The sequence below is a fragment of the Tiliqua scincoides genome, chromosome 3 (assembly GCF_035046505.1).
Source record: "Tiliqua scincoides isolate rTilSci1 chromosome 3, rTilSci1.hap2, whole genome shotgun sequence".
Classification (NCBI taxonomy): Eukaryota; Metazoa; Chordata; class Lepidosauria; order Squamata; family Scincidae; genus Tiliqua; species Tiliqua scincoides.
The window spans coordinates 151,189,697-151,251,670 of NC_089823.1; the positions used below are offsets into that span (position 1 = coordinate 151,189,697).

At 42.3% G+C, this 61,974-nt stretch overlaps 1 protein-coding gene across 1 annotated transcript; it reads right to left on the bottom strand.

Annotated features, from left to right (window-relative positions):
* Positions 1-2,971: 2,971 nt before the first annotated feature.
* On the bottom strand, positions 2,972-27,554 carry SLC25A16 (solute carrier family 25 member 16). The gene is made up of 9 exons (XM_066620670.1): positions 27,382-27,554; positions 24,188-24,280; positions 17,152-17,285; positions 15,866-15,929; positions 12,347-12,468; positions 11,394-11,460; positions 9,406-9,568; positions 6,749-6,817; positions 2,972-5,503 (listed from the first exon to the last, which is right to left on the bottom strand). Exons 1-9 carry the CDS (start codon positions 27,473-27,475, stop codon positions 5,347-5,349), a joined length of 963 nt encoding a protein of 320 aa, XP_066476767.1. The 5' UTR covers positions 27,476-27,554; the 3' UTR covers positions 2,972-5,346.
* Positions 27,555-61,974: the final 34,420 nt, after the last annotated feature.

The following is a 61,974-nucleotide window of genomic DNA, read 5'->3' on the forward strand; positions in this document are numbered from 1 at the left end:
GGACAACAGTAGGTCAAAGAGGGTTAAAGGCCACAGGGGAAAAAGATACCATGAAAACTTTTAAACAAGACACAAATGACAAGATGTTTACATGCAAATTCCAGAAACATCCAAACCAAGATGGGGAAATGGGAATGCTTGATTTCACATGAGAATATAGGCAGAGGGCAGTGGTTCCCAAACTGTGAGCTGTGGCATCTCAGGGAGCTGCAGAAATCAGCTAGAGGAAGCCATGGACTCTGTAAAAAAACCCACCACCCTATACAATGTATAGGATTGTAGCCCTAATGGGGAGCCACAGCCAGTGGCCCAGTAAGTCAAGGAAGCCACCAGTTGAAAAAGTTTTGGAACCACTGGCATAGGGAATATAATCTGGTGAAACTGAGAAGTGGGATAGGGTTGTTCCATGATACAAACTCTACAGGAAGGGGTATATTGGGGGTGGCCTAGTTCTATAAGTTGAAAAGGATATAGAATAGCAGTTCTAAACTGTGGGTCTGCGGTCCACCATTGGGTCATGACCCAACTTTTGTTGGGTTGTGAAACTGAAAGATTAGGCTATGCACATCAAGGGTTAAACAACCTGCTACTGGGGGGGGGGGAGCACTGCTGTCCAATCACTATTATAGCCACAGAGGCTTGAGCAGCTGGGTAAAATGAAACTTTTTTTTAGGTGGGTCTGCTGAAAAGTTTAAGAACCACTGATGGCTGTTGGCAACCTTCAGTCTCGAAAGACTATGGTATCGCACTCTGAACGGTGGTTCTGGAACAGCGTCTAGTGTGGCTGAAAAGGCCAATTCGGGAGTGACAATCCCTTCCACACTGGGAGCAAGTGCAGTCTGTCCCTGGTCTGTCTCCCTGGCTATGGGCCTTCCTTCTTTGCCTCTTTGCCTCAGTCTGTTGGCCAAGTGTCTCTTCAAACTGGGAAAGGCCATGCTGCACAGCCTGCCTCCAAGCGGGCCGCTCAGAGGCCAGGGTTTCCCACTTGTTGAGGTCCACTCCTAAGGCCTTCAGATCCCTCTTGCAGATGTCCTTGTATCGCAGCTGTGGTCTACCTGTAGGGCGCTTTCCTTGCATGAGTTCTCCATAGAGGAGATCCTTTGGGATCCGGCCATCATCCATTCTCACGACATGACCGAGCCAATGCAGGCGTCTCTGTTTCAGCAGTGCATACATGCTAGGGATTCCAGCTCATTCCAGGACTGTGTTGTTTGGAACTTTGTCCTGCCAGGTGATGCTGAGAATGCGTCGGAGGCAGCACATGTGGAAAGCGTTCAGTTTCCTCTCTGTTGTGAGCGAAGAGTCCATGACTCGCTGCAGTACAGAAGTGTACTCAGGACGCAAGTTCTGTAGACCTGGATCTTGGTATGTTCCGTCAACTTCTTGTTGGACCAGACTCTCTTTGTGAGTCTGGAAAACGTGGTAGCTGCTTTACCTATGCGTTTGTTTAGCTCGGTATCGAGAGAAAGAGTGTCGGAGATCGTTGAGCCAAGGTACACAAAGTCATGGACAACCTCCAGTTCATGCGCAGAGATTGTAATGCAGGGAGGTGAGTCCACATCCTGAACCATGACCCGTGTTTTCTTAAGGCTGATCGTCAGTCCAAAATCTTGGCAGGCCTTGCTAAAACGATCCATGAGCTGCTGGAGATCTTTGGCAGAGTGGGTAGTGACAGCTGCATCATTGGCAAAGAGGAAGTCACGCAGACATTTCAGCTGGACTTCGCTCTCAGTCTGGAGAGGTTGAAGAGCTTTCCGTCTGATCTGGTCCAGAGATAGATGCCTTCTGTTGCAGTTCCAAAGGCATGCTTCAGCAGGACAGCAAAGAAAATCCCAAACAAGGTTGGTGCAAGAACACAGCCCTGCTTCACTCCGCTTCGGATGTCAAAGGGGTCTGATGTGGAGCCATCGAAGACAACAGTGCCCTTCATGTCCTTGTGGAAAGATCTGATGATGCTGAGGAGCCTGGGTGGACATCCGATCTTGGGGAGAATCTTGAAGAGGCCGTCCCTGCTGACCAGGTCGAAAGCCTTCATGAGATCTGTGAAGGCTATAAAGAGTGGCTGTCGTTCCCTGCATTTCTCCTGCAGTTGTCTAAGGGAGAATACCATATCAGTGGTGGACCTGTTGGCTCGGAATCCGCACTGCGATTCTGGATAAACGCTCTCTGCAAGTACCTGGAGCCTCTTTAGTGCAACTCGGGCAAACAACTTTCCTACAACACTAAGGAGAGAGATGCCACGGTAGTTGTTGCAGTCACCCTTGTCGCCTTTGTTCTTGTACTTTTTTTTAGGTGAGTCTCTGCTGAAAAGGTTAAGAACCACTGATACAGAATCAAAAAACTGAGGAAAATTTAGGAAGAGCAGATTATTCTGCAGAATCAGTGTGGGTAGAAATACCAGGCTCCCAAAATGATGTAGTACTGAGTATGTGCTTTTGCCCTCCTGACCAAAATGCTGAGAGTTATCTTGACTTGGAGGAAGAAATCAAGGGGGCATAAAATGGAGAATGTGTTGTAATTATGGGTGACTTCAGTTGCCCACAGAAACTGGATAAATTCATGTTCAGGTCCTAACAAAGAGAAAATGTTATGTTGTACATGATTACACTGTAGAACATTTGTTCTTGGAGTAAACTAGAGGGGAAGTATAGTTATCTGGAGGTAAGTTTCACTGAGCAGAAGTGCCAAGGAGTAAGGTATAAAATTAGAATAAAACCCTAAGGCTGCAATCCTAACCACAATTTCCGGAGAGTAAGACCCATTGAACAAAACAGGACTTCCTTCTGAGTAGACATGGTTAGGCTTGTGCCCCAAGTTTCTTTTACATAAAGCTACTTTTCAGAATTACAACCACATCTTTTTGGAACTAGGGATGTCTAGAAGTTACACATTTATGTCTCCTTTAAATAAATCCAGAGGAACAGAACATTATTGCAGTCACTTTAATATTTAATCAAACATCTTATATCTGCATAAAAGGAAAAATACATAATTACAAACATGCATTTATGTTAGCTGGTATGCTTAGTTATATTGCTTTTGAACACTTTTAATTAAAATAGGTACATCTTTGCCAAATTATATCTAAAAATACTCCAATAAAAAAAATCTAACCACAGAATGTTTGGATTATACACCCCAGCTGTAGACCATAAGCAATGTTATAGTCATTAGTTTTGGTAACATAATTGTTATCCAATTCACACACCATGTACAATATTTACAATAAATAAATAAGTTACATCATTTTACAGAAAATTAGTGAACTATGCTGCTATAGTTGTACAATTTAAGGTCTGGTAAAATTCTGATTTTACCAATGGAATCAATCATGTAAACCCTTTCAACCCAATAAGAGGAAGGTGAAAGTGGAATACTGCAAAGGATGGAGGGCAATCAGGAATGAGACTCACCCAGGTCTAACTATGCTAATCCAAGCTGCAACCGGCCTGATCTATCACTTTTGGCAACATGAGAAGGATTAGTTGTCAAAAGTGGACACCACTACCCAGTGCTGTCATATTGGGCCGCACTATCAACACTACGATGCAATAGTTGTATTATGTAGAGACAGAATTTACCTGAATATTGGTAGCCTTTTGTTTATGAAGGGAAATTGAGAAACAAACTAAGGATGAATAAAGTTGCATTCTGCTATCACAAGAGTTGAAGAAGGCACAAAAATCCCTCAGTGTGTTAAAATATACTTTACTGTACAGCTGCACATCTACTGCACATCATTATGGCTGCACTTCCTGCTTGAAAATTGCTTCACAATTGTGGCCGTATAGCTTTAGCCTGCTATTAGCAAAACTTTATTTTTCCTCCTATTAGAGTAGAGAAGCTTGTACCTCATGTGCAATATGCCATCATGTTCAATGCTCTCTATCTGACCAAAATAAAACTCATGCAAAGACATCATCCAATTTGTGCACATGTGTTTTGTTTAGCATACTTTAAATTGCAGAATGGCCTCATTCAGTCATGTCATGTATGTGCACAGCATGCAAAAGGTATGTTTTCTGAATTGGACCCATTCTTTGTTCATGCCCTATCATTATATTAGGAGTTCAAGTGAATATTATAAATCCAAGTCCATAATACTGAACATTTAAAAACAAGTGAAATATTTGCTTTTTCAGTTAATCACAGAAATGATTAATCACAAATGTTTCTGTATGTGTAGAAATTTTAGTAAGGTTCAGAAGATTTGTTTATTTAATAGTATACAAATAAAATGGCCAGTATTCAAAAGGACCAAGAAATTATTTCCATGAGCCCAAGGAGACTCTGAACTTCTTTTTCTTGAAAAGTAGGTCCCCATGCTATATGGCAAATTGCTTTTGAAATTTAGGGCCAAATTATTTGAGATAGAGTAGATATACGAGCACTTCTGTGATTTAATTAACAGACACATGTGGCTGCTTTGATGATCAGTGAAGTCAAACCTGTCTTTACCCCCATAAAGCTAACAACTGGGGGCTGAGGTGTGATTTATATAAAGAAAAGGGTTAAAACCATCTTGCAGAGCACTACTTGCTTAATCTTCAAAGCAGAAGCAAGGGGGGAGTTAATTAGAAAACACATACCACCCCAGATAGGTCTCCAGAAATAGGTCTAGTCTGACTATGTGGAGAATTTCAAAAACCGCTGGCAATATGGCACAAGAAGTCAACTGCTAAAAAGAAAAGTCAGATATTTCATTAGGTTAACACAGGCTCCTTGCAACAACCCAAGTAGCACAGTTCTTATACAGTGAAAGAATTCTGTGTAATAAAAATAAGATAACCCTTATAGTATCACTTTCTACTTTTAGAAAGTCTGGAAAAAGGCTGAACTGCAATCCATAAATGAGAATTCAGTAAAGAACTGGTGTACTATAGAATGACCCAAACCTCATTTACATCAAAGCAAATCCAGCTGAAATAAATGAAAACAAGTTTCCAAATAAGTGCATTTACAATTATAACCTTATTTTTGGTGAGGCATCTAGATAATTTTTTAGAAAAACAGACACGGAACTCTTAATTACTTTTTGTTTTTTAAGCCCTTGAAATGTAATATAAAAATGTATCAGTTTGAAATCCAGTTTGGAATCTAAAAGTTTATTTTCCTTTTTCATGATCAGTTTTAGTTTACCAAATTTATATTTTCAACAAGGATCTTTCTTACACATTATACAGGTAACAGATGTATTAACCTATCTTATTGAACATCCACCAATTTTCATACTATTCTTTGGGTAGAACAAAGCACATATCAGTCATAATTATTTGAAATGGGAAATGTTATCAAGAAATACAGCACAAAAACCAGAAGGGTTTTCCTGTTAAAAGACAAGATCCTTTAATTGAGGTGCAAAAACTGCTTCATAAGTTCATAAGTGGTGAAGGCAACAGCCTGTGAAGGAATACAACGAATGTAATTCAGGGATAATCCACGGTATAATCCTCTTCGTATTCCATGGTTTCCATAAACATACCTCAGTGTCTGTACCATTGTTCTAGAAATATAAACAGAGTACAGTCTTAATATACTTAAATGAAGGCATTTTAAATTTTGTTTTTTTAAAAAAAAGCAGAAATTGTACAGAAATTGTACGTAAATTACCACCAATAACTGACTTTTTGGGGAATTCTCCACATAACTGAGAGGAAGACTTTTGATAATTGTTTCCTTCTACCTGGCTTTGTCCTCATGGTGGCAACAAGTCTATTAGATTCTGACCCTGCTACAGGTAGACACCAGTACATGGGGTTTCTTCCCCATACCCCAATCACCAAACCTTGGCATGCCAGTTCTTTTTGTTTGGGTTTTATGGAGTAGTACTCAATCATGCTCCTCCAGATGGGGCTCACTCACTTCCCCATCTCAAGTAATACAATCAAGAAACAGGTGTATTATTTTGTCTGCCATTTGTGAGAATTAGGTTCAATACAGTCAATACTGTATGGAGTTGATTCAAAATGGAAAGAATTTGGAATATAGAAATCTGTTTGCCTCTACAACAGTGGTTCGCAACCTTTAGAAAACCACAGGACACTGAGGCAAAAATTAGAATCATCATGGACCACATGCAACCCCCCCAACCCCAGAACACAAAAAATACAATAAAAATTGTAATAGAGAAGGTTTATTCTTTATAGCTAAGATGTGTGGGTTGCTGCTTTTGTTGCCTGCTGCAGACAGTCCATTTTTTGCCCTATCTGGTGTTCCATCGGGAAGTGTCTCCCAACTAAGTGGTCCCCCATGAACCACCCAAGAGGGTGGAGGACTGACTACTGACTACTGACTGTGGCTATGGGTGGCTATGGGTGGCTATGGGTGGCTATGGGTGGCTGTGGCTATGGGTGGTCTGCTCTCCGCCCTCTCTGATAGTCCATGGGGAAGCACTCACTCGGTGAAATGCTGGAGGTGACTGAAGGTAATTGTTTTTCTGAGACCTCATGGAGCACTTCACAGGGTCTCATGGACCACAGGTTGGAAACTAGTGCTCAACAAAGACTGTACCTCCAGTCTTAATAACAGAAGCAAACTTAACTACTCATTTTTGCTCCATATACCACAACAGAAGGTCAGCAAGGGTCACTCCGTTGACTCTTAGGGCAGTGTAAACTTTGTGACTTTGCAAACATTTCTCATTGAATCAGAGAGCAAGAAGCAGATGCCAGGGTTGCCAGGTAGGTTTTATTACAATTTTGAAGTTAGTTTTTAAATAAACTCAAAAGAAGTTACTGACTAAACTTACAGGCACTTTTCAGAATCAGGAAGTATTGCTCCCAACTGCATTCGCCTACGTGTCACATCAAGAGGATATCTGAAAGAAATAAAGTGCTTAAAAAAATTAACAAACACCCCATCATAATATATCAATGTAAGCATCTGTGCAATGAAGTAACAGTTAAACAAAGTTTGCATAAGAAACTATGTGGGACTTTCAAAGTTGCCTTCTACTGGGTAAAACCATTATGTCCACCATTAGTTCCACCTGTCTACTCTGACTGGCAACAACTCTTAGGGCAAAGATATTTCCTATACTAGACAGTCTTATTGGTGGTGGTTTTTTAAAATGGTTGAATCTGGGACTTTTTGTCTACAAAGCTTGTGCACTGCTACTCAGTTAAGGGCTTTCAATGTATTAGGCTTCCTTTACTAGAAAAAAGTGAGCTTATCTCAATACATATTTACAAAAAACTACACTATTCAAACATGCATATGCAGGACATATGTAAAATCAAAATTTTATATTAAAATTTAAAATCAAAAATTTAGCCGCCCTGGGTCCTGTTAGGGAGAAGGGCGGGATAAAATAAAATAAAGTTTTTATTAAAATGTTAATGTATTATACAGTTTAGTTTTTCTTTTAAATAAGATGACCTGAAGTTCAGTGCAGTCTATGCACAGCGGACTACAAGGTTCAACACCTGGATTTATTTTCACTAACTGGTTTAACAGAGGACATAGCTCAGCCAACCTTAAATATTTTTAATCACACTACTTTCAGTGTGAGCATAAAGCACATGCCTCAAATTCCTTTGACTTAAATCAATGGAACTTTTAAGTGATTAACTGTGGCCTAGTCATTATAGATATTTTAAAGGATTATAAAAATGTAATACAGGTGTGAGTCCCTTAATGACCTTCCGGCTAGCAACAGGTTGCGTATGTGATGGCTATCACTGGTCAGGAGGTCACACCCCCAAACCTCCAAAGCTCTGCTCCCCTCACCTCTGGATGCTTTTCTGAGCCTCTGCAAGGCTCAGAACGCCAGAATTACACAAAAAACGCAAATTTCCAGTTTCTTCCTGCTCCTCTCGCCTCCAGAGACTTTTCTGAGCCTCGAGCAGGCAGTGTGCATTTGCGTGCTGCCTCTGAGAGGCTCAGAAAAGCCTCTGAAGGCAAGGGAAGCAGAGATTCTACTCGCCTTTGTAGGTTTCGCATAGCATCAAGTCCTGTTTTCCTCCAAGAAACCATAAGTCACATCTCTCATGCAATTCCAGCATTCTGAGCCTCACAGTGTGCGTCTCTTTGAGGCTCAGAAAAGCCTCAAGTGGTGAAGGGAGCAGAGCTGAGGTGAAGGGAGCAGAGAATCACCTCACCTTTGGAGGCTTTGCATAGCGTCAAGCACTTGACAGGGATGCTGGTCCGCATTCCTGTCATTAAGCAGTGCACGACTGTACACCCAAGCACATAATTAAATAGTGTGTATGTGAAAAGCAAGTAAAAAGAAAGAACAATGAGACTTGCAGAGAACATGTTTGTGTGAAATAAAATACCAATCTTTGTAAATTTTTTAGTAATTTATCATGCTTAAAATACAAAACCTAATATCCTTCAGGTCTGTGGTACTTATAAGCTAGGTCTAAGACTTGAAAAAGATACTGTTTACGTACAGAGAAATTGTTTTCTCATTCTGAATGATACTTCAATATTTAATTAAAGTCAACCTATGGCAATACAATGAAAACAAATTGTATATCACATTCCATGTACAAAGTAACACTTGACAAAAGTCTTACCAAGGCTACAATCCTACACGTGTTTTCTTGGGAGTAAGTTGCATTGAATTCAATGGAGCTTACTTCTGAGAAGACACACTTAAGATTGAGCTATAAGTAAAGTTTAAACTGGGGTTGCAAGTACAATTTCTATGGAAAGAATCTGTGTTACACAAACTAACTTTCTACTCAGTTTGTCAACAGATCTTCCTGTGTTCACCCACCCACATTGCTGATAAGGTCATGACTGCTTAGCTTCATCTATGCCACAGTATCAAATTCTCCTAGGCTGCAATCCTAACGCTACCTGGGAACAAGCCCCACTGAATTAAATGGAACTTCTGAGTAAACATGCTTAGGAGTGCACCACTGGTCCATTCTGAGGTCTAACTTGATAAATATGGCTCAATATGTCCTCTGATGTGTTAACACCACCATTTTCCAACTCCCATCTAAATAAAAGTACAATTGTACACCAATGCAAGTCTTGTTTAAATCAAGAGAGAAAGTATGTGTTTTCTCAATCGCACACTTAAACAAGTTCACTAGTTTTGCTTATTTCAGAAAGATTCTTTTCAGTGAGTAGGAAGTAATATTTTTGGAAGCATGCAGATCAAGAGTTCTGCCCTTCAAAATCTTCTGCAAAACAGGATATACTTTCAGCACTACCCTGAAGTAATATACTGCCTCAAAAATACAAGAAAAAAAGCCTTTGTTTGAGGGACATTTTGCCAGTTTTAGATTGAGCAGTGGCTTTCCTTTCCAATGGTGCAACTAAAGCTCAAGATTATGCACAAGTTAAATGTCATGATTTCCAAGGTATTGGATAAACAGGAATTTAAAGTTCTTAATGCATGGTATCCTAATCATTTTTCAGTAAGTGCAGTAAAATACTAAAAGAACTTACGATATTGTCTGTGCTATTGCTCCAGCTATGCCACCACACAGCAAATTTACATGAGTTTTCAAAACTAAGACATCAGGATTATCTAAGGAAGGCCTCCCGAGCAGGGTAGGCGCTTGGGCAAGTCCCACACTCTTTAAGGTACCAAAGGTAAAAAATGAGAAACCTGAAAGGCAAAATGTAACTTTATGGAAACAATACCTAAACAAGCTACACAGACACTATGGGCACAATCCAATCCAAAGTGTAAGTATAGTGGACCTTCCACATCAGCAGGCCCCCTATCTGTAGATTTAACCATTCATGGATACAGAAGGTTCACATGGGTGCCTTTGGAGGCTCCATGCAATTACCTGGAGCCTCCAGAGGCCTCTCCTGGGTCATGCCAGGTCAGTGATCCACTACTATTGGCTTCCACAGGCCTCAGAATAGCCTGCAGAAGCCTCTGGAAGCTACTTCCACTTTTCAGAAGGTAACTTCCAGTTTTCAAGAGCAAACCAGAAGTACCTTCTGAGGCTTTCGGTTGGTCACACTGAGACCCACAGAGACCAACGGAGTGGGTTGCCAGCCTGGTATGACCCAAGAGAGGCCTGCAGAAGCTCCAGGTAAGAATTGCGTGAGCTATGCAAATGGACCCCACAGAATGAACCCCATTTATGGAATTGCTTATCCGTGGGGGAGCTGGAACTAAACCCCACAGATAAGGATGACCCACTGACTACTGTGGTAAAACAGGAGAGTTAAGCACTCTCCCATTAGAATTAATGCAACTTAAAAGTGCTTAGCTTTTGGTTGGATTGCGCCCTATACATTTAATGAAGGTAATCATATTATGGAATTATTTTCAGATTTTTATTAGAGACTCAAACAAAAAAAGGTCACCTGCATCTCTATAATCTCATTATGCAACACACACAAAGTAGACGGCATAGTACAGTAGCCCGCCTGATCTCAACTGTATCGTAATATGCTGTAATGCCATCTGTGATTAGAGTAGCAGCAGCAGAACTAGATACCATATGGAAGCAAGGTATTTTTCATGTTAAGGACATTTACCATGGGGTACTGAGAGAGTTATGGAACTTCCCAGCAAGCTATAGCACAAGAACCCCAAGATTATTACAAAACATCTTAAGATCTTATACACTTTTTATTTAAAACAGGGAACACAAAGTATCACCAAATGCTTAAAAGTACTTCCAGGTCACTGAAAATGTAGCACACAAGTAGTTTACTGATTCTGTACAAAAATGACCCATTTTCAGAAAAGGTCAGAGAATTGGGCTATGAAGCTTACCTATCTCAAAAGCATGACAGGCTGTCCAGTACAGAACAAGCCAAACTACACAAGGAATATTACTCTGTGGACATTCTGTGGCGCATTCAGGCTTGGATCTGGAGGAGGAGGCAGTATCCGTGGCAGCCAGAAACAGTGGGCTATGCTTGCAGAATGCAAGCTTCATTTCCTTATGAATGTATATAAACAGAATGGTGAAAGGGGAGGGAAGAACTGAACTTTCCAGAAAAAGAAAGGAACACCATGATACAACTTTCAGTTCATACCAGGTACATGCCCTCACAGTAAGAACTGCACCCTTCTGCATGATAAATGAATAGAACAAAGCAGAAAGACTAGGAGATACGGAAAAGAAAAGTTGAGAAAGAGTAGAAGAACTGTATAATTTGTTTTACTTTGAGGATATTTTTCGTTGTGCTGCTCTATGGCTGTTTTTATTTTTATCTTTTGAGCAGCCTTGGGCATTCGTAGGAATGGAAATATGGGATCTAAACCCAACTAATACGTAATGCCACTGTTAACACAAAGTTCTCCCAAATGTCATAACACACATTCACATAGTACCACTTGCTTGCTGATATCTGTGTAAATGCTAGATGCAGTGAAGATAAAATCTTCAGCTTAAGGAAAGCAATGAACATTTCTGTAAACAAATTAAACACCAAGAAAGAGCCACATTTCACATTGAACTCACCTGCATATGGAGCCATTCCTACTACTGTTGGCATAAGTCCTCTATAAAATCCTGACATACCACCTTCCTTTTGAGTAAGCAAGAGATGACAAGAAAATAAATTTTGTGTTAAATATTGTGTTAAGTAGAAAGTGTACATATATTAAAGTGATGTTTCAAGCAAGGGAGAAAGCTGCCTTTTCCTTTTGTTCAGATACACTAAATGAGAATATTTTCACCAGCAGAAATTCTAATATCTGATCCACACTGGATCCTCTGAGAGGAAAATGTGACTGGTTGACAAATTTGTTTCCCTATATTATTAAAAGATATCATAAGGATGGGGTAATAAGTGATATTTGCTGGCATAGAGTTCCATCACATTGCATCAACCCTGCTTTTAACAGGCAAAACATCGGTTTTTTGTACTCCAGCTACACCCAAATTGTTTAAAAGAGGAATGCATGAAATCTTGCCATGTTACCATAGCAGATATGGAAAAGGACAGCTTTGCACCCAGGGTCCCACAGTGAATTTGTGGGCAAGTTAGGTCAGCATTCTCTTTATTTAGTTCTGTGTATAAAAACATCTCTCTCAAAAAAGACTGAGCTTCTACAGGAGCATTAAACAAAACTATATAACCCAAAGAGTCTTTCAAGGCTCTTTTAGCACAGCACTACTACAGTAACAATGCTGATGATTTGTTCTGCCACTGCCTTCCCTTCCCAGTACAGTTCGCAGATTTTAACATTTGCCTGCACACACCAATGATCAAAATGACAGAATATCACACAGAGCAGGTGCTTCAAGACTCTCAACAGCTGGTGGTGCTAGGTTGTTACCTTCAAAGATGCACAAGGGCAAAATACTGACCTTACTAATCTTTCTCCTACTGTAGATACAATATTATTTCACAATGTTAACAAAAGTTAGCAACACAGAATGCTGAAGCAAATGGAAAACCCAATTTATACCTTGGTATAAATAGTTCTGAATGCATCAATAATTCCAGTGTATTTGTGATCCCCTTTTACTTGGAATGCCAGGCGAGCTCTCACCATGTCAAGTGGGTAGGTGCAAATTACTGCAGTTATACCTTCAAAGACAAATACCATCTACTGAGTTGAGCAAAATAGTTGTCACATAAAAATATCTATTGACAGTTTTTAAGGAGGATAACACAGGCTCAAAACATTCTTTTAAAAGTCAGTGTTAAAAATGCAACCTTGTATTCACACTTGGGAGGATTTGTATTTTTATACTAGTTAATTCTTCAGAGACACAGAAATATGCATAAAAACAGCCAAAGTAATAAATGAAAGTCAGATGAACTGTTCACATACATCAAGTTCTTACTTAGAGCCTTGAAGTCAGACAGGCTGTAATCTTGAATAGGTTTCCTTGAAATCAATAGGACTCACTTTTCAGTAAATCAGCCCATCAGATTTGACCACAATATTCCATGCCTTGGTAACCTCAAGACTGGACTACCATAATGCACTGTATGTAAGGCTACCCTCAAAGACAGTTCAGAAACTGCAAATAGTGCAGAATGCAGCAGCCTGTGTGATCATAGGGGATAGACCATTGAATGCTGTTGGACCACTGCTTCAGCAGCTACACCAGCTACCCACTGAGTTCTGATTTCAATTCAGGATAATGGTTTTGACCTTTACGGCCCTTCACAATTTGGGTCCAGGCTATCTGAAAAACAACCTTCTTCCATACATTCCTGTCTATCAGGTCATCTGAAGGAACTCTCCTTCAAGTGCCAGGAACTCTCCTTCAAGTGCCACATCTCTCCCACGTTAAAGAGGTGATGGCTTGAGGACAAGCATTCTCTGCAGTGTTGTCACAACTATAGAATTCCCTCCCAGGGGAATTAAGAATTATTCCTTTCCTTGTAGCTTTTCATCAAGAGCTCAAAATATATCTATTCCGCCTGGTGTTTAGAGGATAGGTGGCGGTTTGCTGTATGCTTCTCTATAATAGTGCTATGACTTGACTGCTTCCATGGGGGGGCAAGTTTTTGCTCTGTTTTAATGCTTTCTTTTTTAATGTTTTAGTTAAAATTAATGTTTAATTAATAAACAATAATTAATATTAAAATTAATGTTTAAATGGTTTGTGATGGTGTGTTTTTTTCTTCATCTTTTTTCCCGCTCTAATTGTTATGATGCATTGTACATTTATTATGGAGCTCTGTAAGCCACCTTGTGTATTTGCTTTGGCATGGGAAAGGCGGTATATAAATTTTAACAACAATATACTGTATTAAAAAGTGCACATTTCTAATACAGAAGCTAGTATCACACTTTTTTTCTTAAGGAAACAAAACTAGAAGAATTATGCGTAAAATCATGTTTGGGTACTTGCACTAGTCTTTGCATTTAGAAAGCTTAAATTCCTTAGTTTGTAAAGTCCCTTCTTATGGGAATAGGAGGGATGAAGGGCACTTGTGTTTTAAATAGGTGAAATTATGTGTTTTCCCCCCTCTGTTTCAGACTATTTGTTTTTTCCTTAAAAGGAATCTGTAAAGCAATTATTCACCAATGAAGTGTTACCACTGAGATTTGAATTACACAGGAAATCCAGAGCTGCAAGTTTTCACCAAAGGTTTGAGTCTCCCTCCTCAACTATACGCATCACAATAGACATATTATTACTCCCATGCTCAGTATTTTTTCCTAGTGCTGGAAGGATAAATCTAATCTTGCAAGTACTATGGAAGTTTTCTTTCTTAATGTTTTCACCGCCAATGCATGGCAGTATGAAAATAGGGGAAAAAAATCTTCAAGTTACAAACACCTGAGGAATTAAAAGGGTCTCTAGATTATCGTTCTTATTTCCTTCTAATATTTGATTGCACAACCATTACAATAGGGCAAGAAACAATTTAGTAACACCACTCACATGTTCATCCCTTACAGCAATTATTCACCTGCACTAGTTCTACTCTTATCAGCACTTACCAGGAAAAGCAGTTCTGCTATCTATATTCTTAGGCAATTTCTCTTGCATTTCTTCCCTTTTTCAGTGTCATACTGTTGTTTAATTTTGTTGTTTTATTCCCTTCTTTTCCTTGGCCCCATACAATTTCAGTCTTCCCTTTCAAAGACCATGAATGTGTAGTTTATAATGAAATTGTTCTTATGCTGAATATCCATCTACCATGTGGGGGAGGAGAGGGAGATTCTACCCAACTACAGGTGAACATCACTTAGCAACATTCCAACCAGAGACAGGCCGCATATGCGATGGCTGTCGAAGGTCTCTGTTCCCCTCCCCCCCAAGCCAAGAGGAGCTGTGCTCCCCTCACGGGGGGGGGGGCTTTTCTGAGCTCTGCAGAGGCAACATTTTTTTGTGCACTGCCTCTGTGAAGCTCAGAATGGCCTTTTTGGTTGAAAAGACGCAACATCCCTGAAGAAATAGGAAAAAGCGTCTTTTTGGTCGAAAAGGCCATTTTGAGCCTCGCAGTGCCTCTGCAAGGCTCAGAAAAGCCCCTGGGGCAAGGGGTGCAGAGCTCCCCTCAGCTTTGGAGGTTTTGTTTAGCTTCAGGCATCACTTGACGATGGGCCTGTGGAAACGCATCCCTGTGCGTTCCCACAGGGATGCACACAACGATGCACAACTGTATTTATATCCAAGAGGCCAGAAGTTCTTCAAATGGATCTCAGAACCATTCATGTTATTAATGTTTAAATAGTATACAAAGATTTTTCTCTCTCTCTCCTATGGCACTGGGTTACTAAAATGAAACTGTCCTGAAACACAGGAAGCAAGTTTTTCTTCATGGAATGCATTAACATACAGAACCCATCCATGGTGACTAGATAACATAAATGCAAAAAAAAAAAAAAAAAGAAGGCACCCCAAAATCTACATACAGGAAGAATGTAGGACATGACAAAATAAAAGCTAAAAACACTTGCATATTGATTTCTTGTGGTTAATTTAAACACTGTATTACTTATTAAATTTAAAACTATATTACATATAATTTTTACATATAATTTATTAATTACAAGGAGGCTATGCACTGCCTGCAGGGGACCACTCATAGGGAAAAGGAATTTAAATACTTTTCCAGGACATGAAGCTAAAAGAGGACATCTGGTCACCCTGAACCCAACTGCTACTTGTGTATTGGCACTACTTTAGACAGCTTTTAAAAGCTTAGATCAGAACATGTACTCTCACCTATAGTCAGTGCAGAGGCCCCCAAACACAGTCAGCTCAAATTTTTGCAGTTGTGTTGGATGAGGCAAATGTGCTGAGATGATTTTATTAAAACTGATGACAAATATTATTCAAATGCATTGAAGATATTCAACCTTATACTCCCAAAATTGAAAAAAACAAATCACTTTATTTGATTAAAAATAAGAACCTTTAATGTGGGATTTAATTAAACTGAAAGCAAAACAAAAAAAAATTCAGCAAGCAGGGGATCTCACACAACATTTTGAAGTATATAGAAGTGTACAGAATACCTGCCATGGAACCAGCCATTAACCGGTGTATGTGTCCAGAAATGCCAAGGTTCTTCTTTATAATCTATGCAAAATATTAAAGTTTCAAATATAAAAACTCTTGTACTATATTGTAAATGAGATCCACTGTACAAGTAGCAGGCAAAGACAAGCACAGGAACACTACTAGGAAATGGGGGGACTTATAGTGGACTGCTTGCAAAGCCCCTGAAGGGGTCTCATGGAGAACAGTTTGAGAAATACTGCTCTACTTTACCACCAGGCTGCTTCTTTAACCAACTTCATTGGCAGAACTTAGGATTTCTGGTTTGTTTGGGTTTTTTGCAACATTTTGCCAAATTACTCGCCCACCCCATAACTTGCTCACAGCACCAACAAATATGGGGGGAAAATCTGCACTTGCTGACATTTCCAGTGTATCCAGAGTTGTCACCATGTATTTTAATTATTCTAAGTGGAATATTCTAGCCACTGATATTGACAAAAATATGCTGGCTCTGTTGTTTTTTTAAATATGAATCCACTGAGATACTGAAACTTGTTCTTTTATCTCCCCTTGTTTTAAAAAAGCTTTTTTTCTCTCGAAAGCAATAGTACTCAATGTGGGGCATATGACTCCCTCCAAGGGACCATGCCATACTTTAGTACACAGAAATATAGTAAAGATTATTAAAACTAACATAACAACATAAGCAGATGGTAAAATGCCTTCTTTTTCAACTAACAGCAGTAACGAGGGGGTTCATAGAGGTAACTGAAGCTCTGAATAGGCTCTTAGCCCCCCCCCCCCCAAGGTGAAAAGTTCTAGAGGGTCCAAATCCACTAAATATTAAATGCCTTATAAAGGCATAAAAATGTCACTTTTTGTTTCCCCAAAAAACTGGAAGTTATTTGTTTGTTTGTTTTAATTATTTATTTATTTTGCCTGAAAACAACATTCTGAGGGTCAGGGAGACTGTGCACAGTCTCCCCAGCCATCAGATCACCCACCAGACCCTACAAGAGAATAGCTCCAGTCAGGTTCGGAAGGTTTAGGGTGCCCAGATCCATGGATTTGAAAATCCATGGATTTTGGTATCCTTGAGGGTTCCAGGAATGGATAACAAGGGCCACGTGTATTTACACTTACACATAAACAAAGACATAGAATGTGAGCGTAAAATGCAACCACATTTTTAAAGACAAAGAAAATGTAGGCAATTGGTTAAATTCACAGAATGGTCTGTCAGTTTACAAATATCCATGAATAATGTAGCTGAAAAAATAAATGAGACAGGTTGAAGTACCTTTTTATATTGACCAAATGCTGTAAACTGAATTGCACCATATGGAAAGATTCTAATCATCATTGCTCCATTTCCTCTATAGAATCCTAGATAACCCTCCTTTTTCGGAACAGCACACAGTGTAGAAAGCACACCTGTCACCAATACACAACACACAATTTCAGTGTTACAGCAAATTAATATTTACCCTGAGTATTAACTTTGAGATATTTAAACCTGTAAAGATCTATCAACTTGCTCAGATAGGAGAAAAAGGTCTAAAAACTCAGCTTATCATAAAAGAATACGTTTTAGTATTAATCTTCTATCAACACCACCTCATTTTACAGCAAAATTCCTAGTGAACACACACTTTTGAAAAACCTCTGAAAAGAAAATGCATACTGTGCTACATATACTGTTCCAAAACATCTACCAAATGACACATACAATGCAATCCTACCACATCTTTTTCCCATAAATATCACAATGGCTGACCTAGTACAGTACTTATTCAAAGTGTTTGTTTACTGATACAAGATATTCTAGGATCACAAAACATAACTGTATAATACACATTTGCATTTTTAAAACAAATTTTTTTTTTGCAGTAATATCTCTCACTGTCAGATACACAATTGAGGATGCAGACAGGAATTCAATAGCAGAGTAAATGGTCACAATTATTCCTACCAAGACTGCCAAATGAAGTTATTAAAAAGAAGTTCAGAATGCTGCTGTTTTTCTGCTAGTGTGTCATTTTGCTATAGTTTTCTGACTTGTCCTACAGTGAAGAGGTATATGGTAAAGTGACTATACAAGAGGAAGATGAAATGCAAGTCATCTTAAGCAATCTCTGCAAATGCAAACCAGGCCAATACTCTCATTAATATACGTAAACAATATCCAAAGACCAGTTATCTCTTTTATTATAGGCAACAAATACTTTCCTGTTGTTCTAAGACAACATTTACATTTTTCAACACAGTCAATTTTCAGTTAAGCGTACCTACGAATGGAGCAATGCAATTTGCTTAGCAGCATACAAAAAGGCTTAACTCAGGCATTACAACAAACCATGCTTATGAATCTTGATACTACACTATACTGCTAAACCACTTTAGGATGTGATTCAAGTTTGTCATCCCAATAATGCCACACCAGTGTACACTGGGGATATACCAGCATAATACCAAGCTTATGGTGGCGATTCCCACTCCCAGCCCCCACATCAGCATGACATTCTGTAGGCAAGAGGTGGTGCAAGCCAAAACTCTCTCACTTAACTCAATGGAGAGTCAGACTAAAGATGAATACAGACAATCAACTTATGGTTATGAAAAGATTTTCTACCACTTGGTTGTCTGTATTAATCGTAAACATGGTGAAACTATTTTCTGCCATACACTCTAATGTGTGATAAGGGTGAGGAAAAGTGAGAGAAGGGCACTAGAAAAGCATCCAAACAGCAACACACCATCATTTGTTCAAGCATACCTACTGAACATGCAAGTCTGGATATTTATGTCACAGCAGCTGAAAACCGTTCAGTCCTCTCTTGTTTCTCTAAAGCCTTCCAACTTATTTGTATCATTTGTCTTAATTCCACCATTCACCTTGCAGGGTTCAAGCCTACCTCAGCTGTTTCCTATTCCAATGTTCTCTGAACTAATTTGACCGGAAGAGCTCAGTTGTGGTTTGTCCTAGTTTCAACCTGTCCTTATCTGACAAAAGGAATGTGCTGTGCTTCAGTAGATTCTGCTTCCCCAACAGGCCTTGAACCCTTTTCCCAGGGAGACCTGAGCATTTGTTAGGCAGGGTGTCTCTAAAAGAGTGATGGATGTATTCTGGTATACCATCAGTTCTCCCTCCTCCTTATGTTGCATAGTCAAAAGGGCAATTATTAGCAGTCTGTGTATGCAAGTGGTATAAGAGAATCTGAATCTCTGTGTACAAGTGGTATAAGAAATTCCTGAAGGTTCTAAGTCACTGTGTTCTTGCTATTTACATTCACAGAATCTCATGTAGTGGAGGATTCTGTGATGTCCCTCTGCCTGGTGGGTCAAATATATAGTGGGGTCACATCATGGAGGCACTTCCTTCTATGGTGAACACACATTTACTATGTAACAGCTCTCAGGCCAGGCATATTAATGTGGGGACACTGGTGGCATGCTGCTCCATAACTGACATGCACCAGCACTGCTGCCATCGACATGAGGGGAGTGGCTGTTGGAGTTGCTGTGATTTCTGTAGTTTGAACTACTCTTGGGAATCCAGAGGATCCCAAATAAGTAACACTGAAATTACCACGGTGTAGGCAGCAACTAGCATAGCTGGGACCATGGGAGTGCTCTGCCTACAAGACATTTGAATTGACAAACCACGGTTTGCAACTGGTTGCTAAACCAAAATTGAGAGCTACAGCCCGAAATGGGTCCATGATTTGTGGCAACTATAATTTGACTAAACATCTGAATTACAAATTATAGTTATGATCATTGCTTCACATCCACAGATAATTCTTAAAAAGGACTGGAATACTGAGCAGAAAGGAGAATAGGAAAGCGGTTTTAATTCATAGTTTGCCTGAAACTATGTGTTCTAAACCCGGGGTTTCCAAACATTTTGGCAGGAGGGCCACATCATCTCTCTGACACTGTGTCGGGGGCCTGGGGGGGAAAAAAAGAATTAATTTACATTTAAAATTTGAATAAATTTACAAAAATGAATATATTAGAGATGGAACTTATATGAATTAATGAAGGTCTTGCAGTAGCTCAAGGCCTATAAAAGGCCTTGCACAGAGCAAGGCCAACCTTTCCTTCACTGCCACTGCTGCATCACAGACATGAAACAGCAAGTAGTGGAGGGAGCCCTTGTCCCACAGCTCAGGTGAGAGGTCAAAGAGTCGTCCTCATGCTGAGAGCAGTTGCATTTGGCCAGCACGGTCTCCAGAGGGACAGAGGCTCACTGGAGATTGGGGGCTCCCCAAAGGCCTGACTGGGATCCCCCGAGGGCCGCAAGCGGCCCCCAGGCCAGGGTTTGGACACCCCTGTTCTAAACTATTGTTACTGCAAACCATGGTTTGACATGGAATCTAAATTGCACCCAAGTCGTTATTTCCCAAATTCCATTCATATACTTCACTCACAAAATCATCCATACCTAGAAATGACCACCTACCCCAACGGATAAAATTTTGTTTAGCTATCTAAACAAAGATAAGTATTTTTCTCTTAATGAAAAAAAATACTATTTCTCTGTAGCAGATTCTCATCTAGTTTAAGTTTGTAGTGCAGCGGCAGAAAATATAAGACAGCATATTTAGTGAACAAAAAAAAACCATACTGAAAGATACAGCATCTGCTAGAAAAATCTGATAGTTGCTAATGCCCTAAATAAGAAAAAGACATTCACAAATTGATATATGAAAGATACAATGGAGAAGGAAAATAGTACTAGAAGAGGTTTCTTCAGAATGTGAGGGGGAAAAAATACAGATTTACAGCAAGAAGACTAGATATGAAAGACTAAAATATGCCGTAAGACTTCCAGAAGGTACTTTAATAAAAAGGATGAAAATCCGTCGAGCACATAACTGATTGGTTAGAAGAGAAACACAGGGCAAAGTCATCAAAAGAGACATAGGAATCAAGGAAGGAGGAGAGTGATAAAACAGAATGAATAGTAGAAACTTCATCTTTAAAGAACTGACCAAGAGCCAAAGGAAAAAGAAATGGAGGCATGAAGATGGATGAAAAATTGAAATGAAAGGTAGCAAAAGGCAGGGATGGGAAAACCCAGCAGGGCTTGACTCGAGTCAAGTTGCTGAGTCACTGCTCCCCATGCCTCGGCTCTAAAAAGTCCTTTTCGAGTCCCCAAGTCACCCTTTAGTGACCCTAATGGACTAGGGTAGAGTCCCCCCCACTTTAAAAACCCAGCCATAGAAAAAACAGGGTTGCTGCTGGGGAGTGAGTGTTTGTGTGTCTTGGAGTTACCTTTACTCACTCCCCTGCTGTTCCTACCCATCTGTAAAGAGGGCAGGAGAGAGCCTGGACAGAAGCGGGAGGAGGGTTCACAAGCAGCAGCTGAGAGGCTTACCAGGACAACCCAATCCATGCAACTCTACTCAGAAGTAGTTCCTCTGTAGTCGCTCATTCAGTGAGGGTCCCCCTCCCTTCCCAAGTAACAACAGAGCCATGCCATGCAAAGTGTGATTGTTCCCTTTAAAAAGTCAGTTGTGGGAAAAATGGGGCTGCTGCTGGGCTCTGTATGTGTGTGAGTTCTCTTTAACTACTCCCCTGCTGCCCCCTTCCATCTGTTAAGAGGGCAGGAGGGACTGCAAGAGAACAAGGGCAGAAGGGGTGAGAGGGAGGAGGGTCATGAGCAGCAGCTGGGAGGCTTACCAGGACAACTCAATCCTTGCAGCGCTTCTCAGAAGTAGACCCTCTGCAAATCATTCAATGAGGCTTCCCCTCCCCTGCTCCTCCTCCCACCCTCCCTCAGCCAATGGAAATATGCCAATCCTTTGTCCAATGATCATCCACTCCTTCCTTCCTATCAGAAACTGGAAAAGAGAGCCCACTCCCACCTCCCCATTCCTGCTAGCATTAACCCTTTCCTGCCTCCCTGCTGCTTGCATCGGAATGCTTGCCTCACTAGGTTTTCCATGCAGCAAAAACAGGAAGTAAGCATCCCCAGACACAGGCAGACTCAAGTCAGTGTGGGGATGAATGCCAAATCAGGTGGGTCCTGACTCAAGTCTTTTTCAGAGTCTTCCACGCGCGTGACTCGAGTTGCAGAGTCACCCCAAATCATGCATTTTCACAACTTGAATCTAAGTCACTGACTTGAGTTCTCAACACTGGCAAAAGGCAGCCAAGAGATTTTTAAAAACTGAGTAAGCCTAGAGGTAGAGGCCTGCTTTACAGACAATAAAAGCAAAACATACACCTGACATTCACAAGATCAGAAGAACCCAAGATACTTGCTCAGAACAGAACAGAAGCTAATGAAGGAAATTAGTTGACTAAAGGGGGAGTCCTGAGAAAAATAAACAAAGGGAGCAAAAAGATAGAATGCAGATGACAATGTGGAAAAAACGATGTGCAGCTGCTGAGATTTGGAGGGGGGAAATGAAAGGAAATGACAAATGAAAGGAAGAAAAATAATCATAAACTGAGTGATAATCACCCAAAAAATCATTTTAATAAATTGAGAGCAAAAAAGAATGAAAAGAGGAAAAAGTGTTCAAAAGCAAAGAGATACTAGCCACAAGAACTACTAGAGAACACTGAGATCAAGAGCATGTCCTGAAGGGTGAGTAGGAGGAGCAACAGAAACAAAAAGATTAAAAGAACTAAGAAAAGATAAACACTTAAGATGGATCAGAGGCTAAATCAAAATTAATATTAAAATCATCAACGATAATAACTGGAGCAGAAAATGAAATAAGCAAAGTCACGTCTCAGTCTCAGGAAAGAAAGAAGACCATAAACAGCAGTAAGCCAAAAAGGATATTAATCCAAACATACCTCCAACAATTTATGAACAGCTAAGGAGGACTTTGCTCAAACAGAACACATTGGTATTTGCTGATATTTACCCTGCTTTACCCACTTTCTACAACCCTCACTTTTTGTTCAGGGACACATGTAAGTAGAAAGTTTGTAGGTCTAAGACAAACATATCATCGGCATGCCAGAACCAGAGTTGGATATTCACTGCCCACAGCACCACACTACATGACATGCTTTAAGCTGACCATTCAAAAACAAAAATATTAACACAACATTTGGTCCTTTCTTTCTTTACCTGGACTGATTATGAGCAGTCTTAACCATCAATATTATATAACCTTTTACTGTTCCTGTCTGTCTTTACTACTTTTTAAAATAATGCCTCCATTTTTTTGTTTTAACCATGAATATAATTTAATTCTTGTCTTGCCTAAATGGCACATGCTTATGCTGGCCTACCCAAAAATAAGTCCCATTGAGTTCAAAGGGATTTACTCCCAAGTAGTTGCATACAGAATTATAGTCCTCATTTCCCTAAATACTGTGTAGATTTTTATGAAAAGCTGATTTCTGTACATATAACAAAATACAGGTACTGCTGGGATATTCTTAAATGTAGCAGTGTTTGCTGGTTAGATTTTTTTTGTAGTCTTGCCATCTAATTACAGAAATTTCAGTTGATTAACTTTTGAGTTTTAATTGAGTTAAATTTGCATAGGAGATTAATCAAGGTTTAGCCTATGGTTTCAGATCCTGGGTTAAGCGCAATCCCAGTTACTATTACCTGTAATGATGGTGTCTAAGTGCTTAGCCCCATTTAATGAGGATAATTTGTGTCAGTGGACAAGTGTGTCCAACTCTCAATTTGTTAATATAATTAGCAAAAAGATAGGGATAAATTGCAGCTGACATGGGGCTATACTAAACTATATCTACAATCATAAGCTTGAACTTTTCCAAAACTTCACCTCATTTCAATGGGGGTTGTTTATACAAAGTTCCCAATGTTTGCACCTTACATTAAGAACCTCTGGCAAAAGGCATTCTAAAGAAAGTCAGTCATTTATGTTTATCCAAACCTACATAGCACAGTAGCTAAAAAGCTGAACTGTAAATCAGAACTTCCCCAATTCAAATGTTATCTCTGCTGTGCTTTCATAAAGTGATTTTAGGCAGACTACTCACTCAACTCTTAGCTCCCCATATGTAATATAGTCATAATACTGATCCTGCAGGGCTGTTGTAAGGACTATATCAAGATAATACATTTTAGTAAGCATAGCACTTCATAAAGCACTATACAAATGTTTTTTGCTATGCTGTCTTACACTAACAAGAATACTGTACTATATAAAAAGCACCTGTGTGGTATGCAGTGCCCAGACTAGGGTTGGAGGAACCTGGGTTTATGCTTCCTATTGCTGAATACGATGATGAGTTGTAGAACTAACTTGAGAATGAAATCTACTTTCCTTACAAATAATTGAAATTGCAGTAAAATTAACAACAGACAATTAGTACAGAAATTGCCTTACCTAAATGTCTGTAATGACGATTATGAGCTTGCAGCAAAATCTTTACTCGATCCAATGGTGCAATGGTTGTTTTGGCACAACATCCTGCAACACCTTTCAAACAGACATAAAATGAATGATACTATTTACTAGCTGCCAAACACCACAGCCATGTCAAACATTGGGTCAAAGCTATTTTTAAACTTTATCTTTCCAAAGTTCAGTCCACACCTGGAAAGCATGAGTCCCTTGCTCAGTAGTTGTGATCTTTGCTGGCAAAGCAGATCTGCTACCACCCAGAATCTCCAATAAAGTGAAAAATACAACCAGAAAAAACTTAAACACTAAAGAAACCTTAAAGTACTACAAAAGCACCAGCTAGGGCAGGGGACTGCTGCTCATCTCCAACAGTGTTTCTAAATCAATTTTAAGTTGATGGGATGCAGCATACTTATACAATATAAGAATATGAGGTGAGAATCTCTAGTTCAAGTTTCATTTCCATAGTTCAACTTTCTAATCAATCTACAGCAAGTAATTACACCTGTCCATTTGCAATATAAGAACAACAATAATTTCCTGTATTACAGGATTTTTGTAAGAACTACTGAGATAAAAAATGTGATGTTCCTTAAAAATCCAGCTAACATGTTATAAGTAATAAATACATTACTTCAACTACCCTCCTTACTAAATAGAATGTAGCCCTACTAAAAATAATTGATAATGGAAATGTGTTCAGCAGAGTTAACAACTCCTATCAACTCCGTAAAACAGAAACATTTTATTTTAAAAGTAGTGGTTGCAGTTAGAAAGAGGATATTTAAGACCACAGGTTCTAGGGCCACTAATAAGTACTTATGCTCATCAGGGCCCTTCCTGCCCAATAAATTTGCTGTTCACAAAGATTTGTTTGAGATGAACTACAAATGACTCAGTGTTCTATGTAGTCTAGGCTGTTCACCTTTCTTTGGCTACTGAACAAAGATATAATAAGTCAGCTATATACACCGATCTGGACAGGCAACATTTAAGTAGCTGTGAATCAGTTTGCGTTATCTTATACAATACCTAATGATTACCTCAGTGTTTCTCAAACTGTGGGTCGTGAACCAATTTCAGGTGGGTGCCCATTCATTTCAATATTTTATTTTTGATATATTAGACTTGATGCTACCATAGTATGTGACTGCATTTGGGGAAATGTTACGGATCTGTACTTTTAACAGGCTACTATGCATATTCTTTTAACAATGATAGTCAATGGGACTTACACCTGGGTAAGTGTGGGAAGGACTGCAGCCTAGGATTGTTAAACATTTTCCTGCTTGATAATGTCACTTCCAGTCAAGACATCACTTCTAGTGGGTCCTGACAGATTGTCATTATAAAAAGTGGGTTCTGGTGCTAAATGTGTGAGAACTACTGGATTACCTCATTTATATAAGGGCTTTTGGAATTTCCTGATGTTTCCTCCACAGTGTGAAAATACTCCTGGGCAAGTGAAAAATAATTTCGTGAAAACTTTCTGCCATAACTGGGCTTCTGGAATCTGGGCGGTTTAGCAGCCATCCAGTCCCTTAGCAGGTTCTTTTCTCTGGTAAGTACCTATAGAGTGAGCTCTGCTGTGCCACAGGGTCAAGTACAACTCCGAAGAATCAGATCTTCACATTCTGAAGATTTGAAATCTATCACATTTTGAAAGAATCACCAAGTCAACAATTCCAGATAATTCAAATATGATTTATAGCTTGATTGTATTTCAAGAAAATGGGATAATGTGCTATCTATTCTTCCTCCAATAGAGTATAATCTCCTGACATAAAAAGCTCCAGTTCCCAGGAAGAAGTCATATTCATATAAGTCACAATCAGGGCAAAATGAAACAGCAGATTGGCCCATCTTTGTCTGCCCACTCACCTCCACTGCTCCTCCTCCCTCTCCCTAGACTGGAAAATGAGGGACAGAGCAAAAGAGGATGTGTGGAAGACAGCAGAGTGGCGGACTAGAACATCTCCTGCTCTTTCGCACTCTCCTGCTCCAGCCCTCATTCCTTTTCCAATCCAGGAAGTGCAGGAGCTGCCACATTACTAGGTAAAAGAGGAGCAGTATTTCACTTGCCACCTCAATTGCCAGGAAGTCTTGGCCAGTTATGTTAAATCTACCAATATGTTCGCTTAACACCACCATGTCACTGGTCCCTATGAAGCGTACATCTTTACACCCCACAGTCAAGATTCTGTATTGGGCTGCCTACAAAATGGAATGCAGTTTATAATGCAGTTCAGAATGTATTCAGCTCTTAATCCTTCCCTATAACTGCACACCTGTCACTTTCAAAACCACCTGACCATCCTTTCCAAATGAACTCATTGACTTTCTTGAGACAGTTCTTTCAAGATTAGGAGGAAGTTATTTGTCCTCTATGTTTGCCAAAGTAGTGTAATTATTATAACAGGTCACTAGTCAGAAGACTTCTTTAAAGTCTACTTAACAGAGATAAAACTAAAGCCCATGAACAGTGTCTCAGGATTTTTTGCTGTAGTAAACATTTCTCTTTCTGAGACTGGGCAAAGATGCGTGCAGACATCTCTTAGGAAATGGGTGCAGAGTGAGTAAAGAGTTGTCTACACAAGTGTCCGCCCTTGTGTCCTATTTAATACCAGAAGGAGAGGTGGAGGGTGAGAGAACTTCCTCAAACCTAACCTTCGTGCCAGGCAATCTCTGTTCCCATTTTCATGAAATGAGGGAGCAACACAGAATGGACACATTATGAGTCGGATCCTAGGCATGTCTAGGAAGTCCCAATATAGTCAATGGGGCTTACTCCCAGATAAATATGGATAGGATAGCAGCCTCAGATCCCAAAGCAACCAGGAAGCAACCCCCAATCCTCTTTTCCAGGCAGGTTTACTACACAAAGGGCGGAAGCAAGCCCAATTGTAAACAACCCCTTACTCTGCATCAAATAGGAGGGCATCCAAAACCAATTGCCTATAATGGAACTTACTTCTGAGTAGGCACCACAGGATTGTGCTCTCAGGCTGCAATCCTGTCCACAGTTTCCTGGGAGTAAGTCCTACTGACTATAGTGGGGCTTACTTCTGAGTAGACATGCCTAGCTTGGGCTCCAAGGAGCACCCACTGCTCAGGCCCAGTGGACACAGAGGGGCAGCTCTCCAAGCAGCCGCCCCTTCTCGCCAGGTCTTCATTACCTCCCGCCACGAAAGAGCGCAGCCAGTAGAAGTCCCTCCGCGCCGGGGACGAGGCCAGCCGGGCGCTGGGCCCTGCCGTCGCCCCGCCGGCCATGGGAGCGAGCCGGGCTTCTCGGAAGTGCCGGAGGAAGACGCGGCTTACAGCTCAGCGCCTGCAGCGGTCGCAGCAGCGGCACATGGTGCCTGCCTCCGCCCAGCGAGCCTGGTCAGAGGCGGAGCTCAGCCAGGGAGCACCGCGCAAGGGGCAGGCCACGCTCCCCGCCTCGCAGGAGGCGCCCCCGCGCCTCGCCATCCCGCTCGCCCAGCCCGTGCCGAGCCGGCGGCGCCAGCTGGTGGCGTCAGAGGCGGGGGAGGCCCGGCTCCCTCCCTCCCGCGCCTCCAGTGGGGGGCTGAGGTGAAGGGAGGCAGCCCAGCGAGGAGCCTCCCCGGCCAGTCTGCCGTCTCCTATGCGTCGAAACGCTGCGCCACAGGCCGAAATGCGACGGGTAGAGCTCTCCCTGGCACGCAGTCTCCTGCTAGGGAGAGCCCCAAGAGCCGGCTCAGGCAAGGGCCCGTCTGGTCCCGCCTCCTGTGGCTGCCTCAGGGAGCACACACGCAACAGCCCTGCACCCTGGTGCCCTCCCAGGCAGCTGCCGCTGGAAGACAACCCACTCCAACACCAGGAGGTGGCACGTGCCCAGCAGGGCTTGCACTCTGTGCTGCACTTTTCCTCCATAAATCTGTCCAATCCCCTTTGAGAGGCACCCAGGCCAGGTGCCATCATCACATCCAGTGGCAAGGAGTTCCACAGGCCGGGTAAATAAATATTTATATATTTATTTAATTAAAGGATTTTTTTTAAAACACCACCTTCCTGATACCCAAAGCAGTGTACACATTAAAACAAAATACAATATTTATGTTAGTATGCAAGTTTAATGTATAAGGACCCAATCCTATCCAACTTTCCAACACCGATGCAGCCTGTAATGCAGCCCCAAGGTAAGGGAACAAACGTTCCCATACCTTAAGGAGGCCTCTGTGACTGCTGCCCCACCACAAGATCCAGTGCAAGCCCCATTGGCACAGCTGCACTGGCACTGGAAAATTGGATAGGATTGGGCCCTCAGCCCTATCCATGCTTTCCTGGGAGTAAACCCCATTGTCTATAAAGGAACTTACTTCTGAGTAGACAGGCATAGGATTGGGTAAGTCTTATGCCTGGCCAATCAAGTGATGGATCAAGATCTTACCCGTCCCATTGGCCTCTAGTCAGGTGGACTGAGACTGATTCAACAGCACCAATTGTGAGGAATCTGGGCAGAGCTAGGGGGTATAAAGCCAGGGGTGTTTGCCTTGTGTTTTCATTGCCAGCTTCTGTTCTGAAGATGGAATAAATGTGTTCAGCTGTTATCTCTTTGCCTTCCTTTATTCACATAGACCCACTATTTAACAAAATAGTTAAAATAGGATTTTAGAAAACTGTGAAATATTTTCTTTGGTCTGTCCTAACTCTCCCAGCACTCAATTTTCATTGATGTCCCCTCATTCTGGTGCTGTGTGAGAGGGAAAAGAACATCCCCTTATCTACTTTATCCATCCCCTGCATAACATGGGTTCCCAATGTTTTTTTCACCTTCATGAAAAAATGTAGGTTTTGGCAGCCCTTTTCCGTAAACTGTATCCCTCGTATTATTTTATTTATTTGTTTTCCACATTTTTATATCACCCTTCCTCCAAGGAGTTCAGAGTGGTGTATATGGTTGTTCTCTCCCTCCTTTTGTCCTTACAACAACCCTGTGAGGTAGGTGAGGCTGAGAGTGAGTTACTGGCCCAAGGTCACAGAGGGAGCTTCATGGCCAAAGAGAGATTTGAACCTGGGTCTTCCAGGTCTCCCTAACCACTACACCATCCTGGCTATTAGCAAAATATTTATAATTAATATAGTTGCTATTATTTCAAATTTATGTGTTTTCTAATACTAATCCATATTTGATAATATGTACATGAATTGATGACTAGAAACTAGCAGTTGCTGGGGCTTTCAGTTAGCTTGCTGCCTTCTTTTGTGCCTTGTCAGCCCCGCAAGGTATTCTAATACAGACCAGGCTTTTCCCCCATTATTTGGTTCTTTTTCAGTACCCCTAAAGGTCCTGGCAAGTATCCCTGGGGGTACATGTACTCTAGGTTGGGAACCACTGTGCTAGGGGAATTGGGCTACACAGGAGAAATTCCTGTACAGCAGGAATAAGGGAGGGGTTCAATACAGCAGACTACCTTCATGAACCCAGTGTTAAAATGTTGACTTAAACTTTTTAATGTAGAGGCTTACAGGATTCATTGGAATCCTCTCATTCATACGGTATGCCTCATTGAAAAACTCTGCTGGGGCAGAGAGAAAGATTAGATAGCTAAAATAAATATAGAGGGTAATCTGTACCAAGCTTTAGGTTCAGAAGAAATTCCTATTGCTAGCAAGCAATCACTTCAGGAACATGTGAACTAGTAAAAGGTGATGTCAGTTAACCCTTTACACCAGCACATTGGCTGCATTTATACTGGTTTTCCCTCTAATTAATGTGTAAAATGTGAAGGGGAGAGGAATATATTGGACAAGCAAGAGTGCCTTTTTCTGCCATTAATGAACACTAGCCAATGAAATAAGGGGAATAGTGAGATTAGCTTTCAGGTCTGATGATGTAACTTGCTGTCTGTCAGGAACTCTTCTAGCTCTGATTCTGAAATTATGCGCTACAGGTAGAAGTGTAAGGTTTTTTGATGATAATTTTAACACATAATACTGCTTTCTGCACTTCTCATTTTTGTAAAAAAAGTAATCCAAAATCTGCAAAATAAATAAATAAATAATGGGCTGGACGGGGGGCATGGGTAATGACTGGCTGCATCGGCTGACACAGTACCACCTGTATCACCTACTAGTTCTCTTTTAAAGTGATTATAATTTATAATTGTGTTTTTAATTTATAATTATAATATGTAAAAATGCACCCTTGAAATAAAAACACATAATACCACTTCCTACACTTTTCCTCCAGGGTAAAAAATGAAACCTGTGAAAAAATAAAAAATGTTTAAGAATACCTCTAGTTATAAGTAGGTAAATGATAGCCACATTGGTGCATTAGACAAAAATCCAAAAGCCAAAATACAATAATGCCTTTATTAAGACAAACTCAAATATCACACAAAGTGGTCAGCAAGCATTCAAGTTCTCCAGAATTTCTTCAGGCTGGATGTTAAAATGGGGGGAAACAAATGTGGGCATGATGAAAAGCACCAAAGTCTGAAATCTGAACAACCCTTATTTGATTAGTCTTTGCTAATTCTGAGACAGAAGGTTGCCAAGACAAAGAAAATATCTATTCTAACACTGTTATTACACACTTACCTGTTTGCCTTTAGTGATCTTGAACGTATACACAGTACAGGCAAGTAGCAGAGGTAGTGCTTTATCTCTTTTTTCAAGAATACCATGTTGTAGGGTAATTTCCTGAGACATTCTAAAGAAAAAGAAAAACATGGCAACCAGCAGGCACTAGCCACCAGAAACTTTTATCAGATCTTCCAGCACTGTTAAAACCTCCACTGCTCAGAAAGGTTCAGCAAAAAGAAAAGCCCAGCTGGGAATGTTATAAACACTTCTCAAACTCTGCTAAAGGTGCCACTGCTAATAGAAGCATGGCAAAAAATATTTTGTTTTAGAAGGACAGCTGTTGCTACCTTCAATGAGGGGGCTATGGTAAATGGGAACATTTCACCCTTTTGGAAAATCCTTTGTATGTATGATGGAGCTGGCTTGGTTTGGTCACCACCCTTATGAACTTTGCAACCATCACATCCCTTGTTTGGACCAAGAAGCCTAGGATGAAACCTTTATGGTTTCATTTCACTGGAAAAGGGCCAGTGAAATAACATTACAGTCTTGTACCTTATCTTGAGGGGACTGCATGAGGAAGGAGCAAGGTAAGGGGGGGGAAGCAGCCACTTACCTGGCTTCTTCTTTGCAGTCCCTTGAAGAGAACACAAGGTACAGTGCATGCTGGGAGTTCTCAGCATGACCTGATCTTCCTGTTTTATCTAAAAAGATTGCATGAGAAAACATGGTAAATCTGGGGGGGGGGGTTGTCTTCTGTGGCTGTAACAGCAGATCTATAAAATGCCAGATCTGGTCTGGCCATCCCTGCTCTTGGCAGAGACTTGTTTAGTAAGACTTGGTTTGTTCTCTTAGCTTAAGTATCTGAGTTTTCATTTGTGTTCTGTATCATTTCCTTTATATAATTTAATAAAAAGTAAAAGAGAATGCGGTGGGCTTATTCTTATATGTCTGTCTTATAAGTGAGGAACTGAAGTGATGGGAAAGGGATTTATCCTTTACTTATTGCATCCATGTCATACCTGAAAAGCAGGATATCCCTTTACAAGTCGAATAAGCTACCTACTACTGAACTTTACTTGATGTTTTTAAGGTGGCTATTTCAAAACTACAGAAATAATTGCAAAAATCTGGTTCACTTCTTGGTGTGTATAAATTCGTATCAAATGCATTTTAGGATTGAATTGCTGTTGCTTAATGATAGTTTTCAGTGGGAAAACAGCAGGAGGTAAAGCGTTAAATACCCTCTACCTCACAGCTGTGGTCACAATCCAAATTGCAGCCTTGCATGGTTCCTACTCATGAATAAAACAGCATGTAACCACAGGGTCACATTTAGTGTCATGTATAGTTTGACCTATAGCATGGGATGTTAAAAATTAAATAGCTGATGATCCCTTTTCCGCTGCTTTAATTGGAAGCTATGGGCCTTTATTGTGGAGTAGCTTCTGCTACAATAAATATGTCTGTGTTTAAAGTGTCACACAGATCTTTTTTGTTGTTGCTGTTACAGGCAGCTATACACAGCTGACTGAAGACTTCATAGTACCTGAAGCTGTGTGTCAAATTCTTCCCTCACCTGGTGAGAGGAAGGTGTTTCCTGGGCAAAGCAATCCTCCCACTCTCCAGGTTGTAAAAGAAATAGGAGGTCAGAGTGCAAGAGAGAATGGAATGGAGAGGTGGGCTCTAGAGCAGGAGTCTCCAAACATTTTGGCCAGTGGGCTGCATCAAATATCTGTCGTGGTGTGGAGGGCCAGAAAAAAATTTAAACATAAAATTTAAATAAATAAGTTAGAGATGGAACTTAGATGAGTGAATGAATGAATGGGCTCATTCATGCAACCTCTCTGGCCCTCAGAACACCCTCCAGACACAACCAGAGCATAGCTCTGGACATGTTCAGTTGAGTGGGCCAGAGGCTTTCAGAAGACAAGAGGCTTGCCACGGGCCACATCTGGCCCCCGGACTGGGGTTTGGAGACCCCTGCTCTAGAGCATCATCCTCTTTCATCCCCCTTATTCTTTTCTGATCCAGGAAGTGGGCTGAGAGGAGGAGGAGTCATGGAAGCAAGTGAGCAGATGGAGGTGGGTACCCCTGCTAATCCGCTTCCTATGAAGGCTGCCTCTGTTGGCCTTATGGATGAGTCTACCCTGCAGCAACCAGTCTGGAAGTTATTCCAGAAGAGACATTTACATAGTGTATGTTTCATGGGCAAGCTATAAAAATGTTGCCAAAATAAAAAAGTGTGACTGAAGCACATGCAACCTCCACTTTCAATAAGATAATCATGCCTTCTGGTTGCCTCAATCTTTCATTCAAAATGAGGCAGTTTCTCAGCACTTGCATCACCCTGCACTGTTTGGGGAAGTATCTCCCACATTTCCTCATATTTTGGATATTACAACAGATCGTTGTAACTCTTCTATTACCCTACAAAGAGTTTTCAGAGGCTAGAAAGACTACCATGTCTCCCAGCAGTTGGCAGCTTGGCTACTTGCACAACTTCCTAGAGTGCTTTTTTAATTGCTTTGCCCAGGAAACATATGTAAGTGTGTCTTCTGGAAATGTCAATCTTGGCAACAAGCAAAAAGGCATTTTCCCAGTAGCATTTGTTTTATGTTCTGTACTTGTTTATTCTTTTTTTATGCAGTTATATTACAGTAACTACTTACTTTTTTCTATTTCTAATTTTATTTTAGGTATGTGGATATGGGTGAACCACTGATATTATATATCCAGATTTTCAGAAGCCATTTGACATTGTCCTTCAGCAAAGGCTCCTAAGAAAACTCCATAGTCAGGAAATAAGAAGATAAGTCCTCTTTCTTGGTTAGATATGTAAATGTTACTGAGCCATTGGGGAACAGTGACCATGGGGCAATCTGCTTTGACATGCATGTCAGGGGAAGAGTACCAGGCAAATCTGTTACAAAAACTCGTGACTTCCCAGGAGCAGACTTCCCTCAAATGAGGAGACTGGTTAGAAGGAGGTTGAAAGGGAAGGTAAAAAGAGTCCAATCTCTCCAGAGTGCATGGAGGCTGCTTAAAACAACAGTAATAAAGGCCCAGCAGAAGTGTATGCCACAAAGGAAGAAGGCTCAACTAAGTCCAGGAGGGTGGCCGAATGGCCAACCAGCCAAGTTAGAGAGGCCGTAAAGGGCAAGGAAGCTTCCTTCCATAAATGGAAGTCTTGCCCTAATGAGGAGAATAAAAAGGAACATAAACTGTGGCAAAAGAAATGTGATACGGGAAGCCAAGAGAGACTATGAGGAACATATGGCTAGCAACATTAAGGGGAATAATAAAAGCTTCTTCAAATATGTTAGAAGCAGGAAACCCGCCAGAGAAGCGGTTGGACCTCTAGATGGTCAGGGAGGGAAAGGGGAGATAAAAGGAGACTTAGAGATGGCAGGGAAATTAAATGAGTTCTATTTATCTGTCTTCACAGCAGAAGACCTTGGGCAGATACCACTGCCTGAATGGCCCCTCCTGACCAAGGAATTAATTCAATTCGAGATTAAAAGAGAAGATGTTTCAGACCTAATTGATAAATTAAAGATCAATAAGTCACCAGGCCCTGATGGCATCTACCCTAGAGTTATTAAGGAATTGAAGAATGAAGTTGCTGATCTCTTGATTAAAATATGCAACTTGTCCCTCAAAACAGCCAAGGTACCAGAGGACTGGAGGATAGCAAATGTCACACCGATTTTTTAAAAAGGAAGGAGGGGGGACCCGGGAAACTATAGGCTGGTCAGCCTAACATCTACACCGGGTAAGATGGTGGTATGCCTCATCAAAGATAGGATCTCAAAACACATAGATGAACAAGCCTTGCTGAGGGAGAATCAGCATGGCTTCTGTAAGGGTAAGTCTTGCCTCACAAAACTTTTAGAATTATTTGAAAAGGTCAACAGGCATGTGGATGCGGGAGATCCCATGGACATTATATATCTGGACTTTCAAAAGGCATTCGACATGGTCCCTCACCAAAGCCTACTGAAAAAACTCCACAATCAGGAAATTAGAGGGCAGGTCCTCTCATGGATTGAGAACTGATTGAAGACCAGGAGAGTGGGTGTCAGTAGGCAATTTTCACAAAGGAGAGAGGTGAAAAGTGGTGTGCCCCAAGGATCTGTCCTGGGTCCGGTGTTCTTCAACCTCTTCATAAATGACCTGGAGACAGGGTTGAGCAGTGAGGTGGCTAAGTTTGCAGATGACACCAAACTTTTCAGAGTGGTGAAGACCAGAAGTGATTGTGAGGAACTCCAGAAGGATCTCTCCAAACTGGCAGAATGGGCAGCAAAATGGCAGATGCACTTCAATGTCAGTAAGTGTAAAGTCATGCACATTGGGGCAAAAAATCAAAACTTTACATATAGAGTAATGGGTTCTGAACTGTCTTTGACAGATCAGGAGAGAGATCTTGGAGTAGTGGTGGACAGCTCAATGAAAGTGTCGACCCAATGTGTGGCGGTAGTGAAGAAGGCCAATTCTATGCTTGGGATCATTAAAAAAGGTATTGAGAACAAAACGGCTAATATTATAATGCCGCTGTATAAATTGATGGTAAGACCACATCTGGAGTATTGAGTCCAGTTTTGGTCACCACATCTCAAAAAGGACATAGTGGAAATGGAAAGGTGCAAAACCTTAGTGCGACTAAGGTTGCAATCCTAACCAGCTTTTCAGCAATGACTTAAGGGCAATGCAACTCCGAGGTAAAGGAACAAACATTTGCCTTACTTTATTTATTTATTTATTTATTTATTTATTTATTATTTATTATTATTATTATTATTATTATTATTAATAACAGTATTTATATACCGCTTTTCAACTAAAAAGGAGTTGAGGAGTTCAACTTTGAGGAGGCCTCCATGATTGCCCCCCAACTGCAGAATGCAGCACATGCCCCACTAGCACAGATATGCCAATGGTGGAAAGTTGGTTAGGATTGCACTCTAAAATGATGATGATGATGATGATGATGATGATGATGATGATGATGATGATTAACAGTATTTATTACTGGGCTGGGGCACCTTCCTTATGAGGAAAGGCTACAGCATTTGGGCCTCTTCAGCCTAGAAAAGAGGTGACTGAGGGGGGACATGATTGAGACCTACAAAATTATGCACACAAAGTTTAGAGTGGTCAGAGATGCTCTTTACAATCTCACATAACACCAGAACCAGGTGACATCCTCTAAAATTGAGTGTTGGGAGAGTTAGGACAGACAAAAGACAATATTTCTTTACTCAGCGTGTGATTGGTCTGTGGAACTCCTTGCCACAGGATGTGATGGCAGCATCTGACCTGGATGCCTTTAAAAGGGGATTGGACAAATTTCTGGAGGAAAAATCCATTACGGGTTACAAGCCATGATGTGTATGTGCAACCTCCTGATTCTAGAAACGGGCTATGTCAGAATGCCAGATGCAAGGGAGGACACCAGGATGCAGGTCTCTTGTTATCTGGTGTGCTCCCTGGGGCATTTGGTGGGTCACTGTGAGATAAAGGAAGCTGGACTAGATGGGCCTATGGCCTGATCCAGCGGGGCTCTTATGTTCTTAAGACCAAGAAACAGAGAATGGGTGTCAATGGGCAATTTTCACATGGAGAGAGATGAAAAGCAGTGTGCCCAAGGATCTGTCCTGGAAATGCTTTTCAACTTGTTCATAAATGACCTGGAGTTGGGGGTAAACAGAAATATGGCCAAGTTTACAGATAACACTAAACTTTTCCAGATGGTAAAGACCAAAAGGGATTGTGAACTGGGAGAATGGATAGCAAAATGGCAGATGTGTTTCAGTGTAAGTAAGTGTACAGTAATACGCAATGGGGCAAAAAAATTAAACATCACTTATAGACTAATGGATTCTGACATGTCTGTGACAGATCAGACCTTGGGGTGCTGGAAGATAGTTCAATGAAAGTGTCAACCCAGTGTTTGGCAGTGATGAAGAAGGCCAATACCATGCTCAGGATAATTTTCAAAGGGTATGAGAATAAAATGGCCAGTATTGTAATGCCATCGTACAAATTGATGGTAAGACCATATCTGGAGCAAAGGTACCCAAGGAAGCGCATAAATGAGATGTACAAAATTACACAGGGGATGAATAGAGGATAAAGCAGTGTTTCTCAATGTTTGATTTCCACTGTACTGCTTCGCATGGACCACATATTGGAAGTACCATTGGAAGTAACTGGTGATAATATCATTGCCAGTTACTTCTAGATTGGGAGATCAGCTGCAATGCAACAAACACCAGTAAGAGGCTCAGGGTGGATGGGAGGGCTTTTTGCAAAAAGTGCATGCTGGAGCTCTGCCCGCCAAGCCTCCTATTACTGCTTGTCATGTTGTGTTGCTGGTCTCACTGCCAGGCAGCGGGGAGGGGGAGGTATGGGGGTCCTGCACGTACCACTGAGCACCACCTCAAATACCACTAGTGGTACTAGTTCCACTGGTTGAGAAATTGTGGGCTAGAGGGATGTTCTTTTTCCTCTAACATAACACCAGAACTATGGGACATCCACTAAAATTGCGTGTTGAGAGAGTTAGAACAGATAAAAGGAAAAATTTCTTTACCTAGCATGTATCTTGTTTTAATTGTTTTTAAGTGTTTTGTATTTTTAATGTTTATCTGTTGCCTTGCATTTTAACTTGATTGTTAGCCGCCTTGGGTGCCCTTTGGGGGGGGGGAAGGCGGAATACAAATCTAATAAATAAATAATCTCCTGAACTCCTTGCCACAGGGTGTGGTGATGGCATTTAGCCTAGATATCTTTAAAAGGGGACAGGACAGATTTATAGAGGAAAAGTCCATCACAGTTTACAAGCCATGATGGATATATGCAACCTCCTAGTTTCAGAAGTAGACCATCTCAGAATGCCAGGTGCAAGGAAATGGTAACAGGATGCGGGTACCTTCATGTCTGTTTGCTCCCCGATGCATTTGATGGGCCACTGTAAGATACAGGAAGCTGGACTAAATGGGCCTTTGGCCTGATCCAGTGGGCTCTTCTTATGTTGTTATTTCATACTAGAAAAAATACAAATATCAAAACAGTACGCGCAATTCAAACATTAAGCATTAAATAAATATTTTGTAATAAAAGAATTAATAAGTGTATTATATTAAAGAGTTGCTCATATAATAAGTAAAAAGGGAAATGGAGTTTTTACCTGTGAGTAGATCCCATTCAGAATAGACCTATTCATGAGACCAACTGAAGCAGTCACCCCAAGCTTATGCTGCATTAAGTTGGTTGGTGCTTAAGATACCACAGCAAGAAGACTCTCTTGAATTTCTCTCACTCCATAATCAACCAATAGTCTCTTACATACTTAGCTAGAAATGCATGCATTCCTAAATCCCAGCTTACAACTCCCAGATCATCATCAACCTCTCACCCCATACCTAGTTTGGTCTATTATCCAACTGTGTTTCAGAGTATCCAACTCTGCAGGCACTGTGCGTGTTCTTCACTAACTTTTTCCTTCCTTATCAGAGATCACTTAAACACAAGCAACTAGCTTCCTGCCCACAGTAGCACAAACTGAAAGTCTACAAATCCAGCCTGCCTGAACCATTTTATATGCTATCTAACATGTCAAAATCCACCAGTAGTCTTGCACTGCACTGTACTGGCTTTCATCATTGCCAAACTATGCACTCTTATCTTTAAAAAATAAGCTATACTAGCTGGCTTTACACATTCCCCATATGCCTAGGTTCAAGATGAGCTATAGCACAATACTACAATACTACGCATTTCTGCTACGCATCCCATTGAGTGAATCTACTGTCAGGAAAGGGTGTATAGAATTGCAGTCTTAGGGCGCAACCCTAACCAATTTTCCAGCACTGGCATAGCTCTGCCAGTGGGGCATGTGCTGCATCCTGCACTTGGGGTGCAGTCATGGAGGCCTCCTCAAAGAAAGGCAACGTTTGTTCCCTTACCTTGGAGTTACATTGCCCTTACCTTGGTGCTGGAAAGTTGGTTAGTATTGTGCCGTTAGTGTAGTAGTTCAGAAGGTGCAAATATGACACCTCCGATTCATGGTGCCTGTCCTCTTTTGCACAGATAGTTTGGTTAGAGTGCCCTGTCCATTGGCAAATTATTTAATTACCAGTACAGATGAACACAGGGTATCTTTGATGACTTCTCAACACAAGGGCAAAGCAAGGAAAAACAATAGTACTTTAATCCCCATTCCATGTGAATGAGTACAGAAGTTATGGGTGCTGAATGAGTGCTAATGAGTGCTGAAAGTATGGGTTTAAATTGCTGTTGTTTGGAATGGTGCAGTCCAAGTATGAGATACTGCAATGGGGGATGCTGCGGAGCTAAGCTCTGAAGGCCTTTCACAACTTTGTTGACTACATTACACTGTGCAGGGAAAGAATGGAGGAGATGCACTTGGAACTATAGCACTTGCTCTTCTATAGAAGTATCCAGTGTTGTTTGCAGAGGCATCACATACCGCCCTGGCGCCTGGGGCAGTGACATCACAATGATATGTAACACTGTGATGTCACTTCTAGGTGCTCCCCACAGGGCAGGGCACTCACTGCTGCAGCCTTGCACACCCAGTTCCTTTTCCTGTGAAGGCTAGCAGCCTCCACAGAAGATGGAACAGGATGTGCAAAGCCAGGAGCGCCCCACCCTCTTGCGTTCAAGGCAGTCACTTCCAGTTTCTCCCGGAGAATGGGGTGCTCGCTGCTGCAGCTTTGCATGCCCTACCCTCCATGGAGAACTCAGAGGTGGCTGGTCAGAGCTTGGGGGCAGTAATGTACCCCCCCTGGTGGAGTACTCTGGACATGTGCTCCTCAGTCTCTGCCCAAGGCTGTTTGTCTTAATGTAAATGAAACACACATTAAGACATTAATGCGTCTTAATTGTGATTAAGAAATTAATCACACAATGACAACAACCGCAAATTAGTAGGAAACTCAAGAATATGTTCTTATACTGTATTGCTGATTTGGGGGAGTGGATACAATCTTATGGTACATTGAACGCTTGTTCTCAGGAGCAGTACCACAGGTGGGGCCTGGAGGGGCATGTACCAACAACCTGTGGCCCTGCAGGAGTCCATCTAGAATGATCTGTGCCCTTCAGGAGCTGCTGTGCCACTTGCACCAGTACCTGAAGCCTCCTTTGAAAATCTAGTTGCATTTTGACTCTAGAAATTCATAAATTATATGCAGGTCACAAGTACACATGAAATGAGCTGATGAGCTGTTGTGAGTCAGGTGGCAGCTTCTAAAGGGAGCTACTCCCAGAAGTCCTGTGCAGAGTGCCCCTGGAAGTAATCCTATTGCCATCTAGGGAGAAAATGGAAGAAGAAAATCCATGTGGACTCTTTCTTCCATACACACCAGTGATCAAACCAGGATACTTTCAAGCAGTGGGACGTGCAGCCTCCCCGCTACATAGGAGCATTCCAACTGTTCTCTTCCACTCACTGTTTGGCTGGTCTGGCCCTCATTATGCTGGGAGAATGTGAATGTGAAAGGCCCCAAACATGGATATTCTCTGGAACCAGATGCATTTTGGCTGCCACTGACTCTGCTTGTTGCTCACAATGGTTTCAGTCTACATAGGGTACCCCCTTCTTGCTTCTTGCTACACACTGAAAATATAACCTTTGGCTAGTTACTCTCAGTAACTGACCCTCACAGGGAAGATAAGCACAGGGGAACCACATGTAGTGCCCTGAGTTCTTTGGAGGAAAGGAACATTTGAGAGGGAAGAATGCATAACCAGTGTAGTTGACTTCCCATTTTAGTATGTTCAGCTTGTGCTCTTGGTGGTGGTTGTGGTAAAATGTACCTACCTTTTCCAGAAAACATACCCTGCATTTCTGATTGTGCATTGGGGTGCTGAATGTATGCTGCTGTTGTGTGTGTGCCCTGAAGCCAGAGGAAGGGCTGCCCACACAGCTGACCTCCCAGGCCTACTTCCTTCCACAAGCACCCAAAAAGCAAAGTTCACATTATAGCTATTCTTCCAGGATGGTGAGAATACACTGGGTCCCCAAATTACAGACGTCTGAGTTATACCCCTTCCCCTGAGGGCTGGGGATAAGAATAGGCCCTCAGTTTGGCTGTACTTGTCGTAAGAGGTGACTGAACAGCCACTGGGTAGATGGGACTCGACTCGTTAGCCTGGGAAGGCAGCTCATCTGAGAGAAGGAAAACTCTGATCCCAAACCTCCACTGCCTTGTAGCTACATCCAGTTATGGAGAAGGCTTCAGGAGTCAACCTCGAGGCAAAATCCGGAGCCGGAGTCCCTGAGGCAGTTCATGGCTGAACACAGTCACGTTCTGGCAACTCCTGCGCCGCTGGAATCAACCGTATTGGCTTCTGCCTTTCCATTGGACCATTTCAGCGACGTGGAGAGGGGGGATTTGCTGCATGGGTAACAGTCTATCCTCCATATCTACTTTACCCAGGCTTCGCGCACTGGAGAGGACACTCTGTTCCAGAACACTATTCAGAGCGTGATACCATAGTCTTCCCAGACTGAAGGATGCCAACATATGAGTTATAAGCAGTACTGGCACTTACACATAGGCACAGTCCATTCATTGTCATGCATTTGTGCAGGCACAAAAGTGCTAGGCTGGCAAGAGCTGGATATTTTAATTTATGCAGTTCCGACTTCCAGACAAACTGCCGGAGCAGGATCAGTTTGTTTCTTGGGAACTTAGTGTTAAGTGGGAATAGTGTTAAGTGGAGATAGTGTTACGTTTAGTGGGGATAGGATATATTTATCTTAAAAGTTGGCTCAGGGGTGTGCAAAAAGTAGATTGTGGTCCACTGGTTCATTTTTGGTGGACCACACATTACCTTTTTGATTGCTGGGATTCCAAAGAGTAGCAAATAGTGCTACATAGACCTTGCTGTGATAGATCACAAGCAAGACTTATGTTCTTAAGCAAGTGGATACTCAGGACCATTTGACACAGGTTAGTTATGCCTAATGGTTAAGAGATCATGGATATGCCACTTTTGCTATATCACTTCAGATAAAATATAGTGGTGGACCACTGAGTTTCTGGGGGAAAAAGTAGACCCTGGGATGGCCCTTCCATTAGGCCAACTGAGGCGGTAGAGTTAGGAGAGAGCTTGGAGAAGGTGCCCATTTCCAGCCATTCACTCACCTTCACCGTCCCTCCCTCTCCCTGGATTGAAAAAGGAAGAGGGGATGGAATGAAAGAGGAAGTGTGGAGGAGATAGGAGTGGTAGTTCTCCACACTTTCTCTTCCACCCTGTCCCCCTCTTCCTTTTCCAGTGCATGAAGGAGCAGAGGCTGGTGCATCACCAGGTAAGGGGGCAGCATGCTGCCTCTGATGTCAGATGGTTTGGGACCAGAGGTGCATAGATCACAATACCCATTGTGGATAGAGGTCTGTGTCTTTTAACATTTTGTACAGCAGCTAAATATTTTAGAGTCCTATCCTATGTAGAGTTAGGTGTGTCTAAGCCCATAGATTGAAATGCATGTAAGTATACCCAATTCTAAATAGGATTTGGGCTATTATGCTTTTAGAGATTAGTAAAAATATGCATACATGCATTTTAAAAAATGTACTTGGAATTTGTCAAGACCTTAACAGCCAGAGACTTTTCATATGATGCTAGAAAGCTTCTTATAGCCTCTCTTGCAGTATTTCTATGACATGCAAATATTGCTAATGAGGAATAAACTGCAGAAAGATTTTTTTTTTTAAGATTTAAAGCATATACCAGTTTTAAGCCTAGTTTAAGCATCCCCAGAGGAAGACCTTTACTCAGAACTTAGGATCTAATCACAACTAGGCACTTGGTTCTGCAAAAGGAATCTGACCTTGGTACTTTTGTACTCTGAAGGTACACCTTGAGTGACACTTTTACGCGTTGGACTACTACCCACTGGCCTCAAGAGGCCAGGGGGCGAGAGATAAGCAATCCCACTCCGGCCTGGCGATCCAGCTCGCGTTTTGCTTCTTGCTAGGAGGACTCGGTCCAGCTCGAACACAGCCGAGCCTCCCTCCCAGAGGGTCTGGCCGGGGAAGATACTAACCTTCCGGGGAGAGCACGTTTTATTCCCCCATTGCTCGAGGGGGATGTTTCCATGTACCACGTAGGTGCTTTCTTTTTCCTCCTGCCTGGAGAGACCAAGGGGATGGAGGAGCCATGGAAGTTAACTTTCTGCAGTTGGGGACTGCACATCCACGCATGGATCGCCTTCTACTGACAACGCAACCAGCCTGGTATGCACTGGGGGGGATCGATTCGCGGAGAAGCTGGAAACGTGGGGGATCGAACGTGGCGAAGCGTTCTCAGCCCCCGAGACCTTCCCTCCTGGCTTGGTGGTGGGTCACTTTTAAAGTTCCAGGCAGAGTTCTGGCTGCAGTTTCTGTAGGGTAGACGTGGAAAGTGAATTGCGAGGCGCTTAAATGTTGGTAAGACTGGGTTACGCTGCCGAGCAGGGGGAGGAAGAAGAGTTTTGGACTTTCCTCTCGTTAATGGAAGTTCCAAACACCCCTGTTTATTGTTAGCTAAAAATCCAAGCACGTCTCATCTCTGCCTCCCCTGGTGTTAAGTCGGTCTTCAAGCAACTAAAGTCTGCCTGGAAAAACCCTCTAGGCAACCAAAGCTGTGCCTTAGAGCCCAATCCTAGACATGTCTACTCAGAAGTAAGTCCCATTAGAGTCAATGGGACTTACTCCCAGGAAAGTGTGGATAGGATTGCAGCCTGAGCCCAATCCTATGCATGTCTACTCAGAAGTAAGTCCCATTATAGTGAATTAGAGTCAATGGGACTTACTCCCAGGAAAGTGTGGATAGGATTGCAGCCTGAGAGCCCAACCCTATTCATGTCTACTCAGAAGTAAGTCCCATTATATTCAATGGGACTCATTCCCAGGAAAGGGTGGATAGGATTGCAGCATTAAGTCTTTGTGCAATGGTAGGAAACAATTAAAAGGACACCGATCGCCAGCCCAGCCTTTCCTCTCCCCCCCCCCCCGCTTTCGTTTTTGGGAGAAAGAAAAGGTCAAGCAGCATCTTCCAAGTTGCCTTCCTGAAACCCCTTTTTTGTTTAAAATACACGAATGTTATCTGTGTTTCAAAAAGCACACCGGGTGCAATTTTGCTGGCTCCCTAGATCTTTACAGCAGTGCATCTGGGCTGATCTCAGTTAATTAATCATTGCATTGTCGTCAATTAAAACACTTTGTTTGGCTCCTCAGCAGCCCTCCGAGGGTATTTCTACAATGGGAGTTGCAGACCACCACTGGCTACTACCGCTGCCTCCTGTAGAAATAAATCCCACTCCAGGAAGCCATCTGTTGGAAACCAGAGCAGAGGCGATGGCTTGTTCCCCCCCCCCATCCCTTGCTGGTGGGGAAAGCAGTATCTATGTGTCACTAGTATTGCTCAACAGGGCTTCTGGCTTGGAGAACTGGAAGAGGAGGAGGAGGAAGGCAGCTTGTCTGCATACCTGCCTCCCTCCAGTCCCCCCACTGGAGCGCAGGAGGCTGCTGATTTGCATATGGACCCTCTTCCTCTGCCCCTGGAGGACGCGCAGTGGCAAGAAGTCGTGAGGGAAGCCAGCTTTGGGATCTCTCCTCTTATGCTTGAGTCTAGAGCAGCCAGTTCTCAGTTTTGCTTCCCTAAAAGTCCTCTCTGCAGGGTGGGCTGTGTGTGAGACTCTGTCTCAGGTCAGAAGGTTCTGATATACAATACATAAGGAAAGGCAGCAACAAAACTGGCTTCTGCAACCCGGCTGTATTCCTGCTTCTAGAAGCAGAGGGGCTTCACAGCAGCTTGAAAGGGGGATGGACATGCATCCATCATTGCAGTCCACATATTGGCTGCAGATGGACACTATGCTGATGTGCTTATGAGGGGTGGGTGGGGAGCAAGGCCTCAGAGAGGAATTTTATCAGGGGGTACAAAGTTTCTTTTGGGCCCCTTTGCAAAGGGGGGTCAGATGAAACAGAGCAGGGGAGGGTGGTGACCGGTGAACAGTATAGGGGCAGGAAGGGGCAAAGCAGGGTGAGGGGAGGGTAGAGACAGCTGGAAAAGTCTTTGGAGCCCAGGTCTATCCACCCTTGTGGTATCGGTAGTTTCCCTAGCATCCCCAGTCATGGTAATGTCCCCAGTATCCCCTACGGGCAACAAGTCTGAGTAGATATGAAAATGAAAGATCCCAAGAAATTTCTGTCCCCCTTCCTTTGGCTCCTGGACCCCCTTTTAACCCTGGGCCTGGGTACAAATTACCCCATTTACGCCCTCTCCTAGGCCCTGGTGGGGAGGCAAATGAGGCAGAGCCACTCCACCAGAGTCCTTTGAAAAGCACCCCTGCCCCCATGTGAGGTGCCCAAGCACCCACAACCCCCACACAGAGTACATGGGTTGTGGGTGCTTGGGTACCTCACATGGTGGCAGTGCTTTTTGAAGGACTCTGGTGGGGAGGCTCTATCTCACCTGCCTTCCCTGCCTCCCCACCCACCACATGTCCCTGGTGCTTACCTGCACACCTGTCCCTCCGCCATCCACACCACAGTCAGAGGCAGTGGCAGGATGAGCGCATGCTGCATGTCAGGAATGGTGCTTTTGAGCCTGCCCCACAGCTTTTCACTGTCCAAGTACTGAACTGATTGCTATTTTGGACTTATTTATCCAACCTAAATTGAGAAGGGCAAATGGGTTGTCAAACACTCTGGCAAATGTATTGGAGAATCATGATGGGCCATGGCTTTCTGTTGTTTGGAGATGCAAGCCTGTCCTCACCACTTTGCTATGGCACACCCCAGTGGTTGTATCTGAAGTCTGCCTTCTAAAGCATGTCAGGGCTTTTGCTTTCAGGATAATACTGCAAGTGGAATAACTGCAGTTCTGCAATTCCATAAGTCCTCTGGGCTGCTTTCATGCAGCTGCACAAATGTATGCATATCAGTAAGCTGCACTGGAGTGCAGGGTATGTGTCACTTTCTGAAGGCTTTCCTCCCAGGCTGCATGTTCAAACCGAGTTAACATCCTGAGATAGAAAGACTGCAAGTTTGCATCATCTTTTCCTGTTAGATTATTCTAGATAACACAGTGGTTGCACAATTTAATGTCCTTTTCCTTTAAGGAGTGGAAAGAGGGAAGCACGCTGACATCTGCAGTGTTATCCTGTAACTCACAACCACTGTTCCTCATCCACTGATCTGTACTGTTGCAAATACTTAAAGGCATGGAGAAATATGTGTCATGTCTTCTGATAGGACGTGCACCCATGACAAATTATGCTTCCCTAACAGAACACATTTTCTAGAGTATTTGAGAATGCACTTCTTCTCGGTGTATTTGCTACAATGCTTACCAGTGGAATGCTTGCGAACCTGCCACATTCACTGTGGAATGATTCTAAAAAGCTGTGAAGTATTTATCAATAAGGTCGTAAGAGGCTTACATTTGGCAATGCATTTCCCATTTCTAAAATACCACTACGTAATTTGATGAGGATGTAGGACATGCTTTGTATGCAAAAAGTCTCAGGTTCAATCCCTGGCATCCCCAGATAGGACTTGAAAAAGACCCCTGTCTGAAACCCTGGTGAACCATTGTCAGTGGAAGTGCTGCCGTAGGTAGACCGATAGTCTGATTCAGGATAAGGCAGCATCATATGTTCATATGTTTTCAACTAGCAACTTGTAAAATCAAGAGGAAGATGCCATCATCATAGCTTAAAACTTCATTTATACAAAATCTATGGTGTGGAAAACAGATTGAGCAAGGTTTTAGAGTGTAAGGCAACAAGGAAGCAATAAGTAATTCTTTGTGGTGGTTTTGTGCATTGAGTCAGTGCTTCTGCTGATGCACTGACAGCATCGAACTTGGTACAGAAACATTGCTTAATGAGAACAATATGTGCATGTCATTATAATCAATCTATAAATAGCCTGCAGTTTTGTATTAAGACTAAAGAATGATTGCATTGGAAACACAACATAAGGCAAAGGAGCACACTGGCTCTATCTGTACTAGGATGTTATGGGGATCAATGCGAGATACCCATCTCCCCTGTGCTGGTTTCACTGAAAACAGCTGGGGATATCATGTTTGCAAAATGAAGACATTGACAGGTTGAAGTGAGGCAGATTTCTTGCTATTCTGTTACGGCTTCTCATCTTATTTTGTACCATATTTTTCAGTCTGAAGTTTCTAAGAGTGGCTTACAAAAGTTAAAAGTAACAGTAGACTCAAATAAGATTATTATTGTTCTTTGCCGTGGAATAGAAGCACGGAGAGACACCTTCCAGAAATCAGAGATCAAGACTATAAAATAATAAAAAATAAAAGTAATAATAACTTTAAAATAATAAAAGCTTCTTCAAATATGTTAGAAGCAGGAAACCCGCCAGAGAAGCATTTGGCCCTCTGGATGGTGAGGGAGGGAAAGGGAAAATAAAAGGAGAATTAGAGATGGCAGAGAAATTGAATGAGTTCTTTGCATCTGTTTTCACAGCAGAAGACCTCAGGCAGATACTGCTGCCCGAATGGCCCCTCCTGACCAAGGAATTAAGTCAGATAGAAGTTAAAAGAGATGTTCAGACCTCATTGATAAATTAAAGATCAATAAGTCACCGGGCCCTGATGGCATCCACCCTAGAGTTATTAAGGAATTGAAGAATGAAGTTGCTGATCTCTTGACTAAAATATGCAACTTGTCCCTCAAAACAGCCATGGTGCCAGAGGATTGGAGGATAGCACATGTCATGCCGATCTTTAAAAAGGGAAAGAGGGGGGACCCGGGAAACTATAGGCTGGTCAGCCTAACATCTTTACTGGGTAAGATGGTGGAATGCCTCATCAAAGATAGGATCTCAAAACACATAGATGGCCTTGCTAAGGGAGAATCAGCATGGCTTCTGTAAGAGTAAGTCTTGCCTCACAAAACTTTTAGAATTCTTTGAAAAGGTCAACAGCCATATGGATGTGGGAGAACCTGTGGACATTATATATCTGGACTTTCAGAAGGCGTTCGACACGGTCCCTCACCAAAGGCTACTGAAAAAACTCCACAGTCAGGGAATTAGAGGGCAGGTCCTCTCCTGGATTGAGACCTGGTTGAAGACCAGGAAACAGAGTGGGTGTTAATGGGCAATTTTCACAATGGAGAGAGGTGAAAAGCGGTGTGCCCCAAGGATCTGTCCTGGGACCGGTGCTCTTCAACCTCTTCATAAATGACCTGGAGACAGGGTTGAGCAGTGAAGTGGCTAAGTTTGCAGACGACACCAAACTTTTCCGAGTGGTGAAGACCAGAAGTGATTGTGAGGAGCTCCAGAAGGATCTCTCCAGACTGGCAGAATGGGCAACAAAATGGCAGATGCGCTTCAATGTCAGTAAGTGTAAAGTCATGCACATTGGGGCAAAAAATCAAAACTTTACATATAGGCTGATGGGTTCTGAGCTGTCTGTGAAGATCAGGAGAGAGATCTTGGGGTGGTGGACAGGTCGATGAAAGTGTTGACCCAATGTGCGGCGGCAGTGAAGAAGGCCAATTCTATGCTTGGGATCATTACGAAAGGTATTGAGAACAAAACGGCTAATATTATAATGCCGTTGTACAAATCTATGGTAAGGCCACACCTGGTGTATTGTGTCCAGTTCTGGTAGCCGCATCTCAAAAAAGACATAGTGGAAATGGAAAAGGTGCAAAAGAGAGCAACTAAGATGATTACGGGGCTGGGGCACCTTCCTTATGAGGAAAGGCTGCGGCGTTTGGGCCTCTTCAGCCTAGAAAAGAGACGCCTGAGGGGGGACATGATTGAGACTTACAAAATTATGCATGGGAAGGATAAAGTGGATAGAGAGATGCTCTTTACAATCTCACATAATACCAGAACCAGGGGACATTCACTAAAATTGAGTGTTGGGAGAGTTAGGACAGACAAAAAAATATTTCTTTACGCAGCGTGTGGTTGGTCTGTGGAACTCCTTGCCGCAGGATGTGGTGACGGCATCTGACCTGGATGCCTTTAAAAGGGGATTGGACAAGTTTCTGGAGGAAAAATCCATTACGGGTTACAAGCCATGATGTGTATGTACAACCTCCTGATTTTAGAAATGGGCTATGTCAGATGCAAGGGAGGGCACCAGAATGCAGGTCTCTTGTTATCAGGTGTGCTCCTTGGGGCATTTGGTAGGCCGCTGTGAGATACAGGAAGCTGGACTAGATGGGCCTATGGCCTGATCCAGTGGGGCTGTTCTTATGACTATATCTTTGGGGCAACCTTGTGTCTTTTTGATACCCCCCCCCCAAAAAAAAAGACTGAGTTGGGTGGTGCACCCTTTAGAAATCTCAGTAGTCTTACTGATTGGAAATAACATGGGGATATATAAGCAAGCAATCCTGGCAGGAAGATTTCAGCTTTTGCATGGGTAACTTTAAAAAAAAGGGGGGACAGATGGAAGTCAAACTACAATCCACATCAGAGGGATAAGCCCAGTTGCCAAGTATAGTTACAACTTGGGTAGTCACATAATTTACTTAAAGGAGCACTGTAAGAATCAAAGTATTCAAAATGTGCACTGAGCACTGTGGACCAACAGAGCAGCAAAGAAATGTGGTATCTTAGCCTGAGAGTGTACCACACTATAGACATCTCATCAGAAGAGCTCCTGTTTCTTTAATTGTTTGACACAAGAGAGCTGCAGTTGGTTTTCACTGAGGTCAGTTCTTTGTAGAGTGCTGTTTGTGGTGGTGGCAGCGGTAGTCAGGGCTGGTGTTAATATTTGTGATGGAATTAAAGGCTGCAAGTTGCTCCATGCCAGCAAATGAACTGAGCTAATGTAGCAAGCTGGGCAACAGTGCGAGCGGTGAATTTACTGGTTTAAATCTCACTTTGGCCATAACTCAGTAGATGGCCTTAGGCAAGCTACCATTCAGCCTCAATATAATCCACCTGCAATGTGAGATTAATGATACAAGCATTAATGATACAAATGATACAATTTACCCCTGCTACTTGGGTAAGAGGCACTTTTTCAAGTGGGTGCTCCTTTTTTTAGCAGGGGGAGAGTAATCTCACCCCAGCAGTGTCTGTTCTAGTGGCTGTCTGCTGGTATTCTTTTGCATCTTTTTAGATTGTGAGCCCTTTTGGGACAGGGAGCCACTTAGTTATTTGATTTTTCTCTGTAAACCGCTTTGTGAACTTTTAGTTGAAAAGCAGTATATAAATACTGTTATTAATAATAATAATAATAATAATAATAATAATAATACAAGTGTATTTTGCAGTGCTGTTGTAAGGGTTACTGAGAGAGCGCATGTGTGTGACATGCTGTGAATGCTTGAATATTGGTATAAGAGATGTATTGTTTTTTGATCACTATCCAGAAATGGTGTCTGTACCTGCACCTACTGTTCAGGAGTTTTGTTTGTGAAGTGTGTGTGAGATTTCTTGTTTCCACTGATACGGAGAAAGTGGCTAGAGAGAAGTGTTTTCCCCCCTCTCATGCAAGACACCAAGGTTGTCCTATGAAATGGATTCAGGACAGACCAAAGGAAGTACTTCTTCATGCAGCACATAATTTATGGGATTTGCTGCCATAAGAAATGGCTTCAAAAGGAGTTTAGACAGATTCATGTAGGAGACACATTATCAATTCCCGCTACTCGTGATAACTGTTGTACATGATCTACAAGTAGTAGTTGCTGGGGAGTAGTCCTAAGACAGGGCTATTACCTTCATGGCGTGTTCATAAACTTCTTGGAGGCATTCTTGGGAAACAGGATACTGGACTAGATAGACTTTAGGTCTGATCCAGCAGGGTACTTCAAACGGCTATTTTATTACGATTATTAAGAATATTTATACTGTATACCGCTTTTCAGCCAAAACATTCACAAGACAATTTAGGGTGCAGTCCTAATCAACTTTCCAGCACTGACTTAGCTGTGCCAATGTGGCGTGCACTGCATCCTGCAGTGGAGAGGCACTCAAGGGGACATCCTCAAGGTAAGAGCATGTTTGCTACCTTACATTGGGGCTGCATTGTGGCTAGGTCAGTGCTCAAATGTTGGTCAGGATTGTGACCTTACAGACACAAGCAAATACAGTAGAACCTCCAAAGTTGACCACCTCTCTATAATGACCACCTCCTTAAGTTGACCTAATTTTCACAGTATGCACACACTGCATATATGGGAGACCAACCTCTCTATACTGACCACCTCCGTAAGTTGTATCTTGACCACTTCAACCATTGCACAGAGTATTAATTTATCCTCCATAAGTTGCCCACTGAATGCGATACTGTGGGCCTGTGTTTTGTCTGGTTTGTCCCATCTTGGAAAAGCAAGAAGCCACGCGATAATCCCTCCTCTACGCCTGCTAGCGCGTGTGCGAAAGGATTTTGATAGGTGGGCACACTGCACATAGCTGACAGACCTGTGCTGGCTGCCGATTGTACCTGGACATGTACCAAGTTGTGAGGGATATGAGGTTGCTTGTGCATAGTGAAGCCACTGTCCTTTCACTTTGGTTCCCATCACCAGTGCATTACTTTACACTTATATTGAAACACAACTGCTATTTTGCTGGCTATTCTCCCGGTTTGGAGAGATCCCTCTGGAGCACTTCACAATCCCTTCTGGTCTTTACCACTCAGAAAAGTTTAGTGTCATCCACAAACTTGTCCACCTCCCTGCTTATCCCTGATTCCAGGTCATTTATGAAGATGTTGAAAAGCACCAGACCCAGGACAGATCCTTGATGCACTGCACTTTCCACCTCTCTCCACTTTTTTGTCAATTGCCCTTTGACACCCACTCTCTGTTTCCTGGTCCTCAACCAGTTCCCAATCCACGAGAGGACCTGTCCTCTTATTCCCTGACTGGAGTTTTCTCAACAGCTTTTCGTATCAAACACCTTCTGGCATTTAGTGAATCTGAGGAGACCCAGTGGAGGCCAGGCAGCCTAATTAAAAAAGTGTTTTGTTTTGTTTTAACTGTTGGGGCTATGTAACATGCTACATGTTATGGGCTGGCAAGGGATAGCATTGGCCTGCCTGCCTGCTATGAAACCAAGTATTTTTTTTTAACTTACAATTTTTTTTAAGCTTATGAATTTTCAGGGGTTTTTTAAAACACTGATTGTGGGCAGTTTATTCTCTGTCTCTTGATATAGATATAGATGATATAAATAGTAAGCATCACAAGAGGATCAATTCTCATTGATATTTGCAATTAAACTTTTTAAAAATCCAATCTAAATAATAACTTGGCCTTGCATTTGTTGTCCTGGGAGCTAAACATGATAATATTTAAATATCTTTCTTTTCTGTATGTTGACCACCTCCCTATGTTGACCAATTTCCTCCAGTCCCTTGGGTGGTCAACTTAAAGACGTTCTACTGTAATTAAATGTTTCCCTTTCCCAGAAGGACTCACAATCTGTTCTGAAAGATGCAGAAGAAACACCAGCAACAGTCTCTAGAAAATACACTATTGTGGGGTAAAGAGGGACAGTTACTCCCCCGTTGCTAAATATAAGAGGAATACAACTTGAAAAAGTGCCTCTTTGCCTAGTTAGCAGGGTAATTTATAAATAAAATGCAAAGTAATATTATAACTCTGTTATTATAATCCAGGATCTGCAGTTAGGGTAAAAATGCGGGTGTTTTGTTGCCAAATTTGTCTGGGGTGGTTGTTTTAAAAGGCCAAATTCTTTAGAATTACTGTATGAGAATTTAAGATATAATAATGATGTGTATAGAAATGTGCCATTTGGAACCTCAGAAGTTAAATGCAAAGAATTTTGTATTTCCAAAGTGATTATTGTGGTTCAACCCACCTTCTGACTTTTGAAGAGAAACAGATTGTTATGACTAATGTGGTTACAATGTTGGTCTCAAAGAGACAAGCAACTGCCTCTGTTTGATAACCTATACTGGTAAACTGCATTGTGCAGAATGCTATTCAGGAAAGAAGTGTTCTGTGCAACTCACAGTTTGTTACCTCCTACCCAAGTCAGGGCCAAATCCTATCCAATTTTCCAGTGCCTGTGCAACTGTGCCATTGGGGTGTACACTGCATCCTGTGGTGGGGAGGCAGTCACAGAGGCTTCCTCAAGCTATGGGAACATTTGTTCCTTTATCTCGGGGTTGCATTGCAGCTGCACCAGTGTTGGAAAGTTGGATAGGATCGGGCCCTTAGTTGATTATTTAAAAGATTGAGGCTGCAGTCCTGTACACACTTTGCTGGGAGTAACTGCCATTGAACATAATGGGGCTTACTTCTGAGTAAACATGAATAGGAGTGTGCTGTCACTGAGCCATTTTGGTTTATATTAGAGAGGTGGCTTCAGCTTGTCAAGAACTGGAACTCCTCTCAACTTGCAGCCTGGGACTTGCTGTGGAGCCCAGCACTATTCGGAAAGCTCAGTGATAAAGGAGTAGAGTTCATGCACCTAGGAGGCTGCCTCAGGTGTGCTGCAGGATCAGAAGATGCAGGCAGCAGCTGAAGAGTCCGCTTGGAGCTTGTGCCTGCTACTGAGCAGGACTCAGGCTGCAACCTGATCCTCACTTTCCAGGGAGTAAGCCCCATTGGCTACTATGGGGCTTACTTCTGAGTAGACATGCATAGAGTTGGGCATGAAGGAGGTTGTTGCCTGCCTGCATGCTGATTGACCAACCAGAGAAGTCTGGAGGAGCCAGGAGGTGGGAGCTGCTGAGTGAGTGAGAAGAAGGAGCCACAAGCAGGCAAGCAAGTACATAGCAAGCTAGTCTGCTGAGGCTCCCAACCTCAGTTTTCAGGGTCCCTGAAAGTCCCTTTTCCTTGCCAGTTTGCCTGCAACTCCCCAAAGCAACCCTCCCTGCACTTTGGGGCTTTTAGAGGAAGGGCACTGGGCCACAATCCTATCTACACTTTCTTGGGAGTAAGCCCCATTGACTATAATGGGGCTTACTTCTGAGCAGCCATGCATAGGATTGGGCTGTGGGGGTGCTATCCCATCTACACTTTCCTAGGAGTAAGCCGATTGACTATAATGGGGCTTACTTCTAAGCAGGCATGCATAGGATTGGGCTTTTGGTTGCACTCTTTTTTTTTTAAATACACAAGCAGGCAATTGGCACTTCTCTCTCCTCTTCTCCTCCACCCCACCCCCTTCCCCAGGAATATTCCCCCCCCCCCAAAATCTCACAATCACAGTTAGCAACTCTCTTACTGTCCCTCCCCTCACTTGTCAGCACCTTCCAAAGATACAGAATCACTGCCTCACATTCTCTCTCTCTCCCCCCCACCCCCAGTTTAATCCTACACTTGTTTCAATCATGTCTCCTCACTGCCCCTCACACACATTCTCCCACTATGTGATCAACCTGCCCTGTCTTTGCCAACACTTTCTGGCACTTTTGATAAGAATTTGAACATATAATTTTTCCTCCTTTTCAGAAACCACATATACTTCCCTCTCCATGCTTGTAAATTTTTTTTGTCATGTAATGATTTAATTGTATTGATTTTATTAATTCAAGATTAACTGTAATGTAATAATTTAATGTAAGTAAAAAACTGGTAGTGTGCCTTGATAATTTTAGTGCCTTGTCAGTGTGCCGCAAGCTGAAAAAGGTTGAAAATGGCTGACCTAGAGGCAGAGTCTAGCTGCACACAGCCTAGGTCAGTGGTTCCCAAACTGTGAGTTGTTGCTCCCTGGGAGCCATGGAGAACAGCCAGGGGAACCAAGGAATCTTAGTGAAAAATCCACCAACCCAGAGGTTCTCAAACTTCTCAGGGTAAGTCGGGGGGGGGGGAGCAACGTGATCACCAGGATTGTGTTGCTAAGGGGGGAGCAAAGGGGGTTTTTCTTACTCACTGGGGGTTGCTGCAGGGTCCAGTAGTTGTGGAGAGCCCTGCATATCCCTCTGCAGGGCTCCCCAAGTCTTGGAATAGTGAAAGCTTCCCTACTTTATTTGCTTGATTTTGGAATAATGGAACAAGTCAAGAGTATAGAGTTTGGTAGAGCTTGGTTGCCTTATGTGGTCTACTTTTTAAAAAATTATTATTTGGAGCACCCTATTCTCCCAGTATTCTTAAAATCAACATACTGAAATTCTCTTAACAATGATTAAGGCATCCTTTATCTGTATTACATGATCCTGATTATGCACTCTTGCTTAAGAACACAAGAAGTTTCTCACTAGATCAGAACAATTTCTGTCCTGGGGGTGGTTTGCATACTGTTTCCACATTGGAGCACTTTATTAACAGAGGACCAATATGAAGTGACTCTTGGATTACAGTTCTGTGCGCACATATCTGAGAGTAAGCCCTAATGAAGACAGTGGGATTTAGTTCTAAGCATGTATAGGATTGTACTATTAGTAAGTTAACCTTATACTGCCTGCTTGCATTTCTCTCTTGTGAATTGACTGTCAAAAACTGGGACATTTCTCTAGATTGAGAAACCTAGGGCAAATGGATAAAAACTCAGGGGAAAAGGTAAACATGAAAATAGGTTCTGCATCTCTTCATGGAATAACGATTTCCACAATTTCCTAGACCAGTGGTTCTCACACATTTAGCACTTGAACCTGCTTTTTAGAATGAGAACCTGTCAGGACTCACCGGAAGTGATGTCATGATCGGAAGTGACATCATCAAGCAGGAACATTTTAACAATCCTACCCACACTTACCCAGGCGGAAGTCCCATTGACTATCATTGTTAAAAGAATATACATAGTAGCTTGTTAAAAGTACAAGTCTGTAACATTTCCCCAAATGTAGTCACATACCATGGTAGCATCGTCTAATACAGGGGTGTCCAAACTTTTTGGCAGGAGGGCCAAATCATCTCTCTGACACTGTGTCGGGGGCCGGGAATAAAAAAGAGTTAATTTACATTTCAAATTTGAATAAATTTGTGTATATTTACATAAATTAATATATTAGAGATGGATCTTATATGAATCAATGAAGATCTTGCAATAGCTCAAGGCCTATAAAAGTTCTTACACAAAGCAAGACCGGCCTTTCCTTCACTGCTGCTGCAGCATCACAGTCATGAAACAGCAAGCAGTGGAGGGATCCCTCATTCACAGTTCATGCGAGGGGTCAAACTGTCGCCCTTACACTGAGAACAGTTGCATTGGGCCAGCAAGGGCTCCAGTCAGTCTCCGGAGGGCCAGATTCTCATTGGAAACTGGAGGCTAATCGCGGGCCAGATTGGGAGTCCTCAAGGGCCGCAAGTGGCCCCCGGGCCGGGGTTTGGGCACCCCTGGTCTAATATATTAAAAATAAAATATTGACATGAATGGTGACCCACCTAGTGGGTCCCAACCCACAGTTTGGGAAACATTGCCCTAAGACTACACCTCTGAGTGGCCAAAGCCTATTTCCATTTGTGTGTTTTGTTCTTTGTTTTCCTGGCTTCACTAGGGCAATAGATAAAGCATTTTCCCACAAACTTTTGTCCCACAGAGAGAAGCAACTCTCTCTCTCTCTCTCTCTCCCCCCCTCCACCTCCAAGTAAAACTGTTTTTCTAAAAATTTTCCTCTCTCACTTAAGCTTAGCTTGTCCCTTTATTAGGCAATGGGTCATGTGACCCTGGCTTAAGCATAGCATAGGGTCTACATCAGTAACAATCATTATCAGCTGCATCTCCCTTAGGCAGTGTGTTAACCCTTTCCTGCTCAGTTCCAAGGAAGCTCAGTTCTATTGAACTCTTCATAAGTACTATATGTTAAGTCTAGGAATCTAGACTTAACTATGCACCTAGGTAACTAAGAACCTGCACTGTGATCATATGAATAACCCTCTGTTACAAAATTTGGTAGCTTTGCCTGAATCTCTCCCAAATGTTAGCTTTCAATTGTTTTTTTAGTGGAGAGCTTGTTTTTTTAAATAGAGAGCTATTGTGGTTGTGGGGAAAAGACTTTAACCCATTGCTATGCAGCCCACAAGTAAGCATTCATGAGATTTGTCTCACACCAGTTTAATTTCTGTGCTTGGCTTTAATCAAGCAGTGGAGTGGATTGGCCAGGTGCTATATTTGTTGTAGATAACAAAGATGTCTACAGTTAAGTGAAACACAGATAACTGAGGTTAGTAGGTTCAGTAAAAGACAGCTTCATACATGTTGAACTAATTGATCCATTTTGCTAAGTATTGGCTTTCTTTGACAGCAACTTTCCATGCTCTCAGACAGAACCCTTTCCTAGCCTTTCACCAGATTTATTTTAACTGAAGGTGCTGGAATAGAGCCTGAATCTCTGCATACAAGTGTGTGGATTGTCTCTGAGCTACTACGACCCTTTTTTGAAGTTTTGTGGATGCTCTAGTCCAGTGGTTCTCACACATTTAGGACCAGGACCCACAGGGACAGGATGAGAATCTGTTGGGACCCACCGGAAGTGATGTCATGACCAGAAGTGACATCATCAAGCAGGAAAATTTTTAACTATCCTAAGCTGCAATCCTACCCACACTTACCGAGGAGTAAGTTTCCTTTACTATCATTGTTAAAAGAATAAGAGGAGGAGGGCAGGAGGTCTGGTCTATAGGGTAGAGCCTCTGTTTGCCTGAAGATAACATCTGAAGGTCGCCAGTTCGAGGCCACCAGCACTGTGAATGGTGAGACCTTGAAGCAGCTGACAGGCCTAGCTGAGTTATTCCACCTGCTCTTTGGCCACTGTCAGCCTGTGTGGGAGGAAAATGGAGGCCAGACTGTGATACCAGGTCATTAAAGATCCATCTGAAATGTTGTGGTTCTTGAAAGACAGAACCTTCTTCAATTGTAAAAATCCCTATTGGGATTTTGTATAGCCTGCCTATGTAAACCGCCTTGAATTAAAGTCTGAGGAGAAATCTGACGACCAAGAAAGGCGATATATAAATACCTGTATTATTATTATTATTATTAATTTACGTTAGTTTGTTAAAAGTACAGGTCTATTACATTCCCCAAATGCAGTCACATATCATGGTAGCATCAAGTCTAATATATTAAAAATAAAATATTGAAATGAATAGGGACCCACCTGAAATTGGTTCACGACCCACCTAGTGGGTCCCGACTCACAGTTTGAGAAACACTGCTCTATACAATATATGCTTTTAGAACAGTTCTTTGTTTAGGCAACCAAAAGCTCCTGCACCTTGCTGTTCATGTTCTTAGTTGACATGCTTTTATTCCACCCTTCCTCCTAAGAGTGCAAAACAGGCCCATCCGGTTCCTCTCTTTAACCTCACAACAACCCTGTAAGGTAAGTTAGATGAGAGACAGTGACTGACCCTTAGTGTCACACAGTGAGCGTTGTGGTTTTAGTCTATTTTGTAATTAAATATTGTGAACTAATAGTGGAGGGGTCTTAGAAATTAATTAAAATAGATTTGCTTAGGCAATCTCCTCCCCACATAATTATAAATCTAAGATTGTGTTTTCTTACACAAAATCTTGCTTTAAAGTTAACTGACATTGAGCGCAATCCTAACCCACTTTCCAGCACCGACATAAGAGCAATGCAGCTGTGAGGTAAGGGAAAAAACATTCCCTTATTTTGAGGAGGTTTCTGTGAGTGCCACCTTAACTGCAGGATGCAGCACCTGTCCCATTGGGACAGCTATGCCTGTGCTGGAAAGTTGGTTAGAATATGGGCCATTGGTCACTATCTTCAGACCTACCACAGCATGATAACAGAACTGCAACAGCTGAATAGTTTAAGTTGCTGGATGTGAAATCCAGTGGGGATTCCTTGCATAGGGTCAAATCCTGCTTCTAGCACACTTTTGGGATGGAGCTGTGGCTCAGTGGCATGTAGAAGAGTCCCAGGCTCAGTTGCTGGCATCTCCAGGTTTGGACTGAGAAAGACCTCTGTCTGAAACCTTGGAGAGCCACTGCCTGCCAGTGAAGACGCTCTTGGGATAGATGGACTAGTGTTCTGATTCAGCAGAAAGCATCCTATGCTCATACAGTGATAAGCGTGTTTACTCCTGTGTTCACTGGGGCTTATTCCCAAGTAAGTATGTGTAGCATTGCAGCTAAACTTGGCATCCCTCCTACTGTAGCTGCTGAGGCTGCTTGAAGTGATGAAGAAGATTGTAATGAAGACTGGATCACAGGACAATCACTGATTCAGTGCTGTAGAAAAATTAATATGAAATATTTAATGGTAATGTTGATTTGTGGTTGGCTGATGATCAGCCAAGTCTGTATATGGATAAACTCCCTCATATACAGTATGCCCCATGGAGACTTCTTCCTCGCAAGCAGTTTTTCCCAAAGAATCCAGACACCTCCCACCCCTTCATCTTAAAACACACTGGCGACAATTCAGTGTAGCTGGCCTTGGCACCAATAAACCTGACTACGGGAAAGTAAGGCACCCTTTGAACTAGTGATTCTATAGCTGGCACTCAAAACCCTCTGTGCTCCTAGGATTCTAGAATGTGGTTAATTTTTAAAATAGAATTTTTCATGTGTTCTTTGGAGTTCTTTGGTGTTCTTTGGAGTACAGCCTTAAAAGCAGAAGGATGGGCTTCCATGTAGTAGTTATAATTCAGCTAACACACAAAGGGCGCAATCCTAACCCACTTTCCAGCACTGACATAAGGGCAATGCAGCTCTGAGGGAAGGGAAAAAACATTCCCTTACCTTGAGGAGGCCTCCCTGAGTGTCCCCCAACTGCAGGATGCAGCACACGTCCCATTGGTACAGCTATGCAAGTGCTGGAATTGGGTTAGGATTTGGGCCAAAGTCAGCCTGATTTCAATGGGCTTGAAGTGCCCACTTAACTATACAGTCTTATGCACACTTACTTGGGAATAAGCTCCATTTAATGGGACTTACACCTGAGTAAACATACATAAGTTTGGGTAGCACCATATGACAGGGAGTGAAAAATGTTCTACTGCTATACTTCGGAAAATGTTTCATTTTATAAAAATGCTTTGTTTCATAACATTAATTAGTAAGATAATTATAGTTAAACTGAAACCGCTGCAAGCTGCAATTTATTTTTTTAAAGGCAACTATCTCTTGGAAACATGCACCTATATCCTGCACAATAATATTGTTTATATAACATGGTGCTCTTTGGGTGTGCTAAAATGCTTTTAATGTTAACAGTTTAAAAGTTTACAGCCCAATCCTAACCTGTGCTGGAACAGGCTGGCCAGCTTGCTTGTGCTGTACCCAGCACAGGATTGGAAGTGAATGCGGCACAACTCAGGGCAAGGAGATATTTTTCCCCTTACCCTGAGCACTGCCCCAGCCACTGCCACTGCTGATGCAGATCTGAGCAGACTGGAGTTAGGCCAAACTGCTCAGGAGAGGGTGGGGTTAGGATCTTTCCTAAGTGCTGGTCCCACTGCCTTCCTGGGCCTAGCCTACCCACAGGTAAACCCTCCACCTGCCCCAGAACGCCCCTGAAATGCCCTCCTTCACCCTCCAGAAACCCCCATGCCAGCAGCCTGCAGGTGGAACAAACTTCCCTTTCCCAAGGCTTGCTCTGGCATGGGGAGGCCAGTGTGCATCCTTGGAGGTGCAGCCTTACACCACATTTACGACACTCCTGGGCCAGCATTAGGGACTTCATCAGCCTAGTACGTTCTCAGGATTGTGCTCTTAGATTTTTTCAGTGCCTTTATTTTTTTCCTCTTACTTTAAACCATGTAAGGAAGTGTATAGTCCTGAACTGATATGTCTTAAAATATTTACAAGTATTCCAGCAAAAATAACTTCTAATTAAATATTAGAATTTGTTTCAAATGTAAAAGTTAAACCAGACTAAGTATCCTTTATTGAATGTTTTTCCTAATCAAGTATTTCAGTTACATACTTTAAGCTAGTGGAAAAAGTTCTGAGATATTTACATAGTAAATAAAATTAACAAGATGTACTTTTTTTTTTAAACTTAGCTTACCAAGTATAAGTCACACATGCTACATGGTTTAGGGTGCTGAAAAATTTTACAATTTAGCATTTTCCAGAAAATTCACATTGCTGGCTAAACCTCTGTGGTGGATTATGGACAGCATGTGGAGGATCAGGGCATAGGCAAGAGTAGTTGTAATGTTCAAATGATATTAGAGTAGATATGGAGCCAAGGCTGTTGCAGTCTTGAGCAGGGGTCTCCAAACTCCGGCCAGGGGGCCAAATGCGGCCCGTGGCCAGCCTCTATCGGCCCACGGCCAGCCTCTGATCCCGAGAGCCTTTGGCCCAGTTGACCAAACACAACCAGAGTTGTGCTTGTGGGGTGGGGGAATGGGGGTCCATTTAAGTGTGTGTGCTTTATTTCTTGGGCTGTGTTCATGCTTGGAAAAGTCCTGGACATTTGAGTCCATTCATTTATTCATTCATCTAAGTTCATATCTAATGTATTTATTTAAATTTTATATTTAATTTTTTTTTCCGGCCCTCGACACTGTGCCAGATATTTGATGCGGCCTTTTGGCTGAAAAGTTTAGAGACACCCTGTCTTGAGTGTTGATTTTATACCTGGATATTCCTAAAGTATTGGTGCCATCCTTACAAAACAAAACAGTTACCTATCTATAACAGCAACCCATCGCTGGAATTCTGAACATGAGTCAAGCTGATTAAGTTGCCGAGAATACTCATTTTTTATCTTGATCAGATTAGTATCTGTCAGAATTGCATTACCTCCACCAAACTATGGAGTATATTGCATGAAACTCCTTGCCACAGGATGTGGTGATGGCGTCTAGCCTAGACACCTTTAAAAGGGGATTGGACAAGTTTCTGGAGGAAAAATCCATTATGGGGTACAAGCCATGATGTGTATGCGCAACCTCCTGATTTTAGAAATGGGTTATGTCAGAATGCCAGATGCAAGGGAGGGCACCAGGATGAGGTCTCTTGTTATCTGGTGTGCTCCCTGGGGCATTTGGTGGGCCACTGTGAGATACAGGAAGCTGGACTAGATGGGCCTATGGCCTGATCCAGTGGGGCTGTTCTTATGTTCTTATGTTCTTAAACTCTCAGCAGGGATGCCAGCTTGAGATTTTTGCTGACTTGTACACTCGAATCATGTGTGTCAGTGACTCAGGCTCTGACTTGAGTCTTGGTCCACTGACTCTGAAATGAGTTATGAATGTGAACAACTGGAGTCTGCAAGGCTGGATGTGCTTGCTTACTTTTCTTGTGATGTGACCTCATGGGGTCATCATTCAGACCAGGCAAGCAGCAGGGAAGTTCCAG

Excerpts from the sequence above, each read along its gene's own strand:
- SLC25A16 (XM_066620670.1), bottom strand. The coding sequence starts at position 27,475 with ATGGCCGGCGGGGCGACGGCAGGGCCCAGCGCCCGGCTGGCCTCGTCC. Across the intron at positions 24,281-27,381 it reads GCGCTCTTTCGTGGCGGGAG|GTGTTGCAGGATGTTGTGCC; the intron begins GTAATGAAGACC and ends TCTGTTTGAAAG. Across the intron at positions 12,469-15,865 it reads AATGGCTGGTTCCATGGCAG|GTATAACTGCAGTAATTTGC; the intron begins GTATTCTGTACA and ends TTGTCTTTGAAG.